Source organism: Hylobates moloch, unplaced genomic scaffold (assembly GCF_009828535.3).
Source record: "Hylobates moloch isolate HMO894 unplaced genomic scaffold, HMol_V3 SCAFFOLD_8, whole genome shotgun sequence".
Classification (NCBI taxonomy): Eukaryota; Metazoa; Chordata; class Mammalia; order Primates; family Hylobatidae; genus Hylobates; species Hylobates moloch.
The window spans coordinates 121,445,037-121,516,665 of NW_026652283.1; the positions used below are offsets into that span (position 1 = coordinate 121,445,037).

Genomic DNA, 71,629 nt, shown 5'->3' on the forward strand with positions numbered 1-71,629 from the left:
TCAGTCCAAAACGCCTACCAGTGGAGGCACGCAAAACGATGGCCTGCTGGTCCCTGGCCAGGAATATCACAGGCAACTGTTCCCTGTTGCATGGAATAGAAGGCTAGTCCAGAGTACTGTCTCTATTTATGAAATCTGGGATGCTGGGAGAAGGGCAAAATAAAGTCCAAGTAGAAAAAAAAAACTATGAAAGTTTTAGAGAGTAACCATAATTTCAGCCTGACATGAAAGGATCCTAGATTTCAGCTGAAATAGTGATGTGGGAAGTGGGGGAGCCGGGATTCAAGGCAGAGGGAACAGTGTAGCTGAAGGCATGGAAGGAGGGAAGTGTAGGCTGTGTTTGAAGAGTGCCACCTGCTTCCACATTTGTAAAACACAGGATGTGATTTTGGGGTGTGTTGAGACAAGGAAAAAAACTTGTATGGAAAAATAACTTGAATTCCCTGCACACTTAAAATCTCTCAGCATAAGAAAACCCCACTCAGAACCCCACTGTTCATTCCTTGGCTTGCATTTGGCCACAGCTGGCATAGCCTTGGACTGAGTAAGCTCTTCAGACACCTCATTTCATGAGTAGCCCCAAAGATCAATCATGTGCAAATTTCTTGGAAGGGAAGACTCTCCAGTGTTTTGCAGTTATTTGTTCTACTTTCACGAGATGTTCTCAAATCGTTGCAGCTACAAGCCATGAGTCTGAAGTGTCTCTGTTCCCTCCTTACAGGTGATAACTTTCTCACAGGTCTTGGCCACAGATCTGACCATTACAACTGCGTCAGGAGTGGAGGGCAATGTCTCTATTCCGCCTGCCCAATCTATACCAAAATTCAAGGCACCTGTTACCAAGGAAAGGCCAAGTGCTGCAAGTGAGCTGGGAGTGACCAGAAGAAATGACGCAGAAGTGAAATGAACTTTTTATAAGCATTCTTTTAATAAAGGAAAATTGTTTTTGAAGTATACCTCCTTTGGGCCAGAATGAATCTTGTGTCTCAATTGGAAGAGGTAAAGAAGTAGGGGGTTAGGGTGCATGGGTTGGAACGTGAGACAGGTCGAACCACCAAGCCTGCCTGGAACAAGGGAGTGATGACCTAGGCTTGAGTGATGTCACCTCCACTTTGTTTGATCCGCAAACCAACACGTGACTGTTTTATTTTTTTATTTTTTATTTTTTTTTTTTTTTGAGATGGTGTTTCACTCTTGTCGCCCAGGCTGAAGTGCAGTAGCACAATGTCGGCCCACTGCAACCTCTGTCTCGGGCCCAAGCAGTTCTCCTGCCTCAGCCTCCCGAGTAGCTGGGATTACAGGTGCCCGCCACCACACCCAGTTAATTTTGGGGGCTTCTTTTTGTTTTTGTTTATAGTAGAGACAGGGTTTCACCATGTTGACCAGGCTGGTCTCGAACTCCTGACCACAGGTGATCCACCCGCCTTGTCCCCCCAAAATGCCAAAGTGCTGGGATTACAGGCATGAGCCACCACGCCGGCCCCAACACATGACTGATTCTCAGTGTCCACATAATTCAGAGGTCTCAGCAGTCTGCTCAGTGAAATAGTTCTTCGGCAGAACCCAGAACTTCCATTTTTTCTCCTTTCTGGTCTTAGGGCAGTATGTTGGTTAACTTTAGCATTTGAGAATCTCCAGGACTACTTGGAGAAATGGCAGCCTCCAAGTCTGGAACATAAGATGTATAAGACAAGCCTGAGTTATTCCGTTGTGCTAGAAAGAAGACCTCTCAAAGACTGAAGGGTCACACCAAAAGAACACCACCTCCAAATCGAAGGGGAGCCCAATGGCCACAGATGAGACATTTTTCCTAATTGCGGCGACTAATGATGACAACTGATTGACGCACACAAATATATAAACATCCATGAGTTCATGATGAGAATTAAATAGTTTCATTTATAATTAGAGCTTGTTACAGCACCAACTTATCACTCCAGAAATTTATTCTGCATTTTCAGTACAAACTGTGTTTTAGGCTTTATAGAATTTCCCCAACTAATAAATGAAAAAGGGATGATAGAATAATAAAATCACCATAGTGCAACACTGGATGAAATTAAGGTCTAAAGCAATCATCAATGGATTGTTTTAGAACCATTTGGTGAAAAGCTTGGTAGGGAATTTGATAAGCGAGGGTTAAGGGTGGACTCGATCATCAGTCTTAACCTCCCTAAAACTGAGACAACCAGACATTAATGGATTTCCTGTTGTGATGTAATAAGAATTACACAGCACCACCCATGAACTATTCTTGCCCAAAGAAATGGAACCTGAAACTAATTGAGTTTCTAGATCTAACTACTAGTTTACAGAAAATACAGGACTTTCAGAAACAAGCGAAACAACAGCACAGGAAGCAGTGGGTCAAATCCAGAGTGTGAGACATTCTACAGGAAAAATAACCTCGTTTCTCCAAGAAACCGATGCCATGATGAAAAAGAAGGAGCATGATTGCTGAAAAAGAGAGAAAAGAGACAAAACAGCCAGCATGTGGCCTCGTGTGGCCCCTATATTGAACAGTCTTCCTGGCTGGGTGTGGTGGCTCACACCTGTAATCCCAGCACTTTGGGAGGCCAAGGAGGGTGGATCACCTGAGGTCAGGTGTTCAAGACAAGCCTGGCCAACACGGCAAAACGCCATCTGTACTGAAAAAAAAAAAAAAAAAAAATTCCGGCCTGGTGGCAGGTGCCTGTAATCCCAGCTACTTGGGAGGCTGAGGCAAGAGAATTGTTTGAGCCGGGGTGGCAGGGGTTGCAGTGAGCTACGATTGTGCCATTGCACTCCAGCCTGGGCGATAGAGCAAGACATTGCCAAAAAAAAAAAAAAAAATTCTTCCTGTATCAATGGACTCTGATTACACTTTTATTAGTGGCCAGGAGGAGTTTAAACCACAGAACTAACTCCAGTGGTTGCCACATGGGATTAGATGGCGATGTCAGTGGCTCAGCACATGGGTTGGCAAATATTTCTAAGGGGTCAGATAATAAATATTTTCAATTCTGTGAGTCATATCCCATCTGTCGCAAGTACTCAACTCTGCCACTGCAGAGTGAAAGAATCCTTGCCTGAAACATAAGTAAATGGCAGTGGCTGTGCTTCGATAAAACTGTGTTCAAAAGAACAGGCAGCAAGCCAGATCTGACCAAGAGTCATCGTTTTCCAACCTCTGGTTTAGGGGATAGAACTGATTCTGTCCAAAGTTTAGAAGGAAAACGTCCATGAAAATGGATGTTTCTAGTTAACTCCCAATATGCATACACTTGTTCATGGCTGCTTTCTTCTGAAAATACATGAAGTATCCAAAATATTGAAAAATAATAGTTTTTAAAATCATAATAATAAAAAGGCTTGGGAGAAATACCTATTCCCCTGCCTTTATCTCCTCTGTTAGATCACAGACTGATGGTAATTTATGAACAAAAGCCCACCTGAGGCTTTTTTATTATTAGTCCCAAATCTTGGAAGACAACAGGTTTTTAAAAGAAATTTAGTGAGCTGTCCTGTGGGTGCCCCTTTGTTGTGTTCTGGACAGGCATGAAAGATGATTCACTAACTTCTTATACCATTTACATTTTTGATCAAGGTTGCTTTATGCCACCAAAGCCCGAGAACCCACAAATATCAGCAGAAAAATATACTCTTGTCACAATCAGTCAAAATACAAAACAGTGCTATAACAAAAATTGCTCAAAATACTTCTCTTCCAATCAAATCTACTATTGGCCTGTTTTTCCCAGTATACTTCTCCAGTCTGAGTTGGCACATAATTTTTTTTTTTTCAGCATTGCACTCATTGGGTATATGCCATTTTGATTCCTGCTGTTTCTGTACACGCAGTGCCCTGGTGGCTTCATCTATCCACCATGGTCCTCTTTAAGGACCGCACCATGCTGGGCCCAGACTATTCACCATGGGGGCAGCTTGGAGTTCTCTCTTCTCTCTTAGTTGCATCCATCTGGCTTTAGATTAAGGACCTGCAGAACTCCCCCTCCTAAGGGAAAAATGGGGTGCTTTAAGATCCATGGAGAGGTGTTTTAGAATGGCCTTAGGAGATGCTGTGCACAGAAGACACAGCCTCAGGAAAGGCTGCTGGGTTCTTCACATCCTTAACGAACGGAAAGGGAAAAGTTTCCATTTAGAGCAGTCCTTGCCCAGAACATGTCAAACCTGAATGCTGAGATTGAATCCAAGTTCTTCCAACCAGCCCAGACTGAAAAGTGACTCAGAACTCAGAGTGACTCCCTCTAACAGTGCCTCATCCACCTAAAGGAAGACTCCTTTCTGAAAAATGAACAGTGTAGAATGTTTTAACCAAACGTGTGCAGACTAAAGACCCTGTTGCTGCCTAGACAGGGTGCAGCCCTCCACGTTCACTAGCATAGTCTCCAAGGGCAGGCATCCGCCATTCTTTACAAGTGAAACCTGATCTTCCCCCTCCGTGAACCACACAGGGACTTGATTCACTTGTTCCCTTGTTGGCAGGCAAATACACTGGTGCCCACTGGGGATCACCCTGCTGGTCATTATCCACAACACCTGGAAGAGGAGGAGAAGACTCCCATAATACGATGGGAGACAGGCTGTTCTCTAGAGGAAAGCCACATAGCTCTCGCTGGAGCTCGCCCAGGTGCAGGAGGACCAGAGGTTCCTGACCCCCCACCTCATCCTCACCTTACCTGGTTCTCCCCTGCCTCCCTTGCTGCCCTGTTGTGGTGGACCAGGTCTCACTAATGTAGGCCTCCATTACAACTGTCCCAGCACTGATTGAGTAGCTACATTAAACATTAAAGCTAATTGAGCCAGTGCCCTTATACAAAGGCTGGAATATAACAAGGAGCCCACCAAAAGTTTTCTCTAGGTTTTTTGTGGGCCTTGAAGCATGACAAGATAATGAAGGGATTCTTAACAGGACCTTTAAGTTTAAACAAGTTTTATTGGGGGTCTGAATAAACTCCCCAGGCCTCCACAGACAAGTTTGTTGGGGACTAAAGGAACTCCCCAAACCTTTAAGATTCATCAGGAGACAAGATAAGGGTAATCACCCCACCACCTAGAGCCAACTAGATTAAGTAAACTTACTGAGGATCCACAAGAAAGTCTTCAGGACTGAGACCTTAATTATAGATTAAAAGAAGTCAGTCACTTATGTCTTTAGATGAATGCACACTTACATGTAGATATATAGTTTAGAAGGTATATAAGCTCTGGAAAACTGTGTAATTTCGAGTTGGTCTGCTTATCATTTCCAGGCCTTCTTCCTGTAACTGGTTACAGAAATAAAAACTCTCTTCCTCCCCAGTTCATCTGCATCTCGTTATGAGGCCACAAGAAATAGCAGCCTGACCCACAGTTTGGTCCAGGAACACTGTGACCTGGCAGACCCATTCCTTGAAGCATGTCCCACAGCCAGGTGACCTGGGCACACACCCAGGAAAAGCACTTTCTCCTAGGCTGGCCCCAGGAAGACACGCCCATACTGGCCCCCTCCCCAGCTGGCCAAGGGTCCTGCTGTGTGTTTGCTTATTATTATTATTTTTGGTTTTTTTTTTTTGAGATGGAGTCTTGCTCTGTCACCAGGCTAGAGTGCAATGGCACGATCTCAGCTCACTACAACCTCCTCCTCCAAGGTTCAAGCGATTCTCCTGGCTCAGCCTCCCCAGCACCTGGGATCACATGCGTCTGTCATCATGCCCAGCTAATTTTTGTATTTTTAGTAGAGACAGGGTTTCACCATGTTGGCCAGGATGGTCTCGATCTCTTGATCTTATGATCCACCCTCCTCGGACTCCCAAAGTGCTGGGATTACAGGCGTGAGCCACTGTGCCCGGCCCGTGTTTGATTATTGTAACTGACATCAGACCAGGCATGCAGAGAGGTGTCATCACTGCTCCCTCCCAGCTCCCTGGACTCATTCTACCCGTAGAGACCAGACACCTACAGAGGTAAGTAAAGGGTCTCGCTTAATTGGGTTTCTGATTTTGTTTTTGTTTCAGTTTTGTTTTGCTGTTTTCTAAAAACCAGGCTCACTGATAAACACGCGGGAACACTTGCCGAAATGATTGCTCCTGGACTTAGTCAAGTCTGACCTGACTGGTCTGTTTCAGACAAGTCACAAAAACAGGTCTCCTGTAAGGGACTCTAAAGATAGCTTTCCCCCCAGGCAGAACCCCACTTACTCTCAGCACACAGTAAGCACCCACGCTTGGTGCCAGTGGGGCTCCCTCCCCACCCCACGCCTGTGGGGCATTCTGTCTAAAGTCTCTGATGTCACTTTGCTGGGCACGGTAGACTTGGTTTAGAAACACACATTGCAACCATAAATACATTGAATTTTCACCTGGCTTTCACACACTGGCTAATATCCCTGGCTAGATAAGCTCAACTCCCACCTTTAACGAACTCGCCTACTATTTGTTCAAGGCAGCAGTCACCACAGTGATCACTGTGGCTCCCCATGGAGCCCTACTGGGCAAAGCTTAACTTTCTCATGGTGTCTTAAATCCCATAAACCTCACATCCCATTTCACCTCCTTCGCTAAGAGCTCCTCCCCTCTGTGCCCTTCCAGGCAGCACTCCAGCTCCCACTTTCCTTCCGCTCTGGGCATGGCTCTCTGTCCCCCCAACCTGTGCCTCCAAACCCGTTCTGGGCATTTCTCCCCTGTTAATTACTCTTACAGAGTATTCTAAAATATATGCTCCAGGCATTCCTGGACATTTCCTAGCCAGGATATTCAAATATATATTTGCACTTGTGAAAATAAATTAAATTTAAAAGCTGTTGGAACTTCCAGGACTCTTCAAGCCTTGAGAGAGGTGTGGCTATGATCGGGGTCATGGAACATGTGTTGCAATTCTGTTGCTTGGATTACAGCTTAACTCTTCCTCATTCTTCTTGTTCTGTAATGAATAGGAAACACCAGAGACCAGACCTCCGCCTTCTAATCACAGACCTTTGTTACGGATTAACCACCTCTTTAAGAGTCCTGACCCTAACTCAGCCTAGATGGCAGTGTGGAATGTTACATATACCTTTCCAAAAGAGGCCCCCCTCAAGTAATCAGATCATTGGAACTATGCATTAAGCCTTACACAGACACTGAAATTCTCTGAAACTTCCCTAAGCTTTGTTTATATAAAGCAATCCCAAATCTCTACACTTGGTAACACTGACTTCCATTCTTTGGAATCTGTCCTTCCCAGAGATGTCCCGTTTTCAAACCCTGCCCTTGAATAAACCCTCTGTAAACTAGTTTCTGACCCTTTCTATTATGTTAAGTTGACACATTCTCCCCTTAAACCACCCAAACCTCCTGACCATCCTCTGCTTGCACACGCACCCTGCGCCTTCTACTGCCTCTCACACCTGGACCCCAGTGCAGCCCAGAGCAGCCCTGTGTCTCAGAGCACTTTGTACCCCTGGGTCTAGCAGAGACCTATTCACAGCAGACTTCCCATGCAGACTGATAGCGACCTAACAAGGGGTGAAAAACAGACCACTCCCTGGGGGTAAATCATGCTTCTGGGTCTGCTAGTTGCCTAGAGGCAGTCTGCTAGCGGCAGGAAGAACTGAGATGCAGACCCAGCCAACACGCCTGCCTCACCCTACAGGCCCTTACTGTGTCTCAACAGGGTGTTATGAGGCTGATTCTAGGTTGGAAATGCTGCAAAATCAAATCCAGCTGCTGCCACAGGAAGAAACTGCTGCTGCCACAAAAAGAAACTGCTGCTGCCAGGTCAGGGTACATGTAGGGTAGGGGGGCTGCTGACAGACTGTGGAGACCTCAGGAAGCAACCACAGGAGGAGCCCCTCCTCGCCAGCCTCCCTTGTCCCCGCCAGCCTCCCATGTCCCCGCCAGCCTCCCACGTCCCCACGAGCCTCTCCACTCCCCAACAACCTCCTCCGTCCCCACCAGCTTCCCCACCTCCCAACCAGCCTCCCTCCCCGCCAGCCTCCCCACCTCCCCGCCAGCTTCCCCAGCTCCGCACCAGCCTCCCCACTCCCCGCCAGCCTCCCCAACTCCCTCCAACCTCTCCCACTCCCCGCCAGCCTCCCCCACCCTCCACCAGCCTCCCCCATCCCCTCCAGCCTCTCCACTCCCTGCCAGCATCCCCACCTCCACGCCAGCCTCCCCACTCCCTATCAGCCTCCCTACTCCCCGCCAGCTTTTCCACTCCCCGCCAGCCTCCCCGCTCCTGCCAGCTTCCCCTACTCCCCGTCAGCCTCCCCTTTCCCCACCAGCTTCCCCACGTCCCCTCCAGCCTCCCCCACTCCCCACCAGCCTCTCCTACTCCCTACCAGCCTCCCTACTCCCTGCCTGCCCTGTGGGCAGAGCTGAGCTGGCCCTTCCCAGGTCTGCCCCACCGGAAAGCAGGTACTAAGTAGGGAGCTTGGGGCTGAGAAACAATAGCTTCGTAACCAGCCCAGTGACTCTTGTAGAAACCGGGGCAGAGGGTGATTAGAGATGTCCTCTCCCGGTGCAGCCATCAACACATTTCACCCCAAGGCGTTCCTGCCTCCACCAGAGCCAGAGCTTCTAGTGTGTTTTTCCTCACCTCCCCATGCTCTGTGAGCCCAGCTCCCCTTAGATTCCCTCCCTCCAGCTACTAGAGAATCTCTCATCCAGCGACTATGACCCAGCACCAAAGCAGGTCACCCTGAACCCCACATGGGGCAGGAAACCACAGGCTGACTCTCAAGTCAGACAGACCTGGGCCTTTGGACAAGCTGCTCGACTTCTCTGATTCTTGCATTCTTGGGTGTATAAAAGTGAGTAGAATAAATGGACCCCCCGGACTGGTGTGAGGACTCAGTGAGATAACCTTTGTGTGGCACTCATCCAGCCCAGCCAGCCCCTGACATACAATCAGAACTCAGCTCAGTCTCCTTCCTCATTCTCCATCTTGCTCTTGGAGGTGTCGTGGACGGGACACCTGAGTCACCTCGTCCAGCCGGCCAGCATGAAGGAGGCTGACTGGCCCATCCACGCATGGTTTCCTTGGCTGCCTCTGCCTGCCTCCATCTCTCCTAAGGTGGTTTTGCTGCTTCTGTGGATTGAACAGCCTCCAACTGTGGCCTAGAGTATGACTCAGGGCTGAATCAGAATATATATACGAGAAGACAGAAGTCAGGTACAACTGGAAACTTGAAAGCCTTTAGGGCAGAAAGGATGTCACAGTTGAAGCTGAACAGACTAGAAATCATCCAGAGAGGTGAAGGCGAAGGCCTTGGTTCCAGTTCCTCTTCCACCACCCACCAGCGTGTCTACCTGGACAAGGACTTAAAACACTCGGGCCCTTGTTTTTCTCCCTTAAAATTATGGCAAACATGGTAATAGAACTGCAAAACGTTTATGGGAACTAACTCAGCAAAGCGTTATAACTGATTTGACTGATGCGACTCGTTAGCTATGTGAACCCCCCAAATTTGAGACAGGTTTCAGTTCATTTAGAAAGTTTATTTTGTCAAGGTGGAGGATGCGTACCCGTGACACAGCCTCAGGAAGTCCTGACGACATGTGCCCAAGGTGGTTGGAGCACAGTTTCGTTTTACACATTTTAGGCAGACATAAGACATCAATCAATATATGTGAAAAGTACATTTGTTCAGTATGGAAAGATGGGACAATTTGAAGGAAAGCCAGAAGACTCGAAGCAGGGAGGGGCTTCCAGGTCACAGAGAGGTGAGATACAAACTTGCCTTATTTTGAGTTTCTGATTAGCTTTTCCAAAAGAGGCAATCAGATATGCATTCATCTCAGTGAGCAGGGAGATAACTTTAACTAGAATGGGAGGCAGATAGAATAGAATGAGAGGTAGGTTGAATAGAATGGGAGGTAGGTTGAGTAGAATGAGAGGTAGGTTGAACAGAATGGGAGGTAGGTTGAATAGAATGAGAGGCAGGTTGGCCCTAAGCAGTTTCCAGCTTGAGTTTTCCTTTTAGCTTAGTGAATTTTGGGGGCCCAAGATATTTTTCTTTCCCGGGGAGCAAACCTGAAATGGTTTCTTCTTCCAAAAACTGCTAATGGTCTCTCAGTCCAATTCCATAGCTTTTTAGCAGCTTTCCATTGTTAAAGAATCTCTTTCTTTTTCCTGATGCCCCACTCACTGGCATGAGACATGGGGTCAGGCTCAGCCTCTCTCCTCCATCACCCCCATCAAAGGCAGTATCTTTATCTTTTGAAACCCTTTCACTCAACAAGTGGCCCTCTAATGAGAGGCAGCACCGAAACGACCTTTGTAAAATTGTAACTGAGGAAATTATCTCAGTGAAAGAGATCAGACCTAATGGACCCCTGGACCCCCATCTTCCTTCTAACCTCTGAACTGTCTTTGTTCATTCCCCCGCCCCCCTAAACCGAGCTAGCCTTGGGAAGGAATTTATAGTTTAAACTCTGAAACAAAATGGATAATGGCCCTTTCCCCCAAAAAACCCCTTTTTGCCTGGAGACCAGTCTGCCTTTGTAGGACTAACAAATTAGCTACAACATTAGATTTCAGAAAAACTCCTTCTTGCCTGGCGACCAGTCTGCCTTTGTAGGAACAAATTAGCTACACAGTCAGATATCATGGTTCAGGGACCATGCAGCCTCTGGCTACGAGAGTCTGGACCTCTCCCAATTGCTCCCGGTAATAACATCACTATAGTAAAACCTAAAATCAGTGCTTGAGATATTTTGCAGACCCTATATTCTGGTGCAGCAGATGACACCACCCGGAATGATAATCTGGCTCAACCAGTTCTGTGATCCCACCCGGGAACAGAAGTCAGCAAGAACTCACTTTGACCCCCTGTGATTTCATCTTCAACCTGACCAGTCAGCACTACCCACTTTCTGAGTCCATACCTGCCAAATTATCCTTAAAACCTCTGATCCCAAATGCCAGGGAGACTGATTTCAGTAACAACAAAACTCCAGTTTCTGCATAAAGTACTTTTTCTCCATTGCAATTCCCCTGTCTTGATAAATCGGCTCTGTCTGGGCAGCAGGCAGGGTGAACCCATGGGGTGGTTACAGGACAACACGTCAACTAAATGATCTAAGTCCAGCCGCTTTCACAGGGACCCTAGCAGAAACTAACAGATCCTTGAATGCAAGCAGCAGGCGTTTAGACCACCCACCCCAACACAAACCTCAGCTCTCAGCCCCTCCCTCCCTGCTCCTCCGTTTCCACCCCAGAATAATCCACTCCACACAGTCAGCAATGTCCAGACAACAGCTGACCCCAAGTTAGCCTAGTCTAAGGATGCCCTCCAAGCTTGAAAAGAGAAAGAGGACATGATGTGTATTTGGGCTCCACACTGCGAGAGGAGTGGGACATTAAAGGTCTGCAAAGGCTGGTGACATCACAAAGACAGAGAGGGCCAAATTTACTAAAAACACAGAGGCCAGCGGGAATGCATTCAAAAGAGAACCTGGGCCAGGCGCGGTGGCTCACGCTTGTGATCGTAGCACTTTGGGAGACGGAGGAAGGAGAATCACTTGAGGTCTGGAGTTCGAGACCAGCCTGGCCAACATAGTGAAACCCTGTCTCTACTACAAACACAAAAATCAGTTGGGCATGGTGGTGGGCACCTGTATCTCAGCTACTCCGGAAGCTGAAGTAGGATAACTGCTTGAACCCAGGAGACAGAAGTTGTGGTGAGTCAGGATCCCGTCATTGTACTCCAGCTTGGGTAACAGAGTGAGACTCGGTCTAAAAAAAAAAAACCAAACAAACAAACAAACGAAAAAGCAGAATCTGAAAAGTCTTAATCTGAATGAAGTAATTTGGAGAAATATGATATTGAAAACTAGATGCGATTAGTTAAAATGTTCCAGCATGTAAGGAAAAAGCAATCAAATCATTTGACAAGGAAAAAAGAGGAGAGAAAATAAAAGGAAAGAGAAGAAAAGAGAAAAGAAAGCAAAGAAAGAGATGGAAGGAAAAACAGAAAGAAAAAGAAGGAAGTAGAAAGAGGGAAGAAAGAAGGCAGTGAGGAAAAGAAAGAAAAAAGTATGAAGGAAGGAAAAGCATGAATTTTAGTCTGATCTTTTTGACACTGATTATTCTTTTCTTTTTTTATAGGTGTCATCATGATTGGGTATTTGCCAGAACAAAGAAAACAATCACAGAAGACCATAAAAGTCCTTTAACCTACAGAGTCGTAAGTCCTGAATAACGAATTCCCGCTGGGAAACCAAGCAACAGGACCACTGATATCCCGGGTCCTGGGGGCTGACCTCTCAGATTAGTAGAAAGCGACCTCTGCAGGGAGCATCCTTAACCTTGCCTGCTGTCCTCCTGAACGGCAACTTTTAAAGTTAAGCTCTTAACAAATTTGAATTCTAAATCTGTTCAACAAAATTAAATCATCCCTGTGTTTTTCTGTGAATCTCTTAAAACCCTTTCCTTCTCCTTCTTGCCAGTGAACAGCCCTGTTACCAACTAAACGAGAAAAGCCTCTGAAGGTGGATATGACACAGGAGATTGCTGTGCCGTCCATCTGTCCATCTGTAGCTATAGGGGCCCCTCATCCACCCACTGCCCCCACCAGGGAACCTTCGCAGGGCACTGTTAAGAGAAAACCACCTCTTTCGCCGTTCTTGTTTACACGACATTTTTAAATGAGGTAGTCCTAGGTCTCAGATTCCACCTATTATCTCACCCTGCAATATCTGGTGAGCACCTGCATTTTTTTTTTTTTTTTGAGACAGAGTCTCTATCACCAGGCTAGGACGCAGTGGCATGATCTCGGCTCACTGCAACCTCTGCCTCCCAGGTTCAAGCGATTCTTCTGCCTCAGCCTCCAAGTAGCTGAGACTACAGGTACGCACCACCACGCCCAGCTAACTTTTGTATTTTTAGTAGAGACGGGGTTTCACCATGTTGGCCAGGATGGTCTTGATTTCTTGACCTCGTGATCCGCCCGCCTCAGCCTCCCAAAGTGCTGGGATTACAGGCGTGAGCCACCGCTTCTGGCCTTGCATTTCATTTTTTAATGTAAAACCCACGGGCTTCAGGCACCCACTTTTACAGAAAGTTTGGTGGAAGAAGAGCTGGTTTCTGAAGGGTCCAAATCTTTGCTTTCTCAAGGCCGCCTTCTAGCGGCCAGTAAGGGTAACCTGGGTAATCTGGGCTCCAGGTCTCTTTCCCCAGGGCTCCAAGTCAAATCTATGAATGACTGATTTTCCATTATTTAATTTTCCAAAAAAACAACTCGCTGAATACATTTTCCCCAATGACCTATTGTCTCGCAACTTCAAATTGTGCCAAAGACAAGTCACCAGATTCTTTTAACCTCCAGAGCAAAGAAGGACCAGGGTGAAACAGGGCTGGATGAGGGAGGGGGAAGGGGTGCTGGAGATGGGCAAGGAGGGGAGTAAGGCAGTCCCTGGGACGAGGGTGGAATGGGAGGGGCAGAGGCAGGCACCAGAGCAAGATCAGAGGTGGGAATAACACGGGGCCCAGGCAGGCATGAACCTGCCAAAATACAGATCGCAAACTTCATTTCAGGACAACCTCACACACCTGTCTATAAAACTGGGCATTTATATTTATTTACTTTTTGGAAATGGAGACTCACTCTGTCACCCAGGCTGGAGTGCAGTGGCACGATCTCAGCTCACTGCAACCTCCGCCTTCCAGGTTCAAGCAATTCTCCTGTTTCAGCCTCCCGAGTAGCTGGGATTACAGGCGTGTGCCACTGCGCCCGGCTAATTTTTGTGTTTTTAGTAGTGACGGGATTTCGCCATGTTGGCCAGGCTGGTCTCGAACCCCTGAACTCAAGAGATCTGCCCACCTCAGCCTCCCAAAGTGCTGGGATTACAGGCATGAGCCACTGCGCCTGGCCAACACTGAGCATTTTTGGTGCACCTGGATTTGAAATATGAAACAGATATTTGTGACAAATCACAGAAACAAAACTGATACGGGGAAGACACAGAGAAGCTGAGGACTTTGAAAATTCTTACGTCCAGCACACCGGTCATTTGATTAGTCCACTTCTAGCAAATTCACCACTTGGCAGAAGATATGCTTTCAGTGGGGAGGGTTGCAATGAACTGACTTTCTGTCATTTCTGCATTGAAACACACTTACATTTTGTAAAATATGTTTGTAGGAATATCTTCCTCCAGTTTTGAATTGGCTTTCACTTCCATTATAGTGTCTTTAGCATAAAAAGGAAATTCTTGATTTTAACGGAGTAGAACATATCAGACTTTTTCCCATCAGTTCGTAGTTTTCCTGACTTCAGAAAAATTCTTTCCTCAGACAGGCGTCATGGCTCAGTTCTGTAATCCCAACACTTTGGGAGGCCGAGGCAGGTGGATCATCTGAGGTTAGGAATTCAAGGCCAGTCTGACCAATACAGTAAAACCCCATCTCTACTAAAAATATAAAATTAGCCAGGCGTGGTGGCTCATGCCTGTAATCCCAGCTACTTGGGAGGCCGAGGCAGGAGAATCGCTTGAATCTGAGAGGCAGAGGTTGCAGTGACCCAAGATTGCACCATTGCACTCCAGCCTGGGCAACAAGAGAGAAATTCCACCTCACCAAAAAAAAAAAAAAAAAAAAAAAATTCTTTCCTACTTGAGGTAATCAAGATCACACACTACTTTACTCATATTAACTTAAATTTCTGCCTTCACAAACAAGTCCTTAATCCATTTGGACTCATTTTTCTCTGTGATTTTAATTTTCCTTTTATATGTATTCATAATTTTTCTATTATAAAAATGGATATTATTCATACTGAATGGGCAAAAACTGGAAGCATTCCCTCTGAAAACTGGCACAAGACAGGGATGCCCTCTCTCACCACTCCTATTCAACGTAGTGCTGGAAGTTCTGGCCAGAGCAATCAGACAGGAGAAGGAAATAAAGGGTATTCAACTAGGCAAAGAGGAAGTCAAATTGTCCCTGTTTGCAGATGACATGATTGTATATCTAGAAAACCCCATTGTCTCAGCCCAAAATCTCCTTAAGCTGATTAGCAACTTCAGCAAAGTCTCAGGATACAAAATTAATGTACAAAAATCACAAGCATTCTTGTACACCAATAACAGACAAACAGAGAGCCAAATCATGAGTGAACTCCCATTCACAATTGCTTCAAAGAGAATAAAATACCTAGGAATCCAACTTACAAGGGATGTGAAGGACCTCTTCAAGGAGAACTACAAACCACTGCTCAATGAAATAAAAGAGGATACAAACAAATGGAAGAACATTCCATGCTCATGGGTTGGAAGAATCAATATCGTGAAAATGGCCATACTGCCCAAGGTAATTTATAGATTCAATGCCATCCCCATCAAGCTACCAATGACTTTCTTCACAGAATTGGAAAAAACTACTTTAAAGTTCATATGGAACCAAAAAAGAGCCCGCATCACCAAGTCAATCCTAAGCCAAAAGAACAAAGCTGGAGGCATCACGCTACCTGACTTTAAACTATACTACAAGGCTACAGTAACCAAAACAGTGTGGTACTGGTACCACAACAGAGACATAGATCAATGGAACAGAACAGAGTCCTCAGAAATGATGCCGCATAGCTACAACTATCTGATCTTTGACAAACCTGACAAAAACAAGAAATGGGGAAAGGATTCCCTATTTAATAAATGGTGCTGGGAAAACTGGCTAGCCATATGTAGAAAGCTGCAACTGGATCCCTTCCTTACACCTTATACAAAAATTAATTCAAGATGGATTAAAGACTTATATGTTAGACCTAAAACCATTAAAATCCTACAAGAAAACCTAGGCAATACCATTCAGGACATAGGCGTGGGCAAGGACTTCATGTCTAAAACACCAAAAGCAATGGCAATAAAAGCCAAAATCGACAAATGGGATCTCATTAAACTAAAGAGCTTCTGCACAGCAAAAGAAACTATCATCAGAGTGAACAGGCAACCTACAGAATGGGAGAAAATTTTTGCAACCTACTCATCTGACAAAGGGCTAATATCCAGAATCTACAATGAACTCAAACAAATTTACAAGAAAAAAACAAACAACCCCATCAAAAAGTGGGCAGAGGACATGAACAGACACTTTTCAAAAGAAGACATTTATGCAGCCAAAAAACACATGAAGAAATGCTCATCATCACTGGCCATCAGAGAAATGCAAATCAAAACCACAGTGAGATACCATCTCACACCAGTTAGAATGGCCATCATTAAAAAATCAGGAAACAACAGGTGCTGGAGAGGATGTGGAGAAATAGGAACACTTTTACACTGTTGGTGGGACTGTAAACTAGTTCAACCATTGTGGAAGTCAGTGTGGCGATTCCTCAGGGATCTCGAACTAGAAATACCATTTGACCCAGCCATCCCATTACTGGGTATATACCCAAAGGACTATAAATCATGCTGCTATAAAGACACATGCACACGTATGTTTATTGCGGCACTATTCACAATAGCAAAGAGTTGGAACCAACCCAAATGTCCAACAACGATAGACTGGATTAAGAAAATGTGGCACATATACACCATGGAATACTATGCAGCCATAAAAAATGATGAGTTCGTGTCCTTTGTAGGGACATGGATGAAACTGGAAAACATCATTCTCAGTAAACTATCGCAAGGACAAAAAACCAAACACTGCATGTTCTCACTCATAGGTGGGAATTGAACAATGAGAACTCATGGACACAGGAAGGGGAACATCACACTCCGGGGACTGTTGTGGGGTTGGGGGAGGGGGGAGGGACAGCATTAGGAGATACACCTAATGCTAAATGATGAGTTAATGGGTGCAGGAAATCAACATGGCACATGGATACATATGTAACAAACCTGCACATTGTGCACATGTACCCTAAAACCCTAAAGTATAATAAAAAAAAAAATTATTATGAAAAAAATGGATATTATTGTAATTGGAAATGAAAAAATTCAAGAAATTAATTATGTCATAATACTTGTATAAGTCTTCTGAATATTAGTACAAAATAATGTATTTTTGCCTCAAAGGTTTTTTGCATTATTTTTAAGGTTTTGAAAAGTGAGATAGGTATTTTTTTAATTGTAGTGTCAGGAAGTAAAACATCACCAGTTTTCCACAAACATGTGTTAAGTGTCTAGTATATCCCAGGAAGTGAACTCCACCAAATGTCAAGGACATGAAGAATTTAAAATACTTTTAAAAATTGCTTTCCTTAAAGAATTCACCTGCTAATGTGAGCTGTCACATCCCAAAGGTAATTACAAATTGTAATATGATACAGAACATACAAAGATAAAGACGTTATCAATGTCTTTCGCAAGCACGGGGAATGTAACTGTCACAAAGTGGGAAAGACCTAGAGGATCAGAGAAGGCGTTCTTTAGCTGACTGGGAGTCAGGCCTGTTGGACAAGGGAAAAGTTGGGATCAGCAAACAATCCAGGAGCGGAGGCATGAGCAGGAACGGTTTGATGGTGCCTCACTGGAAAGCATTAGCGAGAGAGCCGATGGCCGAGTTGAGCTAAGATGAGATAATCTTTGCAGCATAACTTTGCACAATTTAACAATGTTGGGCCTTTTCCCACAGGCCAGAGCTGCTCAGATTCTCTGCAACATGCTTCACCTGCGTGGGCGAATGAGAACAAAGGCCCCACTAGTGCCAAAGGGGCTACCTGCTGGATGTTCAAAAAACCTTCAAAGCCGCATCTTATCAGGCAAAGGCATGTGTCCCTTCCATTCTATTCCATTCCGTTGCATTGCAAGGTAATCGTTTTTGAATCCTGAGAGGAAAAAGAACGCTCCAGGAAGGTAGACCATGTTTGCCTGTTGCTGTCAAAGCTCCAGCAGACAGCTCCTGACCTTTGGTGGGTCACAGCCTGGTAGATGAGGAGCCTCGGGAAGCTTTATGTCCTTGAAGAGGTGACACAGTCAGACATGAAGTTCAGATACATTATGCTATGGCACGAATTGTGTCCCCAAGAAAAGAGACATTCAAGCCCTAACTCCAGTCCCTCAGAGTGTGACTTTATTTGGGAATAGGGTCTTTGCATAGATAATGAACCTGTAATGGAGTCATTTGGGGGGGGCCCTAATCCAAAAGGACTGATGTCCTTATATAAAGGAGAAACTGGACCCAGAGAGAGGGGCGAACAGAGAGAGGACGACGTGAAGACATACAGGGCCGTGTGACTGGACATGACGCCTCTACAAGCCAGGGAAGGCAGGGATTCCCAGCCATTAACAGAACCTGGAAGAGGCAAGATGGGATCCTCTCCCAGCATTGTGAGATGGCGCATGGCCCGGCCGACACCAGATTTCAGACTTGTGACCTCCAGAACGGTGAGGCAATACATTTTTGTGGTTTTGAGCCACCTAGTTTCTCATACTTTGTTACAGCAGCCCGAGGACACTAATCCTAGAGGGATCCCTCTAACAGCTGGGTGGAGTACAGATGTGAGGTCCAAAGGCAATTCTGGAGGTGGGGAGCCCACGTGGGAGCCTCTTGTATTGATCCTGGGAAAAACAATGGAAGCCAGATCCAAGATACTAAGAACAGAGAGGAGGAGAAAGATTCGAGAAACATTTAGGAGGTAAAAACAGGCAAGGTAAACTTGCCTGGGTGAGCCGTCTGAGGTCAAAGACAAAGACAGCCTCGAAGATCTCCTCCTGCAGTGTGGAAGTCCCATAGGACCAAGAGCAGTTTTCAAGGTGGCGGGAAAAGGTGAGGCCTGCAGTATAGATATGAAGTCGCCGCAGCTCTTGGAGATTCCCGCACATCCAAAATCCCAGGTGTGTGTACTGATCGCCTTTTGCTGCAAGAACAAACATCCCCAAATCTCAGATTCTGGAAATCACAGACATTCATGTCGCCATTCACAGCTGGCTCTGTGGCCTCTGCAGCCGGCTCTGGACTGGGTTCAGGGCTGCTCCATGTGTGGCCCTCTCGGGGACACATGCTCAGGGAACAGGGGCTGCCTATGACACGCTCTCCCCTTGGGAGCTGAGGGCTGAAGGCTGTGGGCTGAGCTGAGACACACGCTGTCCTTTCTGGAACAGGCACGCAGCCACTGCTTCCTGCTGGTCCGCACAAGGCACACTGTCAGGCCCAGGGTCAGCGGGTCCGGGAGTACAGTTTACCTGCTGAGAGCCACTGCAAAGCCATGGCTGAGGAAAGGCATGTTGGAGCAGTGGATTAGCCGTATCTCTTGTTGTCTGTATTCTCATGCCTTGATATCTGGGGCCTTGCCCCCTCAGAGTTAGCCAATTCTTAGAGATAGTAGGCAACTCCCAGGAGCACCCCTTTCAAACGCAAACCAACCAATTGAAAGTGCACACCCCCAACTGCCCTCTTCAGAAGCTCTCGTGCTCCGGTCTCTATCCACCAGCCCTTACCTCCCCAGGGCCAGGTACCAGACAACTAGGGACAGCCTCTGCACCCCAGAACTGCTGAAATTATTCATACTAGCAAATCCCAAACCTGCTTGCCCTGTCTTCTCATTTCTTCCCATGGAAATCACAAGAAAGGCTCTCGCCCACAGTTCCTTCTCTCTCCATCTACTTCCTAATCCCAGGCTTCCCTGTGTGGCCCCCCATGTTCTGTATGCCCCTCCTGGGATCTGTGAGTCTAACAAACTCCCTTTTCAATGGCACCGTGTCCTCATCCATTGGCCTTACTGTATCTCTCATGCTATATTTTAAAGCCAGCAAAACTCCGATTCTATCACAGCATCCTAAAATTTCATATCCCCTTGACACACCAAAAACTCAAATCTAGGGGATCACAGAAGCCTCATTGAACCCAGGTGCCACGTCTGCAGAATGGAAAATTCAGCAGAAGTATCTAGGGTCTGCAAAAGGAAAATAAATCTTGGGGTCCCCCCACAAATCACTAAGCTAAAGGGAAAGGTCCAGCTGGGAACTGCTTAGGGCCAACCTGCCTCCCATTCTATTCAAAGTCACCCGTCTGCTCACTGAGATAAATATACATCTGATTGCCTCCTTTGGAGAGGCTCATCAGAAACTCAAAAGAATGCAACCATTTGCATTCTTGGAAGCCCTTCCTATGATTTGGAAGCCCCTCCTCGGTTTGTCTTCTCGCCTTTGCTTCAAGTTGTTCTGCCTTTCCAAACCGAACCAATGTTCATCTTGCACATGTTGATTGATGTCTCATGTCTCCCTAGAATGTATAAAACCAAACTGTGCTCTGACCACCTTGGGCACATGTCCTCAGGACCTCCTGAGGCGCTTTCACAGGCGCACAACCTCAACTTTGACAAAATAAACTTTCTAAACTAACTGAGACTTGTCTCAGATTTTTGGGGTTCACAGGCCAGATGGAGCACTCCAAACTCACTGCTCTTTCTAGACCAAGCAGCATAAGGAAGACATTTGAGGCTAAGCAGGGAGTTGATGGATTCCCCATGGTCAAGTCCTGAAAGCTTTGTCTGAAGGTTGTAGAGAGTCTATGGAGGTGCTTGGACCATGGCTCCCCATGCAGGTAGGCATTGCAAACTCCATCCTCGCCACTCTTTTCAGTGGGTGTTTGCAATTTGACTTGTTTGTTCTTGAAACAAGATAGTAAAAGAACCAGGTGAAGAAGATTTAACTTGTGGTCTCCGCTTGGGGAAAGTTTCCTGTAATAAGACCTGAAGGGTTGGGGCTGTTTTGAAGGCAGTGTTTCTCCTCCAGGGCAGAAGCCAGCTTCTCTGGCCCCCTGGGATGGGACCCAGTTCAGAGATCAGATAAACCATGAGAAATGCAGCAGAGCAGAATGCGGGCAGTTAGAAACATGTCTGTCTCTCTTTGACTGGCTGTGTGGAAAGACTTAGCAGCTGATCAGAGGGAGAAGCCAAGTGAGGAGGTTGTAGGAGAAGCGTACAAGGACTCCGAGGTTTACAGCCTCAGGAAACACCCATGATTTGAGAAGCACTGCACCCTATTGTCAACGCAGGCAGAAGCTGCAGTCCTGCCCTGGGATGGATGAGTGATTTTCCCTGCAGGCAGCTCAGTCCCACCACAAATATTTGAGGACAGTGGGAAGAACACAAAGAGATTTATGTGCCAAGAGACTAATATTTAACAGCTATAAATCAAACTATCACACTGTTGACTAAACCATGTTCTATCCTCCCACCCTGAACAAATATACTCCCAAGACAACCTGGACCTCCAGGAAAAATGTAGGATCCTTGGACTCCCGCAAGTCCCGCACCAGAATCAGACGGCACGAAGAGGGCAGGGCCTTGGCCTGCAGCCCCTCCCCTGTCTCTCCCTACAGCCAAGACCATCCTCAGCCTCCAGGGTCTCACGCACTCCCACACAGGACCTCTCGGCTTGCATCTCTAAGCTGTGACACAGTCTCACAGCAGCCACCACTCGGGCCTATGACACACCCTGGAAGCATGTCTCACCTTGGGGTTCCAACCCAAGGAAGAAACTTCCAAAGGCCCTAGACGAAGGCTGGGGGCAAGTAATTCTTAGGTCATAGGAACCCAGAGAATGATTAATGAGAAGGTACATAGATCTGGCCAGAGAGAAGACCTCTTAACCCCAGGCCCGAGCAGAACCCCTCCTGCCTGGGTCTCCAGCTGGTCCAGAGACGAGGAAGCCCAAAGAAGTTTCCACTTGGCCCCAAAGGTTGGATTTAGAAAGCTTCCCAGGTTAAGAGAGGGAGTCATGGGCTAACCTTGATCCAGCTAAGGTGAAAACAGATTCCTGCAGGAGACAGAGATGCACTCTGCAGACACTCTCCTACTAGTAAATGGGAAAACAGACACTCAGACCATGTATGTGTGTGTGTGTGCATGTGTGGGCATGGGTGTTTGCAGGTATGCATGTGTATGCATGTGGATGCGTGTGAGTGTATGGGGGTATGTGTGCATGCATGCTTGAGTGTGTGCAGGTGTGCATGTGTATCTGTATGTATATGAGTGTTGAAGTGTGCATGTGTGCATGTATCGACATGTGTGCATGTGCAAGTGTGTGTATGAGTGTGTGCAAGTTTGCAAGTATGTGCATCTGCATTTGAGGGTACGAGTGTGCATGTAGGTGTGTGCAGGTGTGCATGTGTGTATATGTGCAGGAGTGAGTGTATGGGGTGTGTGTGCATGTAGGTGCAGGAAGTGCAGGTGTGCATGTGTGTATGTGTGCAGGTGCGCATGTGCAGGAGTGAGTGTGTGGGGTGTGTGTGCATGCAGACGTGTGCGGCTGTGTATGTGTGTATATGTGCAGGGGCACATGTGCAGGTATGAGTGTATGTGGTGTGTGTGTGCATGTAGGTGTGTGCAGGTGTGCATTTGTGTCTATGTGCAGGTGTGCATGTGTGTATATGTGCAGAGGCACATGTGCAGGTATGACTGTATGGGGTGCATGTGCATGTAGGTGTGTGCAGGTGTGCATGTGTGTATATGTGCAGGGGCACATGTGCAGGTTGAGCATATGGGTGCATGTGCATGTAGGTGTGTGCAGGTGTGCATGTGTGTATATGTGCAGGTGTGCATGTGCAGGTGTGTGTATCGGGTGTATGTGCATGTAGGTGTGTGCAGCCATGGATGTATGTTCATGTGTGCATGTTCCAGTGTGACTGGGTATGCATGTGTGTGTGTGTGCACGTGTGAGTGCACACATACATGTGCAGCTATGGGTGTGTGCATCTGCATATGTATGGTGGGAAGCGGGTTCTGGTGTGTGGGATTTCCCCTTGCAGCGACCTGCCCTGGGCCCCTGGTCTCCCCTTGCTGAGTTGTCCGTCACCAGCTGTCCTAGAATCTGGCTTTGTGGCACAAGTGGACACTTGGTACTAACTTCTGCAGTGAGCTGACTTCTTACTGCAGAATTCAGCACCAAGCAGGTTGGTTCTGTGCTGGGCCACGACAGAGATCACCTTCAAATTCTTTAAATGAGAAGTCGACAGACATTTCCATCCCTCTCCTGGCCCCAGCTGTCTGTGTTCCCTGAGGCCCACTGAACTCTGTGGTCAGGTATGTGGGCCAAGCGTCCAGCCTTGGAGCTAAATATGAGGCCGTTCCCACCTAAACGGGTGGCTGGCCAGCAAAAGGGTAGGAATGGAGCTGCTCAGTCGGAAAGCACTCCCTGTGCAGATAAGAATCAGTCTGTACAATTAAGTCTCATAACAGGCAACATTTCCAGATCTGTTGTATAAGCAGCCAGAAGCAGTATAAACAGAGGCTCTTCCAGCAAGCCTCGTGGTCTCAGAGGGACACATACCTTTTCCTTCTGTTACCCATCAGGTTCTCTGTTTTTGGCTCCTGGCCTTGAGCATTCTTGTTGGTCAGGTTGCCCCAGGTAAGACCCGAAGCCAGGCAGCATGGGGGATGCAGGGTCTCCGGCCCAGGAAGTGGGGATTAAGCTGTGTTTTGACAACGGCTCAGGGTCTAGAAATAAGAAATAAATCTGAGCATCAGGAAGAGGATCAAAATAACACAGACTCAAAGAAAATTCTTATATATTTTTTAACTTACTGAGACATCCTCCAGTATCTCTTGAGACTGAGGGTTGTTTCCCTGGAACAAGAACCGAGTTACGAGGCAGACAGTGAAGGGAATGAGCCAGGCTTTTAGGACAGCAGGTATGGTTAGCGCTAGAAATAGGCCTTGCAGATAACTGCCTCATAGGGGGCACCTGTCCCCCGGGCTCACTTCCCACCTGATTCATTTCTCGGCCTGGGAGAAAGTGCAGGATACAGAAGAGGGCTCGGCCTGGGAGAAAGTGCAGGATACAGAAGAGGGCTCGGCCTGGGAGCCAAAGTACAGTGTGTGGTTCCCAGCTCTGACACTCACTGGCAGTGGGCCTTCCTGCAAGTCACTGAGTTGTTCTCAAATTCAACCCTGTCTCTGTAAAACAGGAATAAAAAACCCCACGTGGCACAGAGGGTTTCATCGATGACACCTGAGGCTAAGCTCAGGCAGAGCCTCTTAAAGCATCACAGACATTGGAGGTACTGGCGATGTTTCTGTTGCTTTTGCTTTCCGGCTTCTGTTTTCTGTATTCTCTGCCTCCTCTCCCGCCGAGCCGGCCCACCACGCCGGCCTTCTGAGGCTATGGATGTAGCTTAGTAGCCTATGGGGTCCCAGTCCCCTGAGTCCTGTCCACTCTTTCTGCCCAGTGCCTCCTGCACTTCTATGCCCAGGGCAAGTAGGGACTGTGCTCTGGCTTGTCTTCACACTCATAAAAGGTTGCAGACATTCCTGTTACGGAATCTCCACCCCATTCTATCTCTTTAGCAGGGACTGGAAGCTGGGGTGCAAGAGGGAGCTAAGAGTCAGCATTTGGGGCAGATACTATGGAATCCGGCATTTTTAGAGTTGAGGCCATCCTGCAAGCCAAGAACCACTGACAGCGTGGCACAGATGGACACAGACCACAGCGCGGGATTCACAGGGAATAGCATTCTCAGCTGAGGAGCTGAAATACACTCCCCTCCCCACAGGCCAACGCCCTCAGAAATCCCTGAGTGCTTCCGGAATGGCGGCCAATGTATATTTGCTTGCACAATATGGCAGATCCCCATTGGTTCCGTTACAGTGGAAGAAAGGAATGCAGCCAGGGCCTGTGATGGGCTGAAGACCACCTGAGCACAGGGAACCTGGAGAGTGAAATAGAACACTCACTTTAGCTCTAAAGATTCTACCGTATTACCTCTTGAAAATAAATAAATGACCAGGTGCTGGATTTAGGAATGGCGATTACGATGCATGTTTGGGAGAGACCGGTATCTAGACGCAGAGAAGGAAGGAATACTGTGTGTGCATGAGGAGTAACCTCAGGTTACTTCTCTCAGTCCCGGAGGCTGGAAGTCTGACATCCGGTTATTGGAAGGGTTGATTTGGTTCCTAGATGGCCGTCTTCTTCCTGTATCTTTGTGTGTGCGTCCCTTTGTGCATGTGTGTGTCAGTATCCAAATTTCCTTTTCTTATAAGGACACCAGTCCTACTGAATTGGGGCCACCTTAAAGGCCTCATTTTAACTTAAGTACCTATGCACAGACCCTATTTCCAAATACTGTTACATTCTGAGGCACTAGGAGTTAGGACTTCCACACAGGAATTCGGGTGCACACAATTCAGCCCTTCCCACTGGGCTTACCCCTGCATCTGCAGTTAGCTTCCAGGTCCACTTGGGGCTGGCTGCTACCAAGGCAATGTGAATTGTGGAGCCACGTGAAAGCTGTCCTGAGGCCTAGGTTCATAACTGGCCCCTTCTGCTGCTTTTATTGGTCAAAACGAGTCAAAAGGCCAACTGGATTCCTGAGCTGGGGAAACAGACACCACTGCAGATGGGAAGAGCTGCAGAGTCAGATCACAAAAGGTCTGATTCAGGGGAGGATTCAGGGCCACAGTGGTGGCCCGCCTCGCCATCGAGCACAAAGAGTATCCAGGTTCCTTCTGCCTTACGTGCTTTGTGTGTGTGTGAGGGGCTTAACGTAGCTCAGTGTGCCTTGGAAGACCCCAAACACTGCCCTTCAAGCAGAAGATTCTCTGACAAAAATCCATGTGGATCAAGGATGTGCTTCAGAGCGAGATCCCAAGAGTCTGATGAAGCACAGCCCGGGAGCTCTGATGCCAGTGAAGTATTAGTTTTAAAATGTCATGCATGACTAGTTGTTGAGGGGAAAATAAGAATTTCTGGACTTCTTTATACTTTTCCATTTATATTGCATTGGTTATTGGTTACAGAGAGGGACGGGGACCTAAAATATTTTCTGTTACAAAATCTAGACTTTGCCCATTCCTGGTGACCTGAGAGTCACTTGAGGTGATTGTGTATCTAGGGGCAGTAGTAGGACTGAAAGAGGGGTGACAGAGTGCACTTTAACTTCCCAAAAACCTACTCCCCACAGCTACCCAAATAACATGCAAATATTGTTAAAAACAAAGAACTTGTAAAACAAATGTACCTTCAAAGCCATTCCCCAAACCCTCTTCCAGCTTTATAGCTTTAGCTAAATCCTTCCTGCACAGTCCCTGCGTTTGCCCACACAGTCCCGAAGCAGAATAGTGCCTCAGAGCCCCAACCAAATGTTCCTGCTCCACCTCCCCCAGCCCTCGCCCTCCTCGCATGCTCTCCCACACACAACTGCCTTATCCCCGCGGACCAGGAAGGGCCTTGCCCCTTCTTCACCTGGCTTACAGGAGCCCTTTTTTCATAACGGTGGAACTTCATCCCTTTTTTCTCTGTGCTCCCAGAATATGCATTGAACCAATGCTGTTCAATCCTAAAGAGTGCAGGCGAGGAGAGGAAAAGAAGAGTCTTCACGGCTACTGCCCGGGGGCGGGCATGCTGTCCGCCAAATAACCATCACTCTGGTCCCCAGGTCCATTCATGCCTTCAGCCCATCGGTGTGTATTGAGTGCTCCCTCTGTGCCAGGGCCTGGGAGACAGGGGTGAACAAGTCAGATGAAGTCCCTCTCCTCCGGTGCTGCTGTAGAGGGAGACAGACGATGAGAAAATAAACAAATGAGATGATGTAAGTGCAGGAAGAAAAAGAGAGCAGGATGAGGGGGTGCAAGTGTCCAGGAAGAGGCCTGCGAGAACCGCCCACCTCTGCCCCACAGCCCCTCACAATTGCAGGATCCCCACCTCAATTCCAGGTGCCCTCACCCCACCCCATATACGCAAAACACAGGCCCTGGGGAGGGCAGCCCCAGGGACACCTGGGCCGGAGCATCACAGCAGACAGAAGAGGGATGGCTGCTCTGGGCTTCTCCCTTACTGATTACTACTGCACTCACAGAAGACCTGTTTCCTTCTTTGTGCCTGGTGTCTGCCTAGCCCCAGGAGGGGAAAGAGAAAGGAAACAAAAACGGGCCGCCACACTGCTCAGAGCAGCTCTTCCCATGTCCGGAGACCCTCCTCTCACTCCACACGCTGAAGTGCGCCTCTGCAAACACTGCGGCTTGCAGGAGATCCCGCTGGACCGGGGTCAGACACGCCTTGGCTCTGTGCCCGGCTCTGCATCCAACTCTGCCTCTACCAGCCGAGAAACTGCCCTCTCTGGATCTCAGTGAGCAAACACCTGCCCTGCCCACCCCACGGTCTTGTGTGCAGTAACTATGGAGGGAGTATTCCCAAAGCATTCAGAAGCTAGCTGAGATTTTCAAGTACTAAGGATTATTTTAATGACGTTAAAATACATTTATTTTCACATTAAGTCATCTTCAAACCAAATGACGTGATTTGAAGACACAAGTTTTCCACTTCCTCTGTCCCAGAGTCAGAGAGCTCTGTTTAAACGTGCTCTGAGGGTTTGCAACGGCCGGTGTAACAGCGCCACCTACTGGGTGTTTGCCCTGGGACAAGACTAGACTGAGCTGCGGCGCTTCCTCGCTGCTTTCTTTCATTCATTCTCTTACTTGTTTATTCACTTATTTATTCATACACCCAACATGCACTGAGAAGGCATTATATGCTGTGCACACTCTCATGATCTGCTATCTATGCAGGTGCAAACAAGCCATGGCATTACAGGGTCTGCATGGGCTTAAGAGAGGATTTGTGTACATGGCTTGGAGGAGGGGGCAAGAAGAGCCTTGGCAGTCATGGCTTTCTCCTACGCGCTAGAAGAGGGATGCTTAAGAAGTTGGGTGGCCTGACTGGGTCGTGGATCATCCCAGGGTTAGCGACAACAGAAGACACCAGTATCTTCCACATCAACTCCTTCAACTATTGCTACAAATTTATAGAGCCAAAACATTCTGTTTACTCTCATTTCTAATAACGTACTCCTGGAAAATTATCTAAAAGTAAACATTCCAGCAGAGGACAGTGGAGGAACTATGTTCCACAAATGGTTGTTGCAGTGGTATCAACACTACAAAAATAGGTAAACAAATAAAATCTTCAGCTGTGTAGGATTTGCTAAAAATAATAAGTACTATATAAATATTTGAATGTACTCCTGATACATTAAGTGTAAAATGCAGAATATTAACTTCAAGCCTTATTCTTATTTCATTAATGTAACAGAAAAGATAGACAGATAAAGACTAGAAAATATATGCCCAACATTAAAATAAGAACTGCCTTAATTATGAAGGCACTGCGTCTGATTTTTAATCCGACTGTACCACACTTAACCTGAACTGCTCTAATCACACCAGCAGTGCCAGAGGTCCCTGGAGCCTGGGACCTTATGCTTCTACTGAGGCTGGGCATCACCCAATTTGTAATTTTTGCCAATCTAAATAAGTAATGTGATGTCAGGCTGGGAGTGGTGGATCACGCCTGTAATCCCAGCACTTTCGGAGACGGAGGCAGACAGATCACTTGAGGTCAGGAGTTCAGGACCAGCCCGGCCAACATAGGGAAATCCTGTCTCTACTAAAAATTTAAAAATTACCCAAGCACAGTGGCACGTGCCTGTAATCCCAGCTACTCATAAGACTGAGGCAGGAGAATCGCTTGAACCCGGGAGGTGGAGGTTGCAGTGAGCTGAGATCATGCCACTGCACTCCAATCTGGATGGCAGGGCAAGATCTTGTCTAATAAATAAATAAAGCGATGTCATTCACTTTGCACTTTTTAAAATATTGATAGGTTTAAGCATCACTTAAATTATCTTCAGGTTGGGAACATTTTCTTCAGTAAATGAGGCCTTTTCAGGTTTTTCTCTTCCATAAATTGCCTTTTCCCCTTTTTTACTGAGGTTGCTACCTCCTCATTTTTGTTGAAATATAGGAGTTACTTGTATATTTCATAAATTAATGACTTGTCAGTTTGAGAGATTGCAAAACACTTCTCCCACTGTATCTAACTTCTGTCTGTTAACATCCACAAGATCCTTCATTAAACAGAAGGCTTCAGTTGTTACACACACAAAAATGCAATCCATTTTTCCCTTGTGGTTTGTGTTTTGAGGTATTGTTTAAGACATCCTTCTCCATTACTAAGCCATAAAAATATTCTGCCATTTTTTATGCTTCTTTTGGTTAAAGTCTTATCTTTCATATGTAGGTCTTTACCCCACCTGGCGTCCACCTGTGGGCATGTGCTAGGTGGAGATCTAGTTTTATTGTTTGGATCTAATGAGCTCATTTTATCACACATTCACTAAACAATTTGTATTTCTCCATTGATTTGTGGTGCCGCTATTGGTCATATATTTCAAGTTCTATATATTTGTAGGTCAGCTTCTGAACTCTCCACTGCATTCTATAGATTTTTCGTCTGTTCTGTGCCAATACCATAATGTTCTATGAACATGACTTTTTCTTGATATATCTTAATATCTAGAAGGGTAGAAATCCCTCTTTATCCTTCTTTACAAAGTCGGCTAATTTGTGGACCTCCTCTCTTCATTCACATTTTAGAGTAAGTCTATCAAGTTTCATAAAGATTTAATAAGTTTGCACTGAATGTATAGATTAATTAAGGAAGAACTGACAACTTTATTAAGTTGTTTGAATCAAAAACAAGAATATATCTACTCAGATCATTTCTTACGTTCTTTATTAGAGTTTTATGGTGTCCTCCAGACAAATGTTATGTATGTTTTAAATCAATTCCCAAGCACTTTAGAGACATTGTAACTACTACAACTATCTTAATTTTTCCAGTTTTGTATAGTAGGTGTACAGAGAAATGCTATTGGTTTTTGTAAGTTATATTAGAAGGCCTTTTGAACTTTTTTTTTTTTGAGATGGAGTCTCGCTGTGTTGCCCAGGCTGGAGTGCAGTGGTGTGATCTCGGCTCACTGCAAGCTCCACCTGCCAGGTTCAGGCCATTCTCCCGCCTCAGCTTCCCAAGTAGCTGGGACTACAGGTGCCTGCCACCATGCCCAGCTAATTTTTTTTTTTTTTTAGTAGAGGTGGGGTTTCACTGTGTTAGCCAGTATGGTCTCGATCTCCTGACCTCATGATCCACCGGCCTCGGCCTCCCAAAATGCTGGGATTACAGGCGTGAGCCACCGCACCTGGCTGCCTTTTGAACTATTTTATCAGCTCGACAAGGTTGATTGTTCTACGTAGACAAGCATCTGCAGATGATGAGTGTCTCACTCTTCCCTTCTGCTAGTTACATGTTCTTATTTCCTTCAGTTTCCTTATACATTAGGTATACCCTCCAACACAACATTAAACAGTAGTTGTGATACTGAGCATGCTTGTCTTCTTATCTGTGAGCCACTGTGCCCAACCAAGAAAAATCATTTGATTATTTCAATCCTAGCACTTGGGGAGGCCAAGGCAGGCAGATCACTTCAGCTCAGGAGTTCGAGACCAGCCTGGCCAACATGAAGAAACCCCATCTCTACTAAAAATACAAAAATTAGCTGAGTCTGGTAGCACACGCCTGCAATTCCAGCTACTTAGGAGGCTGAGACATGAGAATAGGGCTTGAACCCAGGAGGTAGAGGTTGCAGTGAGCCAAGATTGCGCCTATTCACTCCAGCCTCATGTCAGAGCGAGACCCTGCCTCAAGAAAGAAAGAAAAAAAGAGGATTTTTCTTGTTCAAAATGATAATGGAGTGACATCAAAGGATTTCTGGGTTCTGAAAATTCATAGTAAAACCCACCTTATCATATCATACTATTTTAATGTATTTTGAATTTATCATTTTACCTAGGATTTTTGCATCTGTGCTTGTCACTAAAATAATTTTCTTTCTACGTATATCTTTGTTCACAATCAAAACTACAGCAGTCTTTTAAAATAAGCTGGGTAAAGTTTGGTCTTTGTTTCCTGGAGCAAATTATATTAGGTAGCAGTTAACTGTTAATTGAAACTTTGGCAGAATTAATCTGTAAAGCTACCTAGACCTGAATAGTCTTTGACTACCAGTTTAATTTCTCTAACACTCACTGGACTATTCAAGTTCTTTTTTTTTTTTTTTTTTTTTTTTTGAGATGGAGTCTCCCTCTGTCACCCAGGCTGGAGTGCAATGGCACGATCTCGGCTCACTGCAACCTCCACCCCCCAGGTTCAAGCAGTTCTCCTGTCTCAGCCTCCCGAGTAGCTGGGATTACAGGTGTCCACCACCATGCCTGGCTAATTTTTGTACTTTTAGTAGAGACAATATTTCGCCATGTTGGCCAGGCTGGTCTCAAACTCCTGACCTCAGGTGATCCGCCTGCCTTGGCCTCTCAAAGTGCTGGGATTACAGGCGTGAGCCATCGTGCCTGGCCAAGTTCTCTTTCTTCTTATGCTAATTTGAACATGCTTTCGCCATGGGATGTGCCTGCTCCCCTTTCACCTTCCCTTATGAGCATAAGCTCCCGAGGCCTTCCTAGAAGTAGAGCAGATGCCAGCAGCATGCTTCCTGTAAATCCTGAAGAACTGTGAGCCAATCAAACTTCTTTTCTTATAAATTACCCAGTCTCAGGTACTTCTTTATAGTCATACAAGAACAGCCTATTACAATATATGGGTATATACATGAATGACAAACAATGTCTCCTTGATCAGACTTTGGACAGCCTCCTCCGAGCTCTCTGCACCACTGGGCCCAACCTGGGCATTCCTTTCTCTGTCCCTGCAGAGTCTAGTTTTAGCAAGAATCCTGCTAAGTCAATTTAACTCCAATTCCCCACCCCAGGTGTCTGAATACCTGGTCCATATCTGACCAAATTCCAACACCTGCTCCACCCCACTCCCCATCCCGGATGTGGATCACCTTGGCCCACGCTCAGCAAGAATCCTGTTAGGTGAGGGGAGCCAGAACCCCCACTTGATGTCCCCTTCTCAATGACTTTCCATCCACCATCCCCCACCCTGCTCCTTGGCTATAAATCCCCGCTTTTCCTTATTATTTTTGGACCCCAATCTCTCTCCCCTGCTGAAAACCTCAGTGCAGTCCCTTACATCTAAGGCGATGGTTCTGAATAAAAGTCTGTCTTGCCGTTTTTAAAATGTCATAATGTTTTCAGATATGTGTGTGTATATATCTCTATATCTGTAAATAGATATAAATATAGATATAGATATCTCCGAAAAGAAGGTTTTCGAATGTGCAGTTTTTCTTCTGGCACATTGGGTTCTTAACCCTCAAGCACATCTGGAAAAAGCTTTCATGAGGATACAGCCTGGGACGGATTTGTGGGGGAGGTGTAGACCACGATACCGGGTAACGTGCCCTGTGTTTTCTGGCCACACAACTGTAAGATTTCAGAAAGACCCAATCAACAATTCTAACCCAACTCAACATATATTTACTGAAACAAAGTATTACTCCCTGACTAGTGGTTAACGGACTTGCTTTCGGCGGCCCCAGAGGCGGTGGCCAGTCTAGCCACCTCCCGAGGAACCTGCGCAGTCCCGACGCTCACCAAGCGCTTTCCTGGCGGTTGTAGGGTTGGGGGCAGCGCAGAACCCGCTTCTGCCCTTATCAGGAGCCCTGACCTGAGCTGGACTCCACCACCCCGTCCCCACCCACCCTGGAAGCCAGAAACCCCAAGCATCCTCCCTCCCTCCCCTGCTGGCCACTACGAATAAACCAGACCTACACTTCGCGCCTAACGGCTCAGGGAGAAATGCAACCCGCAGTCGGGCCCCGGGCCGGAAACCTCCCCGACGCGGGGCCGCGGGCAGGGGAAGGGGCGGGCGCAGGCTGCGGGGTCGGCAAGGAGGATGCACGCGGGGCTCCTGGGGCTCTCGGCCCTGCTGCAGGCGGCCGAGCAGAGCGCGCGTGAGTGCGGCAGCCCGAGGCTGTGCTCACCCCTGCAGCCCCCAACCCCACCCCGGCGCCGGGAGCCGCACAAGCTGCCTATGCCCGGGCGGGCACTGCCCCGGCCTGCGCCCAGCACTGCGCGCCGGTGACGCACGGTGGTAGCCACCTGCAGAGCACGTCCCCCCGTCCTTAGTGGATGCCCACGCATGCACGATCCCCCCAAGGATGCATGATTTTCCTCCACCGATGCTCGGTCCCCCGCCCCTCGACTGGTGCTTGACTTCCTCCCGCCCATGCACGATCCCCCCGCCCCACGCATGCAAGATCCCCTCGCAGAACCAGGGGAGATGTATCTGCCCTTCCTTCCATCACAAGCTTTGCAAAGTGCTGCGATGCCAAGATGTGCTGAGCGCAACTCTGGGGGCGCCCGGGCTCTCCCCCGACCCCCGGCCGGCCAGGGGGACCCTGCGACTTGGAGGCCGCTCGCAGGAGGGGTGGCGGGGGGAGGGGGACAGGGCTCCGCATCCACGCGGCCCTGTACGATGGCGACTCCGCTTCGGGGTTTTGGACGGGGCGGGACGCGGCCCTCTTGGGCCCCTCCGTCGCAGGGGGAGCCCAGAGCCCGCCAGCCGCGGCGGAGCAAGATGGCCCCATTTTTCGCGCCCTTCTGGTTTGAACTCGTAACTCCTTCAGTGCCGGGAGGAGCGTCTCCGCCCACTTCCGCCGGGCTCCCTGCGGAGGCCTCTTCCGGGGCAGAGTCCTTGGGGTAGAAGAGGGGGGACCCTGGGGACGCCGCCTCGGGACTTTTACCTGAGTTCGCGGGCGTCCCCGCAGGTCCGGCTGCTTCCGAGGCGCGCAGAGCAGGACGCACACGGAGGACGCGCAAGCGCTCTGGCTCCGCGCCCCGAACTGGAAGGGCGGAGAGGACCTGCGGGGTCGGCACCCACCCCAGGTGTCCTCCCTTGCCCTCCAGCTGGGCACGGACTGGGTGTCAGCATTCCCCACCCCTGCAGTACCCAAGGGTTTTTGTGCAAGGGAGGCTGCCGCAGGACCCTCGGGGTGGTGAGAGCCGGACCCAGCCCGGGCGCTAAGAAGGGCTGCCTGAGCCCGCGGTCCAGAGCTGCAGCGTCTGCAGCTGTACCTCAGGGCAGTTTTCCCAGTTTCCCTAAAATCCGCGGCTTGTGTTCATTCATCCACTTAGAACTTTACTACTGGAAAACCTAAGTAACAGTTGTGTGAAAGGATGCCTGTGTGCGGTGCCTCTACCAGCGCACCGCCTCCACGATCAGCCTCAGACAACCCTCAGGAGGGGGTGCTAGGAGTATTGGGGAGGCCCCAAGTTCCAGGCCAGGGAGTTCCCCATGTGAAAGTAGGAGAAGAGGGACCCCACAGAGCGAGCTGTGACCCCACAGGGACTAACTGTTCCATAGTGCGGAGTTACTGACTGGGGAGTGCAGATTCTCTCTCCACTGTGTAACCACCATCAAAAACAAACAAGCTAACAAACGGGAGAGGAGGTTTCATCGTTCTCGAGGATGCACAAGATGCTAGGCTCTTCGCAAATGTCATATATTGCCCAACAGCTCTGGAAAGCCCTGACACTGTCATTTAGTGAATGCCTGTCCCTGTTGCCAGAGGCTCTGCTGGCTCCCAGGCTGCTCCTAGGAGACTCTTGTTGGTGATGGGGACACTGTGTTGGTTGGTTACTGTTTCGTTTTGTTTTGAGACAAGAGTCTCACCCTGTGGCCCAGGCTGGAATGCACTGGTGCAATCTCGACTCACTGCAAACTCCGCCTCCTGAGTTGAAGCCATTCTGGTGCCTCAGCCACAGGCACGCAACCACCACACTTGCTAATTTTTGTATTTTTAGTAGAGAGGGAGTTTCACCATGTGGCCCAGACTGGTCTTGAATTCCTGACGTCAAGCGATATGCCCACCTCGGCCTCCCACAATGCTTTGGTTTTGTTTTTAATGAGATAGTTAGGTGTGGCCACAAGACGAGACACAGCAGAGACTCTGGAAAGCAAAGTTTGCTGTACTCACAGGTCCTAGGACAGGAGACGTAGCACACCATGCCGGGCCACAGGGGAATGTCACCAGCGTGGTCAGGAGGCAGGAGACAGGAACCAGGGGGAAGTTGAGGCCAAACCCTTTGCTGGGGCAGGGCACCAGCTTCAGATTGGCTCTTTGAATAATTTCTGTGGCTTTGGGGTATAAGGGTGGTCCCTAGTTGCCTGGCACTGGGCCCTGGGATGATTAAGGCAAAAGAATATTGCCTTCTGCAGGGGTATGGGCCAGGTAGGGGATGTCTGGCTCTGGCTAGATTTAGTTTGCATGTCAAAGGCAAGCTCCTCCAGGCTGGGCCCTTTGCTAGCTCAAATAATTGCGAGCCCTGGGAGGGGCAGTCACTCCCCAGCCAGAAAAATTTTAAGAGGTCAGAACATCACAACATCCATAAAATGTTAAATTGTTTAAAATGCAGGTACCCAGTCTCACTCCAGCCTTCCAACAACCTGCTTGCCTTTCCCCCTCTCCCCCAGGCCTTTACACCGTGGCGTACTACTTCACCACAGGACGGCCTCTGTGGGGGTGGCTGGCCCTTGCTGTCCTCCTGCCCGGGTTCTTGGTCCAGGCCCTGAGCTACCTGTGGTTCCGAGCAGACGGGCATCCAGGGCATTGCTCCTTGGTGATGCTGCACCTCCTACAGCTTGGTGTTTGGAAGCGGTAAGAACAGCTGCCTCTTTCATCTCTGGAACACAATTGCATAAGTGCAGTGAGAGGAATCTTCTGTCCATGTGGATTCTGTCCTCAAGGTCATAAAAGTTCGGCATTGGGAAGAGGTTCAAAGCTGCCACAGCAAACCCCTGCTCTGATATTAGCATGCCCGGGTCCAGCCTGCACGTTGTTGAGCATCTCCAACCTCAGGGGCTCTTTCTCTGTGCAGCTGTGAGCTTACGAAAGGCTTTTTCTTGTCTTCAGTTGAAGTCCTGTCTTGCTGTTTTGATTTGTTGGTTGAGCTGTTAGTTCTATATAAAGCAACTTGCTTAAGGCAGTTCCATCTGCACACCTGTCACCTTAGAACAGGAAGGTGGCATAGCTTTGGTGAACCACAGACTAGACAATGAAGCCAGCCTGTTGACATTTGCTTCAAGACTTCGTCTCAGGAAATAGTCATTTGGATGCCAGGGCTAATTTTTTCTCTAAAGAAGTAGCCAGGGATTGTTCTGGGGCCCGGTGGGCTTATCCGTGATCGATAGACCATCTCGACAGGTGAGGGCTGATTTTTTCTACTTTGAGAACCTGGATTCAAGGAGCTATGAGAAGAGATGTGTCAGTGAGTTTATATCAAGGGCACATTTCAGCTGTCAGCTGCTGCCTTATAATTCCATTGGGTTGATAGGGATTGTTTTTGTTTTTGTTTTTGTTTAGATGGAGTCTCGCTCTGTCACCCAGGCTGGAATGCAGTGGCCCGATCTTGGCTCACTGCAACCTCCATCTCCTGGGTTCAAGCATTTCTCCTGCTTCACCCTCTCTAGTAGCTGGGACTACAGGCGCGTGTCACCACACCCAGCTAATTTTTTGTATTTTTAGTAGGGACAGCGTTCCACTGTGTTAACCAGCATGGTCTCGATCTCTTGACCTCGTGATCTGCCCAACTTGGCCTCCCAAAGTGCTGGGATTACAGGCATGAGCCACCGCGCCCAGCCACAGAATTTTTTTTAAGGGAGAAAAATTCAGGGATCAGAGCAGCAAAGCCCTGCAGCTCAAGTGTTCATTATATCATAGGCACTGAGGGTTGGAAAGGTGTTCAAGGGGTCGTGGCCAATGCTGCTCTGTGTCCTGGGGGTTTATGTCTGCAAGCTACTCTCAAGAATTTCTCCGGAGGCACTGAAATGAGTGTTGAGCCCCACAGAGAGCATCACTGCGAGCAGGGGCTGATGGCATCCCACCCAGAGTAGAATCTCAGCTAGGAGGTAGAGGGTGCTCCCGAGAAAGACTTCAAGCACCCTCTCTCAATTTCACTGGACCCTCAGAGCTGGACCCTAAACCTCTAACAGCACCAAAAGCATATTTGCAGCCACAGGCATTTTGTCAAAAGCTGAGCCTTTGTGTTCAAGCAGTGCCGTTCCTCTGAAAAGATAGGGCCCGTCCTTCCGTGGAGGAGAAGGCAGAAAAGGATCTTTCGGAGGGCCTCGTAGGCTTAGAGCCTCTCCTGTGCCCTGGCTGCCATTGTCGTCCCCTTCCCTGATCGGCGCAGCCCAGTAATCAATCCATAAGGACTCTGGGTCTTACTTGGCTTTGACCATCACAGTCGTGAGGCATGAGCCCCTGAGGACAGAGGCCTGTTGAGTGAGTCAGCTGCCATAAGCCCATGTTTAGTAGCCCAAAGAGAGAGGTAAGCCCAGTTGGTCACTTAGAGAAACTTCCTGGGTAATAGACAAATCTGCTTTCTGAGGCTGTGTGGACCTTCAGGACCCATGGAATCCACTGCCTTCCTCAGAGATGGGGGCTGCCAGGGGACCACGGTGTGTCCAAATTCATGCTGCTGGTATTTCACAGTGGACCCCACACTGTCTTTCCCATGCACTCTTAATTTTCTTAAGTGATGCCATGATTTTCTGGTGTATATAAAAAAACCAACTTGAATAATCTGGTATATACTAGTGAGCTCATATAGATAAGTGAAGAAATACATGAAAATTATAAATTAGGAAAAACCATTGGTCATATATATTTATTCTTGTTTTTAAAAAGAAGTTAAGGTGACTTTAAAAAGACACATCCTTAAAAGAACAAAAAAGAAAAGAAAAGAAGTGAGAAAGTCCAGGTATCGAGATGAAATGTTATAAAACAAGATAGAGCCAGAATGCACAGTTATTGGAAGCGGGTCACAATTGGGCCCTAAGGTTTATCACAGCAGTGCAAGCATAAAAGCCGCAAGATTTGCAGTGTTTCTCAGGTTAAACATGAACCAAAACACAGAAATTTACTTCCATAGAGGAAAGCTTTGAAAGTGAAAATAGACAGCAGTAGATCTATTCCTCATCCTGAAACTAGCACATTGCGTTCAAAAACACTGAGAAGTGTTTTTAGCGAAGCAATCCAGCTTTCCAAATTGCAGTTCTGCAAAAGGACCTGTAGGGGGAGCCAAAACAATTGCGTTTTGCACAATTTTGAATTGCCTAAGAATAGGTCCCTTTCAGTGTCCTCATAACAAAATACAAAAGAATCTGCTAACTGAGAATGCAGTAAAACACAAAGTTGCTTATAAAAATGCAAGGATTGAGGCCTGGCGCGGTGGCTCACGCCTGTAATCCCAGCACTTTGGGAGGCTGAGGCGGTCAGATCACGAGGTCAGCAGATCGAGACCATCCTGGCTAACATGGTGAAACCCCGTCTCCACTAAAAATACAAAAAATTACCTGGGCATGATGGCGGGTGCCTGTAGTCCCAACTACTTGGGAGGCTGAGGCAGGAGAATGGCGTGAACCCATTCTCTGTAGGCGGAGCTTGCAGTGAGCCGAGATTGCGTCACTGGACTCCAGCTTGGGCGACAGAGCGAGACTCCGTCTCAAAAATAAAAAATAAAAAGCAAGAAATTGGCCGGGCGTGATGGCTCACACCTGTAATCTCAGTGCTTTAGGAGGTGGAGGCAGTTGAAACCCCATCTCTACTAGCCAGGCTTGGTCGCACACACCTGTAATGCCACCTACTCATGAGACTGAATCATAAGAATGGCTTGAACCTGGGAATCAGAGGTTACCGTGAGCTGAGATCACGCCACTGCACTCCAACCTAGGCAACAGAATGAGACTCTGTCTCAAATAAATAAATAAATAGAAAAACGCAAGGATTTAAGCCATAAGTGTATTCTTTTCAACTTTCCCAATAATACATACTATGTTAATTTTAAGTCTGACTCTGTTCAAGAGAATCTGACATTGGTGACCACTTATTTAAACAAAGATCATTACTTTCTTCTACTTAGGTTTTTTACTTCCACTTAAATAATGTATGTTACCAACATCTTTTTCATCTTTCTTTTTAAGCCCACAAGTCCACTTGTAAACTCAGCATGAGATGACAGAAGAATGCCTCTCTCATCCTTAGCATGCATCTTGGTTTAGCAATTTTTCTTTAGTGAAAGTTCAAGGTTCTCAAAAGGAAAGTTAAGGTAAACTCTAAAGGTATGTAAGACAAGTTCAGCATAAATGGGTGGAGATTTAATATTTAAAAGTATATAAAATATAGCCCTAGCCCTGGAGGGCCCAGTCCTGCCTCAGGATTCCTCGAGTGAGGCTTGAAGGATGTTACGATTTCCATCAATGTAGGGAAGGAACAGGCATTTCCGACACAAAGCTGCAGCCGCTGGTGCAAAGACATAGATGCGTGCCAGAAGTGGTGTGTATGGGAAATTAGGATAAGCTTCTTGAGACTAAAGGGCAAGAATTTCCTAGATGGCAGGAATGTGGCAGGAGATAAATGGGCTGGACCATGAAGAAACTTTTTTACTGGGTTAAGGAGTTTGGATTTTATCCTCAGGCATTGGAGACCTGTTGGAAGGGTTTGAGCAAAGGAATAATATGGGCAAATGAGCCTGTAGACAGATGGCACCAGGGACAATAAAATGGAACAGAGTTGGGAGGAACGGGGTCCATGCAGGCAGCCAGAAATCCAGACAAGAGCTGATAAGGACCTGGAATGATGCAGTGACTGTGAGGACAGATGTCGCACACCATCTCATAAGACCTAGTGACCAAATCCCCACGCTCTCCATCCCGCCTCAGCTTTCACCCCGGTTTCCCTAGTGGCCGTCCAGGGGTCTCAGCCTGAAATTGTCCCTCTGCAATGGGTTCGAGACAGCTTGTTTCAGAAACCCGGGCTGGTCACCTTCCCACTGGTCCTCTGTTTCCTACAAGAGTAGCCCCGCAACTCAGCCTCTCCTGGCGCCCGCCTTACCAAGCACCAGATATTCGCTATTCCCGACATGGACCTTCATTTCAGTGCTTTGTACCCTGTGCCACGGACCCCAGACACTCCTTTAGGCTCTTCCTACCACCTGCCTGTCCAGAGTTTGCCTGTCTTCCTCTTCCAGGAAGCATTCCCTGACCACCTTACTCTCTCTGCCTGTGACTCTGATTCCACCACTACCCAAGCCACTCATTTTGATACTGATGATATATTTCTTCCTCTTTAAGCTTTTCGCATTTATGTGTTTTCTTTCCACACTGAATCTTAGGTTTCTAAAAGACATCTTTCATTTCTCTTCCTTTTTTTTTTTTTTTTGCAAGAGTCTTCTTGCTCTGTCACCCAGGCTGGAGTGCAGTGGCATAATTATGGCTCACTTGCAGCCTTGACCTTCTGGGCTCTAGTGATCCTCCTACCTCAGCCTCCTGAGTAGCTGGGACTACAGGCACCCACCACTATCCCAGCTCATTTTTCTTTTGTTTTGTAGACATGGTGTCTCATTATGTTGCCAGGGCTGGTCTCAAACTCCCAAGTTCAAGCAATCCTCCTGCCTTGGCCTCGCAAAAAGCTGTGATTCATTTCTCTTACTTCTCCTGTGGTCTGTAGCAGGTGGACTTTTCAAAGCCCAAGAAAAATGCATATTGAACAAACAAAGCTTTCCGGAAGAGCAAGAAGAGGAAACTAACCCGTGTCAGGAACAAATGATTTGAGAGTGAAAAGAAAACTAGTGCCTGCCCTCATGGTTACATTTTTTAGTGTCATAGGTTTTTCTTAACATTAAGTTTATGTCAGGAATCAAGACACAGTAAGAAATGGGTTCACTCCAGGATTCCAAATCATGAAAAAGGAAAGTTGTTTTTCTTAGACATCTGTCGTGGGATCTCACGAATAAAGCCATTTCAAAGAGGAGTCCCCGAATCTTCTGCTCCGGACATAGAAATGTTTGCCAACCATCAGGGTCCAGCTTGTCACCTGCCAGTCAGAGCCTTAGGGGTCTCTACAGGGAGTTTTGCAGGTGACCTTTGAGATGCATCCAGCTTGGCTTCAGGAGTTGCTAAATTGAAGTCATGTCTAGTTCTTAACTCGGACAAGACAGGGAAGCAGAATCCGGTGGGTTTGCTGGGCAGCAGGCTCGTGTGCAGGCGGCTGTGGTCATCTCCTGGTTGCTGCTGCTGGGTAGACCCAGAGAGGAATTGGTGGGTGGTGGCGAAATCTCACCCCCAGGCGAGACTCGAAGCCTGACAGCCCGCAGGTGTGGTGAGGAGTGGCTTCGTCATCATCGGTTCTATGTGGCTCTTCAGGTTGTAAGGAAGGCGGCCTGTGCCACTTTCTACTCGAGATGAAGTTTCCAGTAAAGGTGTCTCATGGGAAACAGATGGAAGCAAGGACATGTTCTGACTTCTTTCTCTGGTGCTTGATTCCGAGAGCCTAGGAGGGCCACTCAGGCTGGGTGAGCAGATGTGTCCCCGTGGCCCTGGGCCACCCCATCCTGTAATCCACAGTGCAGACATCGGCGGCTCTCTCCGCTGCCTGGTCCTTGGCCGCCACCCACCCTTGCTGGTGTCCCTTTTGTATCCAGGCCCCTTAGTGGGAACTGTCCCCAGGGTGCTGTCCTTGGCCTGTGGTGTCTTCACACAGTCTCTTCTGGCCACTTCCAGTCCCTCAACCACAACTGGTCATCCAGATCGCTCCTTATGGAGGCTCCACCCATCCTCACATTCCTCGCCGCTGAAGAAATTCATATCTTAGCCAATCCAGCACTCCTCACCTGGCTTATTTCCATCGGTAGCACCACCATTTCCAAGTCATTTAGGCCTGAAACCTCAAAGCCACTGCAACCTCCCTCATCTCCCTTGTTCGGTCATCAAATCCTGATCTCCAACCCCACTATTTCCTGCACCTGCTCCCTACTTTCCCGTCCTAGGACTCCCTTCTAACTCACCCTTCACCGATTACTGCTGGAAGTATTCTATTAGCTCTATTTCCTCCTGATGTTCCTATCCCCTGTTCATACACACACACTACATGCGTGCGCACACACACACTCATATTGCATGAAGTGTGTGCATGAAGTGTATCATGTATGTGTGCAGCGCACACATACACACTGCACACATACATGATATACACACATATACCTTCACGCACACACATATATAAACATACACACCATACATATGCAAGCACATAACGCCTATATACATATGCACATGTTTTGCACACTTGCACACACACATGCATACATGCACATGCAGATGCACATACACACACAAGCACATGTACACCACATGTGTGTGCACACATATACATGCACATGCACTAGGCACATACACATACATAGACACACAAATCCATACACATTCATCTCATACCCCAAACAGTACATATTACCTCTGCCAAATTCATTTTTCCAGAGCAAAATCCAAACCCCATAGCCTGAAGTTCAGGGCCCTGATCTACTTCACTGGGACCACATCAGCCTCCAAGCTCCGCGTGGTGCTCCAGCCACCTGGACCTCTGGCCACCCCCCAGCATATCTCCCAGATCCTTCTTCCCTGTCTGCTCTTCATGTGCCCCAGTTTTAGCAGCACAGAGTTCTACATTCTGTGAGGATGAGGACGAGCATTGTTTCATCTTTTGTCCTCCAAAGAGATGACAACACAAAGTACCTTGCAACAAACATCTGTCAATAAATGAATTCCTTTCCCAAGAGGATCCGGAGTGGGACTCAGGTCGGTGTGATTGCCGAACCTCACATCGCTGGCAGTCTGGGTTCCCTTGCCATGCAGCCGCTCCAGCTCAGAGGGCCCCCAGGTCAGGTACTGGGGTAACAGACGTGGGAAGAGTGTGGCCTGGCTGAGCGCCATGGGACTCGGGGAACTTACATGGAATTAACGTCTTCTGCTTGCAGTCAGAGCCTGGCAACAGCCTAACTAGTAACTCTAGGTGACTAGTAAGGTCATAGGATATTGCTTAGCATGTAGTATGTCTCTAAATGAAAGCTGGTCCTATTGAATCTCGCCGCAGTCTGGCTCCATGTCACGTGCCCTCTGCTGTTCCCTAGGCACTGGGACGCTGCACTGACTGCTCTGCAGAAGGAACAGGAGGCTCCCCACCGAGGCTGGCTGCAGCTGCAGGAGGCCGACCTGTCGGCCCTTCGACTCCTGGAGGCCCTGCTGCAGGCTGGGCCCCACCTGCTGCTTCAGACATATGTTTTTCTAGCCTCAGACTTCACAGATATTGTGCCAGGTGAGTAACTTTCACCACAGAGCACAGACCTGAGAACAACTCAGGCCCCAGCAACATTTGTCTCCAGCTCCCACTCATTTCAGGCCATTCACATTCTCATTATGTCTCGCCCTGTTTCTCTCAGTTGCTTCTTGTTTCCCTCTCCCTCTCCCTCCTGCTATCCTCTTTTCTCCCCTCCCCTTCCCCCCCTTCTCTCCCTTCCCACCTCTCCTCTTCCATCTTCATCTCTCCCTTCCTCTTTGCTGAGTGTCCACAATTGCATATGCATAAATTAAATGCTTCACATATATGCCTGCACTGTCCTTCCATCCATCTTTATCAAAGGGCCTGACACCATTTGATGTTTTGGTTCTTTTATCAAACCTCCTTCATATGGATAAAACAGCAAAGTACATTTGGGGTGGAACCATGTTCAGAGCCTTGTAGAATCAGCTTTGTTACATACAGAGGACTTAGAGGATCAGGAGCTGAGACGTTTTTCTTAAGCGGCGTACAAAGAAAGAGTCCAGCCCATTTGCTGGGAAGAGCATTTAGTACACTGAGCAGTGGAAATATTTCCTGCATATCCGCGTTTCTTCCTGAATATAAACATGTGGATTTGGGCATAGAGTTGTTATGTTACCTACTGGTCAAAGTGGTGGGTTAGTGATACCCTCTGTGCAGCCAGGCTTTAACAAGAGGTTACACATCCCATTAAAGAAATGACATGAGTGAAGCTTCACAAGGTACTGTTACTTCGGAACCTTCAGAGCATACCACATCTTTCTGCTTCCCTTGCAGGGGTGAGCACCCTGTTCTCCTGGTCCTCACTCTCCTGGGCACTGGTGTCCTACACTCGCTTCATGGGCTTCATGAAGCCAGGCCACCTGGCCATGCCATGGGCCGCCCTCTTCTGCCAGCAGCTCTGGAGGATGGGCATGTTGGGAACCCGCGTGCTGAGTCTGGTTCTGTTCTACAAAGCCTACCACTTTTGGGTTTTCGTGGTTGCAGGTGAGCTGAGCTAATGATCTGGTCATCTGTTGCTGCATAACCAACCAACCCAGAAATGAAGGTCTCAAGAATAACAACTTATGATCCTCAATCCCAGGCCTGCAGGCTGACTGGGCTCTCTGCTGAATGGATCTTGCTTGGGGTGCCTCAGAGATGGCAATGGGGTAGCAGGTGTTCAGATTCATAAAGAGCCTTGACAGGAATTAGCAGCTGAGAATTCCAATGGCGAGGAACTGGAAACTGCTAGTCTTCTGTAAAAACAGGCTCAGAACTGGCTCAGCATTGCTTCTGCTGTATTCTGCCAGTCAAAGCAAGCACAGCCAGCCCAGATTCAAGAGCATGGAGGACTAGACTGCAGCTCCCGATGAGTACACATCCAGAGCAGGAAGGAACACGTACTGACTCTCTTGGGAGATACTCTGCCATAGCTTAGACGTCCCAGCCCTCAACACTCCCAGCTAAATCTGGAGCAGAGAACTTCTCGGGAGACTGTTCTGTGTTACAGGCCAAAATCTTTTATGTAGAAAAACTGTCACTGAAACAGGAGGGAGGTACAAGGTCCCACCTGCCCCACCTGATATAAAAATATACAGTATATATGTGATACTGCACATAGATTCCAAAAGTGCACCATTTACTTTGAATGCTGAATCTTGGACATCTCCTCTGTTGCAAATAGGACAGCTCCACTAAATCCAAGCCCTCCCTCCTCCCTCAGTCTAGGCACAGGCAATATGAATGGCAAGGACAGAGAGTCTATCTGGCTTAGGAGACTCCCTGAATAGGGCCTGTGTGTCCCTGCCAAGGAGAGCTGTCATCTCTGGTCATCAGTGAATATACTCTGCAAGAAGGAACAGTGTACTCTTGTTTTAAGAGAATTGGAGACATTAAGAAATATTTGCCCCTTGGGCCTAGAGCAAACATTAAATACAGTTATTGGCAAAAAAGATATTTTTTTGAAAAAAAACCGTGCTTCTAAAGAGAGATCAGCTATTTTGTTATTCTTTTTAAAAAAATTCAGCTTGAAATCCAAAAGGATTTATTCGTCTTAAAATATGGGAATAAAAATTAAAGCTGCACCACATAGGGTTCTTTCCTTTGGATGTGGAGATTTTTAGCTCTTGTAACAATTTTAAAATAATTGGCAGTCAGTTTTATAACTGCCTCTTTAAACACTTTCTGGAATAAAAAGGGCATAGGTATACAATATTTGGCACGTGTTATTGAAGCTAGTCTTTCTTTTGCCATTTTCAAATTAGGTCAGATATCCTTTATAAGGATAAAATGGGATAATACATGCAAAGATAAACTGTGTTGGTTTTGTGTCCCCCTCAAATCTCTTCTGGGTTTTGATGTTTCGAGTCAAATGTGGTCGGAGAGGCTTCCAGCCCCTGGTCTCTGTGTCCTTTCCTGTCCCCCCATCTCCCTGCGTGGACCCTGACGTCTGCACCCGGCTTCTCTGCAGGTGCCCACTGGCTGGTGATGACATTCTGGCTTGTTGCTCAGCAGAGTGACATCATCGACAGCACCTGCCACTGGAGGCTGTTCAACCTGCTCGTGGGGGCCGTGTACATCCTCTGCTACCTCAGCTTCTGGGACAGCCCTTCTAGAAATAGGATGGTCACGTTCTACATGGCAAGTGGCAGTTTTCTTTATCCTAATTTTTACAGCATATACAGCAAGTGGGGTGTATGTGGGTGTGTGTGGGGGGTGTGTGTGTGTGTGCACCAATGCACACTTATCTCTTGAAAAGGAATAGCTTAGTTTAAGAAAAATTCTTAAGGAAATTATAGTCTTGAACAGAGATGACAGGCTTTGAAAATAGTAACCCGATCTGCAGCTGTGACCCTGCATTCAATGTGGCAACAACTGAGGCATATTTGGTGAGGTCTTCTCTACATTAGCCCACCTGCTGAATATCATTACAATTCAACTGTATTATATCATATACTCAATGTCTTTGTTAATCAACTACATTTTTATCAGTGGTTTATGATTAAGATCCAGGCATGGCCCTAGAGAGTATCAGAAACACAAAAGTGGCCTAATACTTCTTCAGATTGCTTTGAGTCTAGTAGAGCTTTCTTCCTATTTAAAAAAAATTATATTTGGTAAGTAAGTAAGCACCCAAATAACCAAAATCAGACAGAATGTGGCTAGATGCCAGGAGAGAAAAAAATGTCTGGGACTCATAGGAGTAGCTGCCAGCATCACCTCTCATCGGGATGACCACAGACACTTTTGGCTGGACCGTGGAGGTTGAGCTGGATTATAAAAGGCAAATGAGAGAAAATACAATGACGTTGGCGGGGGCATGGGTTTTAGAGTCAGAAAAACATTCACTGGAGCCCAGCTCTGCTGACTGCTACCACCAGCTGGCTTCAGCCAAGAATTTCAACTGTCTGAACCTACTTTTTCATGCACACACTAGGAATAAGTCACCCCCCTCTCAGTGTTCCTGTGAAGATTAAATAAGATCTACATACTTTTCAGGGTTCCTATAAAGACCAAATAAAATAATAAACATAAGTAGCTGGCACAAAATAACCCATAAATTGTGGCCATTATTAATATGAAAATGTGAGACTTTTGTGGGAGGAGTCAGGCATTCCAGGGTAGAGACCTGGGTGAAGGTAAAGGCAGGACGCAGCTCCTGTCCAAGAAATGGGAGCGTCCTAGACACCTGCTGATTTTAGGACCCATATGGCACAGTGACCCCATAGGCTATGGAGTCAGACAGAGCTCACAGCACTTGCGATGTTGGACACATCACTAAGCCTCACCAACCTCAGCGTCCACATCTGAACGCCGAGCATAATAATAGCATGCATGTTGTAGATAGGTTCACGTGTGGCAGGGCCCAGGTCGTGCATAAGCAGCCTCCCAATCAACATGATCCCCAAGTGAACAAAGTGGAATACTGATTTTCTCATCCAATTTGCTGAAGTGGCTTATTCAAAGGTGGACACCCCGTCTGCCAATGCCCAGATAAGCAGGAGCTCAGTAAGGAGGAGTTTGACACCTGCCACCTTGTTTGCTTGCATTTGTCACACTCACACCTCAGTTGCCGTGTCATCTCCCAGGAGTTTGAGGGGTATTAGAGAAGGAAAGAAAGCAAATCCTTAATTCTTCCCAGCTATCTCATACAGTCACTAGATCACTGAGTCAAGAGTGATTAAATAGGAAAAGCAGAAGTCAGACACCATTACATTTGGAGTGAGATCTACCACAGTGGGACGAGCGTCCTTATCTCTCTCCCTGTGAACAGACCCATCCAGGCCGGGCAGTCGTAGCCCAGGGGCTTGGATGCCTGCAGCATGTGATGGGGAACATGGGCTTTAGGACTTGGTGCCCAACCAGCTAGGGCTTGATGCCAGGATCTTTCAGTTCTGAACTGTATGAGAGTCATCGGAGCTCCCCCGCCCCCACACCCAGTTTTTGCATCTCTGAAATGGTTGTTGCTAGGATTGACAAGGTGGTGGATAGAAAGCCAAGAGCCTGGTACCTGGCACAGGTAGGTAGATGTAGATGCTCTGAAAGATAAATAAATAATTTATAATAAATGAAACAGACATCGGGGGCAAGAAAGGAGAGCAAGAAGGAAAGGAGGAAGGAAGGGAGGGAGGAAGGAAGGAAGGAAGGAAGGAAGGAAGGAAGGAAGGAAGGAAGGAAGGAAGGAAGGAGGAAGGAAGGAAGGAAGGAAGGAAGGAAGGAAGGAAGGAAGGAAGGGAAGAGGAAGGAAGTGGAGGGTAAAGATAGCCAATATCGCCATAAAGAGGTGAAATAACACATAACTCCCAGGATAACCTATTAAACTACTGACATTTCAAGAGTGCCTGTCAGTCACATTCTAAGGTAGGGCTGCAACCATGAAACTGAGGAAAAGGCGGAGATGACAGGTGGGCATGCTCGCTCCACACTGCACCACGCACACTGCCCAGACCTGAGTCTGGGCCCCTTCCTGTGCCAGGCAGTGCTGGGCAGCCCTGGCTCCGTGGCATGGGCCATTCAGAGTGCGAGGCAGCCTCTCCCACTGTCCTCAACACCCCCAGCTAATCTCCATTGATCCAATGTGCTTGAGTGGCCAGCACCTGAAGCCAGGGCCTCTGGGCAGGTTAGCGATGCCCAGACTGTGATCTTGGAAGCCTGGGGCCACAATGCAGTGGACGCACTGGGGGCGCCACTCCCTGAGATGTGCACCCTGCTGGCACAGACCTGTGCTGCCATCCGAAAGCATTACCTTCTGCAGAGGGTGCCGGGACCCGCACAGCCCCAGCCTTCGAGACAGCAGCTCACACAGGAAAGAGGCTGCCAGACCCCAGGTCCTGCGTGGGCCCCGGAAGAAGCTGCAATTCCTGTCTGGAAGCCCCAGCCTTGGGCAGCACAGCCCAGGGCCAACCCAAGCATCACCCACCTATGTTGAGCCTATTCCTGGGCCACTGGAGAGTGTACCACCCCCACATCCCTTCAAGTAGGAACATAAGGTGTTTCGTTTTTGCTTTTGTTGTTCTGAGACAGAGCTCGCCCTGTTGTCCAGGCTGGAATGCAGCAGTGCCATCACGGCTCACTGCAGCCTCCACCTTCTAGGCTCAAGTGATCCTCCCACCCCAGCCTTCCGAGTCACTGGGATCACGGGTGCATACCACCATACCTGGTTAATTTTGACACTTTTTCGTAGGGCCCTTAACCAACAGACCACCGCCTGGCAGGGGTTCAGAGGTTTCTGCTGGAAGGATCTGGCAGGGGCTGGGGGCTGGGAGCCTCCAGTGCAGCTGGGCCTCAGCCCTGCTGGTTGTCAGTGGCACTCAGGGCGGCTTTTCTAAAGTAGACATTCCCAGGCTCACCCTCAGAGATTCTGCCTCAGTAGGTCTGAGTGCGTCCTGGGAATCCGTGTCTGGAGACAGCCGCAGGTGACACTATGACCGGCCTAGCTCAGGAGCTACTCACCTGTCCTCACCTCCTGCTCAGAGGCGGAAGCCTGCCTCTCGATCACTTCTGAATGTAATAGAAGACCCGGGCTCACTTCTTTCACCCATCATGGGTTTATTCACATCAGCACACATTCAGCTTCCTCCTGTGCTGAAAATGGAGTTAGACACCACAGTGTGAGAGGGCCATGTCTCAGTGGCCACAAAGACATAGGCAAATCCATGCAGCCACTGTGATCAAAGAAGTGACGCTATCAAAACCCTACAGGACACGAGAGGCAGAGCCTGGGAAAGTCAGGGAAGGGATTACAGAGGGGACCTTTACGAGGTGCTGTGTGCTGAGCAAGGTTCACCTGAAGAAAAGGTGTGGAGGGCGCTAGGACATTTCAGGCAAAGCTGCAGAAGTAACGGAGAGACCCTGGAGTGTCTGGAGATCCACAGGAAAGTGAGTGCCCACAGCATCAGAGGGAAATAATGCCCTGCCCTAGTTAAAAGCAATGAAAACAGGTTGCACGGAATCTATCGCCATAGGGAAGAGCCCTGCATGAACTGAATCCACCTTCAAGTTGTGCAGAGGTGACAGGGCTTAAAAGGGAGAAAAAGGGAGGAAGGAGGAGGAACATCCAGGGGCTTTCGCAGAGACAGGGAAGTGGAAATTTACAAAAAGCAGGAAAGTGGGATCGTAAATGTGAGTGTGCCATCTGCGTTTGTTCATTGGCGCTTGTCACTCGTTGGGAGCAGAAACAAATTTCTCATTTCTTTATGACAGGAGGCAGGAGTCAGTCCTGTTAGAGCAATGCACCCACCAGGCTTGGAGTTTGTATTTAAACAGATGGCTCTTGGGTCCTTGAGGAGACAGTTCTGGGTAATAGAAGATGTATATCTCAGAGCGCAGCAGAATGATTTGCAATTGCAAGCTTTCTAAAGTAACTGCTCGGAAAGGAAGTCCAGGGTCCTATCCGCCCATTACCAAGTTTTGGCTGGAACAAACAGTACATTCTTCTGGCAGCATTGCACTTTCTTAGGCAGGAACTTAAAGGAGACTGAGGTCAGCATTGTAGGGGTGAGGCCTTGAGCTGCTGGAAACTCGGTCAGTGTTTGTTCAAGTCTCCCTGTGTAGGGAGGTGAGGGGAATCATATGTGCTCTCTCTGGAGTTCTCGTTGGCCAGGGTTGAAGACTCATGGAAAAGAAGGCTCAGAGGAGCCTGACTGGAGTTTGGTTGAGGAGAGACTATTTGTCAGTGGAATGTCCTTTGGGGAGGGCATGCTGGAAGATGACCCCAGAAAGGAAAATTTGGGCTAAGTGGCGAACAGGACCATCTGCTCTGTTGAGTAGTAGGGACTGGATCCTGAAGTTAAGGTGGGGCTGTTTCAAGGTGCCTCGGGGAGGAATGGCAAGCTGTAATCTCTGAGTGAAGTGGGTCGCCCCGACATTGGTGTGAAGGAGAGATTTCAGAAAGAGAATGAACATAGGGGTTGCCAAGACAGGAGGCATGGGGCCAGAACCACGAAAATGGCGGGAAAGACAGGAGGCAGGTGATGGAGTTGGGACAAACTTAAGAATCTGAACCACCAGAACCACACAGCTGAGGAGTAGGGAGAGAAAGGCGCCTTCTGTACTGGCTGCTGGCCAAGGCACTTAGTACACAAACCCTGCCCTTTGCACCCAGAGGGACTGGGAGAATGGACATTCGTAGGATTATGAAGCAGCTCCCCATAATTTTTTTTATTTCTCTCCTTAGTTGAATTTTTGAGAGTGAAAAATGAAGCCAATGAATAGCCGTGGCTAATCTTTTGAAGAGTTTTAGCAAATCAGCATATAATTTAAGTGTTATTTTAAAATAAATAACATACACAGTATTTAAATATATCGTCTTTGAATTATGTCGAGTTCGTTTACTTATTTTAATGAAGACATATATTTTTATATTTAAAAATTGGAAAGCAAAGTTAATAAGCCGACCCAGATGGGCGTACAAAGAGCCTTCCGGACCATCTGCCATTTTGACCAGCTGTAGCCACGGGGCCAGGCTCCTTTGTCAGCCTGCGAGCTCCCGTCTCCAGCTGCCACCTGGTGGCCACAAAGCAATTATTTTAAGGAAACAAAACCCTAAAGTTCTTTGAAAGTTTGTGACCCTAGCTCCCTGGAATTCAGTGGCATCATGAGCTGCGTAGCTGTCTTTAAATATAACACTAATGCGTGCCGGCAGTTAGCATGAGGATGGAGAAATATGCAAAGTAGAAAATAAAAGTTTCCTCTCAGCCCAGACTGACTCTCTAAAGGCAGCCCCACAGCCATTGGAGGGATGCCCTTACATTTCCTGGGCCTTTATGATTCTGCAGACACTTTAATGAGCCACCATTTGCCAGAGAAGGTCTCAGTGGGACATAGCCCTGCTCCTGGATAGGCCCCAGCAGCCTGGAGTCTCCAGTGGGCACTCAGGTTGGAGGTGGGGGGGAGCCGCTGCAGACACATGGGACGGGGTGGTCCCTGGGCAGTGTGCACCTGTCGAGGTGTGGTGCCCTCCCTGGGTCCCGCAGGTCATGCTGTTGGAGAACGTCATCCTGTTGCTGTTGGCCACTGACTTTCTCCAGGGGGCGTCGTGGACCAGCCTGCAGACCATAGCTGCTGTCCTGTCTGGATTTCTGATTGGTAAGTCCCAATGTCACCTTCTTATCTGCATCCCCTCCCCGGTCAACTTTTTTTTTTTTTTTACAATGGGCTCAAAGGGCAGGAAACTGAGTTCAGACATGATTAACTGGAGACCAAGGAACTAGTCTCACTGCGCTGTGGGTGACAGAGCCGTCCCCATCAGAGCATGAGATACTAAGCTCAGCCTCACCTGCCTTGCTCGACTCTGCTCAGAACCTCACGCAAAGCTGGGGCTGTCCCTCTCTACCCCAAAGCCCTTGTCCTCCCCGGAGCTTCCTGCAGGGTTGAGGACGTGCCTCCCCTCTCCCCTCCCACCTAGGGGAACTCCTCGGATCTTCCTGACATGGCACCCCCTGCAGCCCATAGGCAAGCACCCTGGGAAGTGGGTGCCCTAGCAGTGGAGGAGAGGACGGTGAGGCACAGAGGAGGTTCAGTCCCCGAAAGAGCCAATGGTTTGTAAAGATACAGCTGAGATTCAAGCCCAGCTCCAATGCAGGCCTCAGCACAGGCCTGGCACTGTCATCAGCGGTGTTTTATGAATGCATGGCCCCAAGGTCTGTGTCGTGCCCACAGTGATGACCTCGCTTCCCAGATGGGCATGAGTTCTGCAGGGATTCCGCCCCCCACTTGAAAGGTGCGGACACCAGCCTCCTCTCCCAGCACAGCAGGCTTCCACCACTGTCATTCTCAGGCCTGCGGTGGGACCATCAAGGCCACCACCTGCACATCTCATGTGGGGCCTCATGCTTCTGCAACATGGGCCAGGACAGAGATTCCCCAGTCCTCTGCAACAACTCCTGCCCTCACTCCAAAGCCTGCTTTCTGTCACCCACACTCTGAAGAGGTGCCTGGAATTGGCCTTGGGTTCTCTTCTTGCTCACAGCAGCTGGGGGTTGGACGAGGCCTGTGTGAGTGGCCTGGACCTGGGAAAGGAATGACCTGGACACAAAGCACTTAGTGAGATGCAGGGGCTGTTCACGGGTCAGGGAAATGTCATACACCGTGGCCTTGTAACAAGAATTTGAGAGACACAGACCACCCTGGGTTTCAGCTCTGTCCTTCTTCATGAGACGTCACGGGTCCTCACTTCTTCCAGCTTCAGGTAGTTGAGACAACCCCCTCTTTTTCAAATCAAACTTTTTAGATAATTGTAGTTTTAAGAAATAACACAGAGCTCCCTGTACCCATTACCGGGTTTTCCCCCAGTGGTAACATCTCGCAAAACAGTGGCACAACATCACAGCCAGGATCTCCACGTAGTATGTCAAGGTGCAGGCAGAACCCTTCCATCACCACGAGGACCCTTCATGTGGCCCCCTTCCTCTCGCCCCTGCCACCTCCTTCCCTCCTGGCAACCATTCTTCTGTTCTCTGTTTCTGTTATTCTGTCACTTGGAGAATGCTTTGTGAAAGTACCACACAGTGTGTGCACCCTGGGGATTGGTCTTGTTCACTTGGCGGAGCTCTCCCAAGAGCCTCCCAGGTTGCTGTGTGTCAGCAGCTCCTTGCTTTTTATGGCTGAGTCACATCCCATGGTTTGGACGGACCACAGCTTGTTTCATCATCGACCCGTGGACAGGCATCTGGTTCATCCTTTTTAGAATAATCATTTGAATAGCAGAGCATTGATTTCTAAGCTGCGTGTGTGGATAAATGGCCTATGGGAAACCGAGGACTTCGGGCTGCCCGGGTGAGAAGCACCACTCTCGCCACATTGCATCGTGAGCTGGGTGTCCCTGGCAAATTCCAAGCAATCCTCCCGTCAGGGAGGGGCCATGTGACACTTGGAATGAAGGGCCCTTGCCAGCCGGGAGGTCTAACAACTCATCTAGATTTTCCAGTTCACGGGAGGTATAGCTGAGTCCTGGGGGCACAGTGTGCTGGGAGGGAAAAATGTCCCCTCATCTACTTTCTGGATTTTAACACTGATCCAAAAAAGATGTCCCACACCACTCCGAAAACCTGTCACACTCCTGGGAGTGGATGTCTGGTTTCCTTCCCGTTCCACTCCAGTGAGAAGATATGTTCACGGCCAGTATGCTAGCCCACGGCACAGCAGGAGGGAAGTGAGCGGGGAGCCCATAGCCACAGGCAGCACCCAGCACCCAGGTGGCCGCCGGTTCACAGCCCCGTGCACCGCTCCTCCTCCGGCCTCTGATGGAGCTGCCAATCCCCTGACTCCTAGGTGACCCTTGGGAATCCTCGGCAGGAAGATCGAACACAAATTATAGTCCAGGGAGCACAAGCTTGCATCCAGGCTCCTCCCCTTTTCCTTCCATCCTGGGACCAATATTCATTGAGTACCAACTGCATGCCAGCCTGGGGATGCCACCAAGAACCCCCAAACCACATGGCCTCTGGAAAGTCTGTGTTCACTGAATAAGTGTGCCCAGGACTTCTGTGATCAGGGATCTTTGTTCATCTTTCCTGGCCTTGGGTGGCTGCTTGTAAAAGAAGACTGACAATATGTCCCTCACCGGGCAATTGTGAGAATTCAAAACAGTGCAGAAATTGGCTGAGCAGGGCCTACTGCAGAGGTTGCACTGAACATGGAGAAAGCCCACCTCCCTTTCCCAGCTTTGAGCCTGGCCACTAACCAGCTGCTTGATCCGGGTCTCCCAGTCCCCCAAGACACAAGAGAGGATTTGGGGGTGGGGGTGTCCTTCAGGGGGTCTTTCTAGCTCCGTCATGCTGCAATCTCCTGGCCTTCTCAGACATTACTTCAGGTTTTGTGCTGTTTATAATGAGCACCCTGAAACCAGGCACTTTATCCAGTACAACAGGAAACTGGAAATAACGTGGGAGGCTTACTGGAATGCTCTGTTAAAGAAATTATTGCAGCAGTCAACACTTCTGATCAAAATAAATTAAACTGACAACAATGTGATTAAGATGTTTATGCACAAAGGAAGTGTTGTTGTTGTTCATGGAAATTCCTTGATATGGGGTTTTTGATGAATCTGATTAACCTCTGTTTAGGTCTGACTTGTTTTTGAGGTTATTTCTTATGCCCTCCCTTCCCCCAGCTTTGTAACCCATCAACCACTGTATTGACCATCGAATTTGCAGCGTATGGTCCAGTTACTTGAAAGTAGAATGCTTATTTCTACCAAACATTTTGTACATGTGTGTACACACACACGCATGCATGAATGCACACTCACATGCACACACATGTAGATGACTGAACTGGAGCTGCCCTCAAGACAAAAGCATAGAATCAATCGGATTTAAGCCTTGTTATTCATGTTTAAGTTTAGAAACATTTACAGCTTGTAGAAGCTGGAACCTACTTAAATTCCCCCTTAATATCCAGTTCTGAGGCTCCAACAAGAGTCCTATTTTGGATCCCAAATTATCTTGCTCTACACAAAAGGGCCAGAACCTGAAACTGCACACCACAGGGAGGATGCAGACTTCAAAGAACATAAACTTGTGGTCTTTTTGTTCTTTTTCAGGCAGTGTCTCACTGGTAATTTATTACAGCCTGCTGCATCCAAAATCCACAGACATCTGGCAGGGCTGCCTAAGGAAGTCCTGTGGCACTGCAGGAGGTAATAAAACAGAGAGAAGAGCTTCTCCCAGGGCCGCGGCTCTAGCTGGGAAGAGAACCGAGAGCTCAGGCTCATGCCAAGGGGCAAGTTATGAGCTAACCATTTTGGGGAAGCCCCCTACCGCTGAGCAGGTCCCCCCAGAGGCTGGACTGGGGACCCAGGTTGCTGTGGAGGACTCTTTCCTCAGTCATCACCACTGGCTGTGGGTGAAACTTGCCCTAAAAACGGGAAATGTGTCTAAGATCAATGCCGCCTTTGGAGATGACAGTCCTGTCTATTGTCTACCTGCATGGGGGTTGACTCAACAGGACGACCTGCAGAGGAAGGCCCTGTCTGCCCAGCAAGAGCTCCCATCCTCATCCCGTGACCCCTCAACCTTAGAGAGTGGCTCTGCATTTGAAGGTGTCCCTAAAGCAGAGGCCGACCCATTGGAAACCTCAAGTTACGTATCTTTTGCCAGCAATCAGCAGGATGAGGCACCTACCGAGAACCCAGCAGCCACTCAGGGGGAGGGCACCCCAAAGGAAGGAGCCGATGCTGTTTCTGGGACACAGGGGAAGGGGACAGGTGGGCAGCAGACAGGAGGGGAAGGACAGCAGAATTCCACGTTGTACTTCAGTGCCACCGAAGAAGTGGCCACATCCTCACAACAAGAAGGCAGCCCAGCTACTCTGCAAACGGCCCACTCTGGAAGCAGCCTGGGAAAGAGCAGCCCTGCCCAGCCTGCGTCACCCCACCCAGTGGGCTTGGCACCCTTCCCCGTCACCATGGCCGACATTAGCCCCATCCTAGGCACAGGCCCATGCAGAGGCTTCTGCCCCAGTGCAGGCTTCCCTGGAGGAACCCTCAGTATCTCAGAGCTGGAGGAGCCGCAGGAGCCCACAAGGGACCTAAGTCACCATGCAGCTGTTGGTGTGTGGATGTCATTGCCACAGGTGAGGACTGCCCATGAGCCATGCCTCACGTCCACCCCTAAGTCTGAGTCTATCCAAACAGACTGCAGCTATAGGGAACAGATGAAGCAAGAGCCGAGTTTTTTCATCTGACCACAGTCATGGTGGGACAAGACAACAGGCTGACAAACCAAGCTGTTCATTTGGTGCCGTGAGAAGAGAAATCCCACTTCTGACACCTGTGTCCTTGGGCACATCACTGTCACCTCTAAATCTCCATCTGCATCCCTGAAAAATGAGGAAACAGGGCTGGATGATTTCACAGGTCCAATGTAAACATCACAGACCCCACCCATGCATAGGAGAGACTCGAACACACTTTAGAGGAGGAGAAAGAGATTCCAGTCAAAATTGTCTGCTGCCTTTTATGAGCTATAAGTTCCCTTATTTTATCTTTTTGCTGTGGCTTCTAGGAAACACAAAGGTAAAACCTAGATTCCTATTTTATTTGAGGTTCTTTTTACAATTAGCTTTGCCTCACACTTAGTGGTTATGAATCTCATTTTAATATATTCTAACTGCATTATGTTATGAAATCTCCTGGTAAGATATTTTGAATGCTTTCTGGGAGTAGATAAGGCCTGTGTGCTTGTAATAACTAACATAACTGAAAGTGCAAATGTCATTCTAAGATTCCCATATCTTTTGGTTAGGGGACAATATTAGAGCCTTTAAGAAGGAAGGGTAGACTCACTTAGCTCCGCCTCACCCATGCTAAGGGCACATGCACACATTTTCTGCAATTCGCCCTCAGACCATCAGCATCCTCCTGGCCAGCCGCATAAATGTATTTTTCTGTGAAATGTGCAGCTCCCCTTCATGCAGGCTGGCCAGCCAGGAGTTCCCTTCCAGCTCCCACTGCTGCTTTCCACCCCATCTCCTTTGTCTCCAAGCTTTGTTCCCACTTCCATTCGATGTGAGACACTATCCATGATTTAAGCCCATCCAACGAGAAGGGAGCAAACGTCCATTCCTCTCGCACTCTCCTTCACTCTGACTCCTCCACTCTAAAGTGTTCTTTGTGGCTACGTATTTCCATCATTTCTTTAAGGCTTCCTTTGTAGCTGATTAAGGAAGTCCAGTCATAAACCGTCTCAAAGAGAAAGGCACACAGAGAGCTGGATGCGATTTAGGGATGGGATTTTTGTTTTGTTTTGGTTTGGTTTGGTTTGTTTCATTTGTTTATTTGTTGAGACAGGGCCTCTCTGTCACCAAGGCTGGAGTGCAGTGGCACGATCATGGCTCACTGCAGCCTCAACCTCCAGGGCTTAAGCAATCCTCTCGCCTCAGCCTCTCGAGTAGCTGGGACTACTGGCAGGTGGGCACCCTGCCCGGCTACATTTTTGTATTTTTTGTAGAGACAGGTTCTTGCCAGGTTGCCCAGGCTGGTCTCCAACTCCTGAGCTCAAGCGATCTGCCCAACTCGGCATCCCAAAGTGCTGGGATTACAGGCATGAGCCACCGTGCCCAGCCAGAATGGGTAGTTTTTATTCTCTCCAAACACTTTTGGATTAGGGTGCAGTATTAGAGCTCTAAAAAGGAACAGTAGAATAACTTAGCTCTGCCTGACACGTACTAAGGGCATGATGCTCTCTGAGGCCCTGTGGACCAGCATGGGCTTCTCAAATGGCTTCCTCACTTCATGCCTCCAGAAAGCATATTGCCCGGTGATGAAAAGGATCAGAAAATACACATTATACTTATTAGAGAAGACTAATAAACGGACACTTCACTCAAAACTGCTTGCAGAGCACCTACCGAATGCTAGTCACTAGGATCACAGAGCTACACAGAAGAAGTGTGACAGGTGCCCACGGCGTCAGTGGGAGAAGCAGGTGAGAGCTTTATGGAGTCCCCTCTGAGACGGCTTCAGGAACCCACGGCAGGTCAGCTTAACAAGGACATGACTGTCATCTTCAGTGACCCGACACTCTTCTGTACAGGAGAGATTCTGTTTTCTTCCTGCAGCTTCTTATGAGCCATGAGGAAACTCCTTAGGGCTCCAGACAGGATCTTTAAGACAGAGTTACCCAAAGGTGGACAAAGCTGTCCCTGGAGACAAGTGCATAAAGCCAGAACAGCCCCTTAGTGAAATGACTAAGAAGGAACCTCGAGGACTACAAGATGCAGCAGAAAGTGACTTTCCAGGTCCTGACCTGGAGCTTCAATGGCTGGACATGGGTAGCAAGGAGGCACAGCAGGTGGAGACATTAAGGTCTGTTCCAGGACTTTTTCCATTTTTTTTTTTTTTTGGTAGAGATGGCGTTTCATCATTTTGACCAGGCTGGTCTCGAACTCCTCACGTCAGGTTATCCACCCACCTCAGCCCCACAATGTGCTGGGATTATAGTCATAAGCCACTGTGCCCATCCCATTTTCTACTATTGAGAAGAAGGGAAGAACCAGAGAATGAAAACCAGTGCATCGGGAGAGACCTGAAGACGAGCATGTCGGCTCCCTGCTCTCATGCAGCCTCTGTGGGTTAGGTTTTGCAGTTATCCACAATAACCAGCCTTGAGTATCCATGACGCTTCACCCCAGGAGATCTCACGCCTCTGCCAGTGGAAGGACACAGAGGACCTCAGTGGGGATGGAAGAAGAGCCTTCTCCTTGTCACCAGCTCCCAGGACTGAATACTCACTGCTGTCTTGGGGAGAAGGGACTCGGTGGTGCATTGGACCTCACTAGCCCCCGCCTGGATCTTTGTGGCTGAGCCCATGGAGCACGACCATGACATTTGGAGACAGCTGTGCTAATGCCCTTCAGACAAAGACCACCAGGAACCCCCTGTAACTGAACCAGTTGGGTTTATGACTCTTCTCAGCAAAGAAGCACTCACCCCGTGGGGGACTGTGAGGCCGCTCAGTGAAAGGAGATTGGAAAGGACTTACAGGATTTGGGCTTTGCTGGGTGAATCTGGGGAGGGTCTAGGGAAGCCGGGTCTACTCAGGGTTGGGGGCAATGCTGTGACCCAGTATTGCAGTCAGTTGCATCTGTAGGGCGGGCCTCGAGCAAGCATAAAGCTGTCAGGGGTAAAGAAGCAGTCATCACTCACTTAGTGGGAAAGGGGGGGCCTAATGTTTTGTGGCTGCATGGTGACCTTTGGTCTTGCTGTGTCACGGTCGCCAGTGGCCGCGTCAGAGGCTTCTCACAGGGGTGTCCTGTGAGAAGCTTTGTGGGCAACAGGAGAACACCAGGGCCAGCCTTAAGCATCAGATCAGGTCCCAGAGTTCGGGGACTGCTCTTTTCTTCATCAGATTAGGGGTGGTTTTGTAGATGTTTGGTAGCCTAAATATTAGCTATTGGATCACAACCAAAACAGTAGCTTTTCCTGAGTCCCAGCGGCGGGTCACTCATCCTCCATCAATGTCTGGACCCGAGTTTGCATTTCAGCCCATCCCGTCCTTAGTGCAGAGCAGACCTCATGTAGACCGGCTGCATTTGTCCACAGCGTACACTGACGTCTGGAGACAATAGATACAGCCGTGTCTATCACAGAAGCCCAAGGTCACATAACCATGACCCACCTGCCCGAGGGCGAGGCTGAGCCAGTGCAGATAGCCGGATGCTCCTCACAGGCTGGCAGAAAGGACAGGGACCAGCCCTGCCCATGCTGTGCCACGTCCAGTGCGTGAGAAGCTCCCGCTTGAGTCACCACATCTGTCCCGAGAAAGGTACGACCTCCTCCTTTCCCTGACAGAGGGAGTATGGGAGGCAAAGCCATACTCGTGGGAGAACTCTCCAAGTCCACAGTGAGCAGGGCGCAGATTCTCCCCGTATTTCCACCCACTCACCCTCCATTTCCACCAGATTCACCCTCCTTCCCCACCCAACCACCCTCCATCCCCACCCTTCCCACCCACTCACCCCCATTCCCACCCACTTACCCCCCATCCTCACCCTCTCACCCTCCATCCCCCCCACTCGCTCTTGTCCCATCCACTCACCCTGCATCCCCCACCCCCACTAGGTCCTTTCCAGCCTCCCCCGCCATAAAACTGTGCGCCCTGAAAGATCGCTCCTCGCCTCAGGGACTCCTCCCTCCACTCGCCCGCCGTGTCTGCCCTGACTTGGTGCTGCGGAGATCCACCCTCAAGCAAACACCAGGGTACTTGTGGGCCGCTCTCCTGGGCTGCAGCCTTCTCCTGTCTCTGTCTCCTCTTCTGATGCCTCTTCCTCAGGAGGTGGCCGTCACCCACAACTTCACAATGGCATTTCCCCTCAGAGCATTGATCATCTGTCTGCTGTGGCAGCTACCAGGTCACTTCTCTTCATTTTTTAAGTCCACGTCACTTCCCTCTTGCCCCGTGCAGGTACCCCTCTTATGCCCTACGCCACGGACTGCACGGCATTGCTGTCTCTACCAAAACCAGGGAACCTCTGCTAGCCAGGACCTGTGGGAAATTAGGCTTGATTTAAATGAATGTTTCCATACCGGTTATAAGCTCCTTAGGGCAGGAAATTTTGTTCAACTCTCTGTCCCCTTGAGACCCTGCTTGATAAATGGCTCATGGCAAGCACTCTTACCGTGGAATTCGATTTCCAGGCTTTTCTGAATGACTCAGGATTTTACCTCCAGAAGCAAAGCTTCTGAACCCCCATTTTGTAGGCAGGTGTTTGTGGAAACATTTTCACTCCCTCCCCTGTCCTCTGTAGCGGAGAACTCTGACGTCTCAGAACATGGCCGCTTCTCTCTTCCCTGCTCGAGGGAGCTGTTGACAAAGTGTGGAGTTGAGTTAGCAAACCCAGGAGGAATGGCAGGGCTCTCCGCCTGCGGCTGCAGCCCTGAGGGCGGGAGTGCGGCTGCTGTCGGCCCCCAGAGAGAGTGCTCGCCGCCCTTGGTCCCCCGTATCTGAGCTGTGCTGTTGATAAGGACTGCAGCCAACCCCCGGTGACCTGGCAGGAGAAGACACGTGTCCTGCCCTTCTGCTAGGACCACCAGCATCGGCCAGACCTAACCAACGACGTGGAGTTTCCATGCAGTCTACAAAAATCAGCTCCCATGGCCCGGGGCAGGGCGAAGAGTCAGTCTGGAGGGGAGAACTGAAGACAACTGGCACTGCTACCACGCGGAGATGCCTCGGGGACTTGTCTTACTCGCTGCCAAGCACTTGGCCCCTGCACCTAATGGCCCCCAAGCTGTGGCCTTTTAAAATATGTGTGTCCACTTCTCACAGTTTCCTCTATCTTCATGCATGTGAAAATAAAACTATTTTATGTATCTAGGACTTAGATTCTGGACTGCTGGTGATTGTCTTTCTGTGGCCTTTGCAGGCGCATGCAACATAACTCCTTTAGACACTTCTATTAAGAAGCAGAAAAGTAAGAAGGGAAATTTTACATCTTCTGTCTCCCTATGACAACACAAGAAAGCCTAGAAAAAAATATAATTTTGAGACCCTTTTGCAGTTATCCTATAGGACCAGTGCAACTGAAGAAGAACAAACTATGCCTCCTAATTGAATTATGTTCACTTTTTGAAGATGGATCTATTAATAGCATAAACAGCAGATTGAACTGCATAAAAGCTCATGGGTGTAGAACAGCAAGCATGCATTTTCCGCTGGGGTCTGCATGTCATCTAAGGGGGCTGTGGCTCCAGTCACCTCTACTCACATCCCAGGCTTCCGGGCAGTGGCCAGGCTGGAGGCAGAGGTTGGAAGTTCCCCGAGGGGCAAGTGGAAACTCTGCCATCCTGCCTCACGCATGGCCTCAACAAGCCCAGCTCCCATGGGGCAGGAAGCACACTCCTTCCATGGCGGTGGGTGAGATGGGAGAACGTTCTGTCACACAAGGTCAGTAGCTCCATGTCTGCCCTTTTCCTTCATCTTATGTCCCTGGAACTCATAGCAATAGAAGTTACAGCCACAGAAAGGTCTCACAACAGAGTCACCAAAGGGCCAGATCCAGAAATGGATTCTATACATACCCTGAAGGCTCAGGATTTATGAATCCACAAATAGATTCAATATTCACGTCCTGAAGGGTCTGTTTGTAGAATTCTATTTGACTTACATTTTGAAATTGATAGAGGTGTTCTCCTCCCACTCTACAGAGTTGTCAAGTTCATTGACTGGTGTTTTTGGCCATTGCCCTATTCTTGCCTTCGTTTTGATTCTGTATTCCTTCCTTTCTTCTAAGCTCACTCAGTCCCCCAATTCCTAAAAGTCGGCCATTTTCACAGTACTTGGAAAGGCAGCCAGAGCAACCTGAGAGCTTCATAAAAGGAGGAGATCCAGAAGGCAAGGCCCCTTGAATGAGGCAGGATGTGGGGCCTGGATAGGAAGCCGGAGCTGCACAAATCAGCCCCCACAATCCTTCTCTCCTCCGCCCTTTCCTTTTCAGCATGGAGAAGAGGTTTTGGAAGAACAGCCAAAGGCCTGTCAGGAAGGGCTTGGAGAAGAAAAACCCTCAGCAGTAGCCTCTGGGGAGGGCCTGATACCCGTGAAATGTCTCATTCTGTTCATGCCTGCAAATGGCCAGAGGATGGGTTAACCCATGAAATTGTTGGGCAGAACAATGACTTGTCTGGTTTTCCGTATGACATTCTGCCACACCAAGCAGGGATTTTCACATTCCTTCTGAGCCCTTTCCTGAATCAGCTCTCAAGCTAATGCTGCTGACACTAAGTAGGATTTTTGAAGTACCAAGAAAGAATTTCACTTGAAAACTCAAGTCTGCTTGCTCTCTTTCACACAGACTGTTACAACAGCAAAAACTGCAATTACTTTTATACCAACCTAATACTCGACTGTCCTTCTAAATTTGATTCTACTTTCCATAGGATCTGGAATGGCCAACTGTCCTGCCTTCCCCAGGATGGAGGGATTTCCTGGCTTATGAGATTTTAGTGCCAAAACTGGATGGTCCCAGGACAGTTGGGATGGTTGGTCACCCTAATACCAGTTAGCCATATTCAACCTATCTACTTTCGTATTAGTCATCATGTCAGAAGAAAGACAGTACTTCCTGGTTAAAAAAATCGGAAAGGCAATACAAGCTTATCTAAGTTAGCTGCTATACCACCAAACCCCAACCCCCCAACTGCCACCAGTCCCGCAAAATATCAATTTGACTAATATCCCCCTTGCTAATCATGACTACCAAAGTCAATATAATAGTTAACTTTAAGCTATAGTAATGCCAGGAGTGATCCTGCTCTAATGTCAAAGCTATCATCCAGATTTTAAGTTAACATCTCTCAGGGAGGAAATCTTCCGTGGAAAAATACCATGGAAAAATCCACTACTTTGACCGCACAGATACATTCATTATGGCACAACCATAATTACAACATTGCCTGTCAGGGTTTCCATTATAAATGGGATCTGAATCTTGGTGGAACACAATTCTTTCCAGCTGGAGTGAACCATGGACAGGTTTTCAGACCGTTGGGGATTTTTCTGATTTGTTTACAAATTGGCAAGGCTGGGGTTGGGGGGAAGGGAAAGAGGGGAAGATGAGATTGGGAACAGAATAAGCCATATGGAATTTTGTTCTTAGTGTGCCCTTTAAACTGAAGTAAGAGAACACAAACAAACAAAAAAACAAACAACCAAGACCAGTTAAGGATATCTTTCAGACCCTAAAGTGTTAGATTCAAAGGGACACTTTGTCTTTAAGCTACTTTAAAAGATAGAGCATTTAGAGAAAAGAAGGGAGATTTGTTCTTTCTTCGTTTTTTGTTGCTGTTGTTGTTGTTGTTGTTTGTTTTTCTTCTTATATCTGAAGTTTGGCCAGTACTGAAGACATGAACTTTTTTGGCTCGCTTTGCCTTTGAGGGCAAAGCAAAGAACTGAGGAAAGAGACATGGGAAGTGAGACCTGGGTTCTCTTCCAGGCTCTTTTTCCAGCTAATTCTGTGACCAAAGATAAATGACATAATCTTTCTGAGACTCAGTTTCCCTTTCTGTAAAACAGGGATATTGATCATTGGTCTGGCTAGGTCATGGAATTCCCATGCATATCCACAAAGGCAATGGATGTGAGCTGTCTCATCCATGTGGTAGCAGCCTCCTTTTGGCTTTTCTGGTTTCTCAAGCTGAGTCCCCCAGGTCCCTCCTGAGAGGATGCAGTCACCATTTGCCGTCAGGGGTCGGCTGTTGACTGGGACCAGGGAAGAAGGGCGGCACCTGTACCTTCTGTACCCCCTGTCCTCCCTCCCCGATACTGCCTCACCTGGTTCACCCCAAAGGCAAATGCACACTGTACCCTGAGGAGGGTCAAGCTTGCTTTTGTTGATAGTTTTACAGTAATTATGCCAAAGCCATAAAATCGTCTAAGGAGATTTTGCCTTCATCTGGTGACCTTGGAGGCTTCACAAGGGCAGAAACCTCATGCATGGAATGTGAGATTCTTGTCTTCCCCTCTTACCCCTAGAACTTGTAGGAACAGTGAAGAAAAAGGGATCAATCTTAGTTGTCAGTTTTGTTGTTGTTGTTGTTTGTTTTTTTGTTTGTTTGTTTTGTAGATGGAGTCTTGCTCTGTCACCCAGGCTGGAGTGCAGTGACATGATCTTGGCTCACTGCAACCTCCACCTCCCGGGTTCAAGTGATTCTCCTTCCTCAGCCTCCAGAGCAGCTGAGACTACAGGCATGCACCACCACGCCCAGCTAATTTTTGTATTTTTCGTAGAGACAGGGTTTCACCATGTTGGCCAGGCTGGCCTCGAACTCCTGACCTCAAGTGGATCTGCCGGCCTCAGCCTTCCAAAGTGCTGGGATTACAGGCATGAGCCACCGTGAGTGGCCTGTTTGTTTGTTTTAAGTAACAGCCCTTGCAGAATGAATGATAAACTTCCAGTTAGATCATCAGACCCCACGTTCCATTCTGAAATGTGTTAAGAGTTTTGAGGTCAATACACTTATATTTTTTGCTCCAGCAGTCGAGGAGTCCTGTGACAAACCTGAATAATGGAGTTAGGTGGACAAAAGCCTAAGGTGAATTTCGTAAGGTTATTTTTTAATAACCTTAAACATTTTTACGTTCAGGATTTGTAGTCATTTATTTTCAGTGACTGTCAGCGAAAAGCTTACTCTGGCTTAGTTTTGACTTAGTCTTGAAATAAATGTTCCACGGCCACCTTCTCTCACTTAATTCATGGTAACATTGAGCCGTAATTCTACATTGAAAAAGCCGTTCTTTGTGGAGGTCATCATCACACTGACATCCTGTTGACTCTCATAATAAAGCTGTTCTGCGGTGAGCTAGTGAAATAGGCGTATGACGGAGTTCAGCGCATTTCACGTTCAGGCTTGGCTGTAGGAGAGGCTGGGGCTGCAAGCTCACTAATTCTCAGCCCTGTGGAATGGTGGGACTGACCCTGCACTTAGAGCTGCCCCCAGGCTGGAACCTGGGCTCCCCGGCGCGGCCACCAGGTGGCACTGGCGCCCTCCTTCGCGGACCCAGGCTCCTGCTCTTGTCCTTTCAAGCACAAGCTTGGAGGCCTGATTTTCAATCAGTTGCTTTCAAACGCACAAACGCCAGCAAGGACCCCACCAAGGGGCTTATGAAAAGCTTAGCAGTGCAGGACATTTTGCGTTGTCCCAGCAAGTTGCCTGCCTGCCCTGGTCAGAGAGCTGTGTGTCGGGGTTTATGAAGATAATTAGGTGTTCAGATGCAGTTACCAACTTTCAATAAGAAGCAATACCACAGCTTTTCATGTGCAACAGCAGGTGCCCTTAAAGGCGAAGTCAGCATTGCCGAAGCATCCAGGGCTCTCTGCTTGTTCATCCATGGGCGGGTGGTTACTGTGGGGACGCACACATTAGCCTCCAGTTACTGTTGCCATTAAGGAAAATAAGGTCACCTTCTGTGTCTCTTCAGGGACAATGATTTCTGGAACGGGCCACCAGGGCCACCCATGTTAAGCTCTAAATTCTATAGATCTAGAAAGTGCTTTTCATTTCTGTGAGGTGCCCCTCTCAGACACTGGGACGTTACTCAGTGCTAAAAAGAAATGAGCCCTCAAGCTATGAAAAGACAAGCAGGAAATTTAAACGCATGTTACTAAGTGAAAGAAGCCAATCTGAAAAGGCTGCATACTGTACGATTCCAACTTACCACATTCTAGAAAAGGCAGAGCTATGGAGACAGGAAAAAAAGCAGTGGCTGCCAGGTGTTCGGGATGAAGGAGGGTGAATAGTTGGAGCACAGATGATTCTTAGGATAGTGACAGTCCCCTGTCTGGCACTGTGGCCGGGGATGGATGGCATGGTATATGTGTCAGACCCATAGAACGTGCAACCCCAGAGTGAGCTGTAATGGAAACGATAGACTCCGGGTGATGGTGAAGTGTCTGTGCAGGCTCACGGACTGTAACAAATACACCACTCTGAGCCAGGCATGGTGGCTCACGCCTGTAATCCCAACACTTTGGGAGGCCGAGGTGGGCGGATCACCTGAGGACAGGAGTCCGAGAGCAGCCTGGCCAACATGGCAAAACCCCGTCTCTACTAAAAATACAAAAAAAAAAAAAAATCAGCCAGTCGTGATACCAGGCGCCTGTAATCCCAGCTACTCCGGAGACTGAGGCAGGAGAATCACTTGAACCCGAGAGGCGGAGGTTGCAGTGAGCTGAGATTACCCACTGCACTCCAGCCTGGGCCACAGAGCAAGAGTCCATCTCAAAAAAAAACCCAAAAAACAAATGTACCACTCTAGTGATAACGGAGGCTCCGGAGAGATGGGAGATCTCAGTACCTTCCTCCATTTTGTCTAAACCTATAGCTTCTTTAAAAATTAAAATCTATTTTTAAAATTCTTAATTATGTTGTCTCAGCCATAGACCAAAGCCTATTCTTATCCAGTGAAACCAAGGCCTGTACCTAGTGCTAGAAATACGAGGTCCAGCTCTTGAGCCCAGTGGAAGAAAGTTGCACAATAGCCCAGCATCCCCTTCCCACGGGCTGCTGCGAGGGTCCACGAGGCCCACTCACGAACCCACCAGCACAGGTGTAGCCAGTGACGGGTGCTCTGCACGTGTTTACTCCAATCCCGTGGGTTTGTCTGAAGAGGACCCTGGCTGGGTAGGGGGAAATGAGAAAGGCTCCCAGGTTTTCCGGCCACCCTCCTTGGCGGGGCATCTCCCTCCGATCTAGTCTTGTGATGTACATCAGCACTAAGGTGAAATCAACCTGCCCTGTCCCTGACCAGGTGTGTGACTTCAGCAACTTACTGAACTTTCCAGGGTGAAGTTTCGCTCTCTCTAAGATGAAGGTGGTAACAATGGCCTGTGCCATAAGCTTGTGTGCAGGATCGAGTGAGGGGAGACCCACAAAGCTTCTAGCAGTAACTGGCCCAGATTAAAAGCACAACATGAGTGAACGTTATTTTTCCAGTTGGCAGGCATGTGGGGAAAGGTGAGTGAACCACGAGTTTACTACCTTTGTGACTATGTGTAAGTGACATCTTTCCTCAAAAGCACTTGCAGCCCCCACTCAGCAGCCTTGCTCTGCCCTGTGCTCCCCGGGAGGGGCTTGACCCACAACAAGGACAGGAACCAAATCAAGCTTCCTTTGCCCCTCGCAGGACTGCCTGTCAACCCTTTTGGCAAGAATGCTCAGATTTTCGCAAAGCAAATGTGAAACTCCCACAAAGTCTCTTTGGGTCAAAGGTAAACAGAAAGTCTTAGAATTTTCTTTAGAAAAATAAAAGGTTCCCATTTTTTTCTGGTTCAGAGAGTTCCTGGCGTGCTTCTTCTTGTTTTTCTTCATACTTAGGGACGGCAGAAATGATACATGGCCTCCCCACAATTGAGGGGTGCTCTCCAGTGGACCATGATATATTTACTGAGAAATTTTTAATAAGTAAACCACAGACTTGAACCCATGCACCCTTATAAACCAGCCCGTTCTCATGGGAGGAGTTCAGTTTTTATGGAGCAATACTATGTTCTCATGAGAATTTTATTAGAAATCAGAGACTTGAGATGCATCAAGCAAGAAATTTATGAGGTTACATGGGAACCATCCTTTCATTTTGTCATTCTGGGTTAAATTACTTCTTTGTATTCTGTTGATTTACTCTGTAAATTTTAGTTGTGAACATTGTTCTGAATTTCTCAGCAAATTCAAGCCAGCTAATTATTGATGTCTTCAACTTTCCACTTTTATCCTTCAAATAAGATAAATAATTGATGTCTAGACCCCAAATCTATGGGAATCACAGATAAATCATGAAAAACGTGACCAAGAAGGTCTTTCCACAACACCAAGAAATAAATAAGAAGCTTAGTGGAAAACACTTTTAGAACCACCGACAATTCTTTATGCCTCTAACTTTTCCACTTAATAGTTTCTTCAAATTTTTTTTAAACTGTTTTGCGAAGTACCCAGCTAAAATTTTACTAGCCAAAATAACCTGTTGTTTATCATCATATAACCCAACTTGGAAAATAGCCCAAACCCAGAATAGATGTTTGTACCGGTGAAGTGGAGAGGAAGTGCTCTAAACAAGTTTTTTCTCTGGGCTTGTTCCAACATCTCATTAGTTGTCTGTGTTAATGGTGTGAGGAAAGACGCCAGGCCAGGCTGGCCTTGGCTAGCGTGGAGAAAGTGAGAGAGCCACACAGGAACCAGCCTTCTATTAACCAGCTGACCCCATTGCCGCTATTTGAGCTCAATTCCTGGGTAAAGTCCCAAAATTAGGTAATTTTTCTTCATCTCTAAATTTAATTCTTACATTGGAACTGGGTATTTTTCCAGCTGAATTCTGGCTTTGGGGATTTAAGTTTGCTTGGCTGCCACCATGGGCTAGTTGGTTGGTTTTAACCTTTTCTACCTATCATCCAAAAGCTCCTAGCCATCTACTTTGGAAAAAAAATTGTAGTAAAACAAGGCAAGAAGGCACCCTAGTTGCCAGGCTTCACGTTTCTTGGTACCAAAGACCGGTACTGGCTGTCTTGCCCAAAGTTACCTTTTCTTTGGACTAACAGAATTTGATCATCCCTCCAAAAGCAAATTGAATGATCACTGTCACCGTTAACTAACCTTTTCTAAGTTGTTTGCCATGTGCCAGGCTCTGTGCTGCTAATGAGCATTTACGACTCAAAACAACTCCATGAAGCAGGTGCTCTTGTTCTCCCCATTTCACCGATGAGAAGCTTGAGGCTCAGAGAGTTAACTGCGGGCTCCATGATCACACAGCGGACTTGGCTCGTACTCACCAGGCCGTGTCTGGAGTCTTCAGGGAAAGGCATCAACCCAGGCAGTGGGAGCAGACAGGAAAGAAAAGCTTCTGCCCTCAAGAAGCCCACACTCTAACTTTAGGGACCCTGAGAACAAGGCCCGTGCTCAGATCCCAGTGACTGCATCGTAAGACACTGTCATTGTGTGGGGAACAAGTGCCCTGGGTGGCAAAGAAGCTGATGGAAAGATGTCAGCGTCCTAGGTGATCAGAGAAGTGCAAACTAAGCCATGAGATACCACTGCACACCTAGTAGAGTGGCCAGAACCCTGAACGCTGTCCACACCAGATGCTGGGGGCGCTGCGGAGCAACAGGACTCTCACTCATTGCTGCTAGGCACATAAAATGGTGCAGATGCCTTGGGAGAGAGTTTGGCAGTTTCTTGCAAAACGAGGGTGGAGTGGTGCATGCCTGTAGCCTCAGCTACACACGAGGCTAAGGCAGGAGGGTCACTTGAGCCCAGGAGTGTGAGGCTGTACTGTGCAATGATTGTACCTGTGAAGAGCCACTGCACTCCTGCCTGGTGTCTGTTAAACACCACACACACACACACACACACACACACACACACACACTAAACTTACTCTCACCATATGTTCAAGCTTGTGCTCCTTGATATTTACCCAAAGGAGTTGAAAATTTAGGTGCACACAGAAACCTGCACACAGACGTTTGAGTCAGCTTTACTCATACTTGCCAAAACTTGGAAACAACTCAGGTGCCCTTCAGTCAGTGAATGGATAAATACACTGTGGTACATCCAGACAATGGGATTTGTGTTTTTGTTTGTTTGTTTTTGAGATGGAGTTTCACTCTTGTTGCCCAGGCTGGAATGCAATGGCAAGGTCTCAGCTCACTGCAAACTGTGCCTCCCAGGTTTAAGCAATTCTCCTGCCTCAGCCTCCCAAGTAGCTGCGATTACAGGTGCCTGCCACCACGCCTAGCCAATTTTTGTACATTTATTAGGGATGGGGTTTCACCATGTTGGCCAGGCTGGTCTCGAACTCCTGACTTCAAGTGATCCTCCTGCCTCAGCCTCCCAAAGTGCTAGGATTACAGGTATGAGCCACTGTGCCCAGCCCAGACAATGGGATATTATTTAGTACTAAAAGAAATGAACTGTTAAGCCATGAAAAGACATGGAGGAAACTCACTGCAGGTTACTAAGTGAAAGAAGCCAGTCTGAAATGGCTGCCTCCTGTATGGTTCCGACTCTGTGACACTCTGGAAAAGGCAAAGCTATGGAGACAGAAAAAAGACCAGTGGTCCCAGGGCTTAGTGGGGAGGGACGGATGAACACAGGACTTTTAGGGCTGTGAAACTACTCTGCGTGATACTGTAATGTTGGGTCCACGTCGTTATACATTTGTCCAAACCCACAGAGTACACAACATCAAGACTGAGCTCTAAGGTAAACAGGACTTGGGTCATGATGACAGGTCAACGGATGTTCATCAGTTGTAACAAATGCACCACTCTGCTGGGGGAGGTTTCAGGGGGTGCAGGGAGTCTATGGGAACTCTCTATACCTTCCTCTCCATTTTGCTATGACCCTAAAAATGCCATTTAAAAAAAAGTGTTAGGCCAGGTGCAGTATCTCACGCCTATAATCCCAACACTTTGGGAGGCTGAGGTAGGCCGACCACCTGAGGTCAGGAGTTCGAGATCAGCCTGGCCAACATGGTGAAACCGTGTCTCTACTAAAAATACAGAAATTAGCTGGGCATGGTGGTGCCTGCCTATAAGCCCAGCTACCCAGGAGGCTGAGGCAGGAGGATCGCTTGAACCTGGGAGGCAGAGGTTGCAGCGAGCCAAGATTGCGCCACTGCACTCCAGCCTGGGTGACAGAGCAAGACTCAGTCTCAAAAAAATAAAAAAGAATTTTTTTAAAACCCTAAAACAGCAAAATGATGCCCTGAGCTTAGGAAACATTCACCCCAGCACTGCTGGAGCAGCCTGCTTTAAAACTGGGCTGCACCATCTTAACAAACACAAAATCCAATCAAAACCACACATCGTACTCATTGGTGTGAAGCACACATCCCATCCTGTGGGGACAGTGTTGATTAAGAGATGGAGGACAAGGAAGGCTTCCTGGTGGAGGAGGCTCTGCGGCAGGACTTGAGGCATGTGGGTGAGTGTCTGGATCTGGGCAGGACACAGATGCAATGCTAGGGGCATGCACAGGGGGCTTTCACTCGGCCTGTGATCTTTATCCTGGGATTTTGCCTCTAGATTCTCCCCAACGGCTGCCCTCTTGTTCCTGAGAATTCTACATTGGTTTTCCTCCACCTCAAGGCAAGTGTTTTGGTGACAGGCCAAGGAAAATACCCACTGAATACAAAGCAGGCTCCTAGAATATGCCCAGACAGCACCATAGCAAACGCTCTGTCTCACCAGTGCCACACCACAGCAGCCTGCCTTGGTGGCACCTGACATCCTGGGTGCTGGGGCATGTGGTAGTGCCACACTGCCAGGGGGTTCAGCCTCTGTAGGGCTGCTGGAAAGGACAGACAGGCCTGACGGGCTTCCTCCGGCCCCAACTTGGGACATTTCCAGCCACCACACACCAAGAAGA

At 48.2% G+C, this 71,629-nt stretch overlaps 2 protein-coding genes across 2 annotated transcripts in view; both read left to right on the forward strand.

The window, feature by feature from the left end:
* The window catches only part of DEFB1 (defensin beta 1), a 7,375-nt gene extending 6,419 nt beyond the window's left edge, over positions 1–956 (forward strand). The window contains exon 2 of the mRNA XM_032159167.2: positions 722–956. Coding sequence (XP_032015058.1) covers positions 722–867 — 146 coding nt within the window. The 3' untranslated portion in view covers positions 868–956. The remainder of the gene's footprint in view (positions 1–721) is intronic.
* Positions 957–32,531: 31,575 nt separating this feature from the next.
* XKR5 (XK related 5) lies at positions 32,532–55,959 on the forward strand. The gene is made up of 7 exons (XM_032159168.2): positions 32,532–32,589; positions 35,112–35,295; positions 42,605–42,789; positions 43,570–43,779; positions 45,245–45,414; positions 51,249–51,360; positions 54,818–55,959. The coding sequence occupies exons 1-7, from the start codon at positions 32,532–32,534 to the stop codon at positions 55,957–55,959; spliced, it is 2,061 nt and encodes a 686-aa protein (XP_032015059.1).
* Positions 55,960–71,629: the final 15,670 nt, after the last annotated feature.

Coding starts and splice junctions, on each gene's coding strand:
- XKR5 (XM_032159168.2), top strand. CDS start 32,532: ATGCACGCGGGGCTCCTGGGGCTCTCGGCCCTGCTGCAGGCGGCCGAG. Junction 35,296..42,604: donor CAGCTTGGTGTTTGGAAGCG/GTAAGAACAGCT, acceptor GCTGTTCCCTAG/GCACTGGGACGCTGCACTGA. Junction 51,361..54,817: donor CCTGTCTGGATTTCTGATTG/GTAAGTCCCAAT, acceptor GTTCTTTTTCAG/GCAGTGTCTCACTGGTAATT.